The sequence below is a fragment of the Periplaneta americana genome, chromosome 15, assembly GCF_040183065.1.
Source record: "Periplaneta americana isolate PAMFEO1 chromosome 15, P.americana_PAMFEO1_priV1, whole genome shotgun sequence".
Lineage (NCBI taxonomy): Eukaryota > Metazoa > Arthropoda > Insecta > Blattodea > Blattidae > Periplaneta > Periplaneta americana.
This window is the reverse complement of record NC_091131.1, coordinates 67,098,394-67,170,482: the sequence shown is the minus strand read 5'-3', so window position 1 is coordinate 67,170,482 and position 72,089 is coordinate 67,098,394. Positions and strand designations below refer to the sequence as shown.

Genomic DNA, 72,089 nt, shown 5'->3' with positions numbered 1-72,089 from the left:
CAATTTCCTCTTTCCTCTTGGTACATAAGTAAGAATCTGTTTAGGCCATCTAGTGCGATCCATCCTTTCGACATGTTTTTTCCACTGAAGTCAATATTGTTGAACAAAATTAACTATAGGATCCATTTTGAGTTCCTGCAATATGTCCACATTTTTACGGTGTTCCAGCAAAGAGCATCCCGCTGTTCGTCTCATGAACCTCATTTCCGCTGTCGTCAGCCTTTGCTCATCAGCTTTTCTGATTGTCCATGCCTCGCTACCATAAGTGAGGACCGGTCGAGCTAGTGTTTTATATACCTTTAGCCTTGTATGTTTCTGAACATGGGAGGATTTGAAGACGGCATTAATGACGCCAGTGATTTTTATAAATTTAGATATTTTGTTTGACATATCTTCATCAGTGATGTAAGAGAGGTTATAACCTAAATAGTTAAATGAGTTAACACGTTCAATTAAAGTATTATTTATCATGATCTTACTTGGAATTGGGTTCTCTCCCGAAAATGCCATGACTTTTGTTTTCTCTTTTGAGATTTCCATATTGAAATCAGAGGCGATTATTTGCAAATTATAAATGGCTCTTTGTAAAGCATCCTCTGTTTTAGCGATAATAACCTGATCGTCGGCAAACATTAGTGTATCGAGAACTGTGTTTCGATTAATTTGAATTCCAGCATGATGACTTTGCCTCCAAATGTATAAAATATGGTTCATATATATAATAAACAACAGAGGGGAAAGACCGCACCCTTGTCTAACACCTTGGTTGATGGAAGTCCAGCTAGTAGTTCCACGTTCAGTTCTTATGGCAATTTCATTTTGTTGATATAAATTATAAATGGAGAGAATGATTTGGTTTGGCACATTATCATAGCGTAAAATCTCTAAAAGTTTATTTCTATCAACTCTATCAAAAGCTTTTATGAAATCAATAAAAGCTAAGTGGGTTGGAATATTAAATTCTCTGTGCTTTTCAATTAAAATCTTCATGGTGAAATAGCTGTCACAACATGATCTTCCTTTTCGGAATCCATTCTGTTCTTCAGTGATTTTGTCTTCGTAAAGATGTGATAATTTATTTTTGATTATGGCTGTATAGATCTTATATCCAGAATTGAGAAGACTTATACCCCTGTAATTTTCACATAGTTTTTTGTTTCCTTTCTTATAAATGGGTACTACAATGGCTTTTTGCCAACTTTCTGGGGGGTTTAATCCTGCCCATATATTGTTTAAGAAATATAAAAATCGATAGGTAAATTCTTCTCCAGCGTATTTAAAAAGCTCGAAATTTAAATTATCTTCGCCTGGGGCTTTCCCGTTTTTTAAACGTTTATATACTTCAATGAGTTCATCATAAGTAATAATATCTGTTGTGTTGTTGTTGGAATTCTTTAATGTAAGAGAGATGTTTTTGTGAAACCATATATATTTAAAGTAAGCAAGTAGAGATTCGTTAGGAAAATAACAACATTTTCTTTTATCTCCGAATTTATTTTCTTTAAAATTTTGAAAGTTTTGGGTCTTGGTAATGTTAAATCTCTTTCTAATCTTGAGACGAAATCATTCCATTTCTCTCGGTGTCGCTTTCTTGTTTCCCGTTTTGCAATTGCTCTCTTTCTTTTATATTCAATTTCATCTTCAAGTTTTTTGTTTGCAAAAATCGGAGATATGCTTCTCGCTAATCATTTATCACCTTCTTGATATCCTCATCCCATTTCAGTATGCCTCTTTTTCTCTTCTGCTTAATATTTTTTACGCCAATACTTTCAAATGCAGCCTTTTTCAAAATATCTGTTAAGTTGTTCCATTCTTCCTCTATATTATCCGAGATTTTGATTTCTTGAAGATTTTCCTTTATGCGACATTCATAAAGCCATTTAATACTATCATCTCTCAATAAGTCTACTTTAAAAATAAGCCTATTGCTTTCTTGCTTGAAATTTTTAATATTTCTTTTATGCCATGGTGCTGGTATTCTAATAGGGGATACAATTAGATAATGATCTGTCTCTAATTCAGGACCTCTACAAGCTTTGACATCTAAAACGAAGCTAAACAATTTTTGATTACAAATGACATAGTCAATAATAGATTGTGATCCTCTTGCGTGCCATGTATATGTGTGTATATTTTTGTGTTTAAAGAAAGAATCCATTACTTTTAGATCATTGTAAATCACAAAATCTCGTAGTCTTTGTCCATTATTATTACAAGTTGTTTCGCCGTGTTTTCCAATGTGCCCTCTAACTTCATTATTACCAATTCTTGCATTGAAATCCCCTAATAAAAGTAACATGTCTGATTTATTAACTTTATTGATGATGATTTGTAATTTATTGTAAAACAACTCACTATTATCTTCATCTCCTTCCACAGGTGCATAGGTGCCTATTACTGTCATAAAACCTCTTCTAAGTTTAATTCGAACTTCTATTAATCTTTCATTCCAAAATTTATAATAATCAATAGAGGAGCGTAGTGATTTATGAATCATTAAGATAACCCCAACTCTTGCTCTTTCTTGTCTATTAACACCACTGTATAATTGAATATAGTTATTTGTTTCTTTCGATCCGTTTTGTTTTCTTTTTGTTTCATTAATTGCTGCAATTTTGATACCTTTTTTTTGCTAAAATGTCATCAAGCTGATCGTCCTTGTATGATAATCCTTGAACATTCCAAGTGGCAAATTGTAAAATACCCTTTTTTTTCCATTTATTTTTACTCATAGTCCTATTCATGCCATAGTCGTCAACAGATTCTGCAGTCCGGCTGTTAATATTATGAGACTTGAATGTAATATGGAGTTCCTGTGGATAGGTTACAAGCCTGTCGCACAGTAGTCCAGTGGTAGGGCTGCTACCTTAATAGCCTTCTGGACAGGCGTTTATATGGCATTTCCTCCATATGTGTTGGAACAGTTATACCGCTGTGACTCGGTCCCCAGAGCCTCGTCTGTTTAGGAACAGGTTGCACCACGTGAAGGTGAGGTTGGGAATTAGGTAGGAGAGGTGATAGATGGAATGAACTTCACTACCCTTTGCAACCCTATACGTTTGAGATGGGCAGGGCATGTAGCACGTATGGGCGAATCCAGAAATGCATATAGAGTGTTAGTTGGGAGACCGGAGGGAAAAAGACCTTTAGGGAGGCCGAGACGTAGACGGGAGGATAATATTAAAATAGATTTGAGGGAGGTGGGGTATGATGATAGAGACTGGCTTAATCTTGCACAGGATAGGGACTGATGGCGGGCATATGTGAGGGCGGCAATGAACCTTCGGGTTCCTTAAAAGCCATTTGTAAGTAAGTAATACAATTATAGTCCAGGAACATTTGTCAGCATTACCAAGGCCGTCGAAGGGGGGAGGGCTAACACCACATAAGTGGGGGGGGGTGGACCGATTTTTATATATATTTTGAGGGAGAAGAAGACAAAATATTCCTGATTAAATTTCCAACTTCTTTACTGTGTTAATATTTAGGATTTACCGTAGCAGACTAGTTTCGAAGTTTTGTTCTTCATTGTCCAAAGCCTAATTAGAAGTTCGAAATTTAATCAGTGATATACAAGTGTTAAAAGTGTATAACTTATAGAAAAATGAAAAAACAAAATATTCACATAACGTATTTTCACATTAAAGAAGAATTCTGTTAAATCACATACAATATTATTGAAATAATAATTATGTTTTCAAAAAGTTTTATTGATGATATTGCTATCCTTAGCAAAGGAGATACTGGTGAACAAGTGACAACCAATCTTCAAAACTTTCTACAAGAAATTGAAATATGGAACAAAAAATGGAGAACAGCCATGAACACAAATAAGTCATCAAAAGTAACATTCACATACCTCAAAAAAGAAAAAAACACCTTCATTATACCTCAACAGTTCACCAGTACCACAGCATGAAGAAGTACGATATCTTGGACTCATCCTAGACAGTCGCTTGACCTGGAATAAACACCTCACTTATACCCTTCAGAGATTAAGATAGGTACAGATTTCATCGATTGAAAGCAATACTTTCCAGCTCTTGTCTTTCCCTTTCCAACAAAAGGTTAATATATGTAATGCTTCTTAAACCTATTTGGCTCTATGGATGTTCATTATGGGATCGGCTTCTATAAGCCAAATGAAGCGTATTCAAACATTCCAAAATTGGGCACTAAGGATAATCACTGGAGCACCATGGTACATGAGAAATGAAACACTTCATTCAGATCTATATCTAGCCAAAATAGAGACTGTAATTCATTCTTCCTACACACGGTTACATGCAACATTGCCAACACATTCTAACAGCTTAATCAACCAGATCACTCGGAACCTGCCCCCTGCACGACCTGATCGTCGTCTCAAGAGGAAAAGACACACGGATTTATTGATGCTTTGAGAAACGTTAACTCCAACTTACCTGGCTGAGAACCCAAGAAGAGTTATTCTACATCAAACACCGGGAAAGCCTCAAGTCATACAAACAATTAATTAGACTACATTACACCGACTGCACATTAATTTTTATGAAATATATCTTTACTATTCTCACTAGTAAGTATGCCTGCATTTTTTTCACGAAAGAGGGCCCGAAGTCTTGCACTGCAACCTGAGGCTTATTGTGCGTACCACTCCTATTTTGTTAATGATATTTGTCGCCGAACAGTCACGCTCTTGTACGAATACAGCATGCTGCATCATGAACTTAACCTGGGCTTGGTAATGATATGTGAATATATGATGACGGAATGAGTCCGAGATCCAATGCCGGAAGTTACCAGCAATTCTGGTTCAGTTCATTAGGGGAAAAGTTCAGAAAAGCTCCCAACTAGTTAACTTGCCCCAACCAGGATTTGAACCTGGGCCAACTTGTTTCACAGTCAGGTATGCTAACCACTTTTTTTATCTTGTATGGAGAAGGGACCCAAAAGCTTACACTGCAGCCTGAGGCTTATTGTGCTTACCGATCCTATTCTGTGAATGATTGGGTAGCCAAACGGCCCCACTCTTGTACAAGTGCAACAGGTTGCACCGTGAACTGAACCTGGCTATGGTATGGATGATGATAATATGTGAATTAATGATGGCGAAATGAGTCCGAAGTCCAACGCCGAAAGTTACCCAGGAATTTTGCTTCAATTGGTTGAGAGAAAACTCCGGAAAAAACCCCAACCAGGTAACTTGTCCCAATCAGGATTCAAACCCGGGCCCGCTCGTTTCATGGCCAGATGTTCTGACCATTACTCCACAGTGGTGAACATGCTAACCATTACTTCACTGTTAATAATTGTAAGACTGATTTTATTAAACATGTTTATAAACTGAGAGTACTTTTATTTCTCTTGCCCAAATAATATACTGTATCACATTCAGTAAAAACAAGGTTGCTGAACATTGTAATAAAATTTCATTAACTTTTTGCCTTACTTAGTAATTTAAAATATGGAATTTCAAGATTCATTAAAATATTGTCGAGGGGGAAGACAATTACTTTGGACAGTTCCATGGGTCTAGTTCATAAAACTTGACAAAATGTAAATATGTCACTAGCCCAGAAGAAAAGTGACACAACTCAAAAAATGTGAATTTTCAGGAGAAGCAATTGAAAAATAGTGATATTCGGAAATTTCTACTGAGCAAAATTATAAAACCGGACATCCACTTTCTTTTCATGATAAAAAGCGTATGTTATACACTTTGTAAGGATGTCAATGTTTTGAACATAACTTGAATATTATCCCCTATTTAGCATTTTCACCCCATATTTTGACTTGTGCTACTTTTATTGTAATATATATAAAATACTTTTTGGAGTTAAATAATAATAATAATAATAATAATAATAATAATAATAATAATAATAATTATTATTATTATTATTATTATTATTATTATTAAAGATATTCTCTTTACATGGAGATAGAGCCTCATGCTTTCTTGACATCAGCATTAGAATAAGGTGGTGCAGTTGGTACTATGCTCCGACCACCTTTCATCCCAGGATAAGATCTGGTACTCAATTTGAAAGGAGATTAAGTGAACCTTGGGGCCATTCTGGAAGTTTGGCAACAAGAAAATCTCGTCACCACCTGGGATCAAATCCCGGACCTTCCAGTCCATAGCCAGCTGTTCTACGAACTAAGCTACCATTATTATTATTATTATTATTATTATTATTATTATTATTATTATTATTATTATTATTATTGGGTAATTCCATGTCAAGTGACCCACGAGAAAGCGAATATTTCTTTTCTATAATGGTATTTTGTTGTATATCATTTTAACACTAAATTAATGGGGAAAATGAAAATGGTAATTATTTTAATAATGTTCTTTATATTTGTATAACTTACACTTGAAACGAGGGTCATGGTGAGAAGAAAAATTTATACTTAAGTTGTCTCACAGTCGACATCCCTGAAGTTGTCCTTCGTTACAGTACTGGTAGGTAAATGCCACATGATAACAGACACTATATCTACTTAAAACACTATTTTTCAACGCAAGAAGTGAGAATATTAAATTCAAAATGGTCTTGAATATATGTCTTATTTAATGTCAACCTTGTAACAAAAAATGCAGAAATACTTTCTTAGCTATTACTAGGGAACGGATTTTTATGTAAATTAATATATTTTTTGCTTATAGATAAAATACTCTAACTAGGAGAAAAATTCCGAACCAGAACACTGTAATTTGTATATGAAATTTTATTTCAAATAAAAATACATATATTTGTAATACTTTTATGTAAATAAATATTTTGAATTATTTGTCTATAAATACATACATTTTTATTTTTCTTTGCCCTAATTTTTAAATTCAATTCAAAAACTCGTACATACTATAAATTAGTGGAAACGTAATGTCAATGAATTCCTTTCTTAAATGTATTGCGTCGTGATCTTGGCTGCACATGATGTCTCGTACTCTCGAAGGGAAATCCCTTATCTGTGAAATGACGGCCGACACAATGCATTCGACTCAAATATTCTCCAGTCAGAGACGTTGGCTTGATTTATTCAGACTGTTTATGCAGTACCATTACAAAAGTGAAGTGATCGTGATATAATGCCGAAAGTGAAGTCAAGTATTCATTCCCGTTCGAAATAATATATTGTTGAATTTAGTGGAATTTTTACAATTAACGGAAAAATGTTATTCTGTGGACAATGTGGGAGATCTGTAAATGCAGATTAGCGATCTCAAGTCTTGCAGCATTTATCAGGTAGTAAACATAGAATGGTTGCCTCACGTTCAACCTCCAGACAAGTTCTTTTAGGTGAAGCAGCTTCTTTTTCACATACCATTTTCAGAAAGTTCTGAATATTACGCAGATTTATGCAAAGTTTTTCTTTCATCTGATATTCCTTTATATAAATTGAAAAGTCCAGAGCTTAGAAAGTTTCTTACAAAATACGTAAATTTTGAAACACCAGAAGAATCAACATTAAGAAAAAGCTATGTCCCTGCGTGTTACGAAGAAGTGCTGGGAAAGATCAGAGCAGAATATGAAAATAAAAAAATATGGTTAAGCATGGACGAATCACCGGACTCTAGCAGTAAGAAAGTGGGAAGTGTTGTGATAGGTGTGCTAGAAAATAATGAAATAGGTCCCAAGCGGTTTTTCTGTTAGCATGTAGAGAAATATTAGCATTGAATCATGTAACAATGGCTCTCTTACTCAATGAATCTCTGCTGTTGTTATGGCCGAATGGGGTCAAATTTCATAATGTTTTACTCTTACTAATGGATGCTGCTCCGTATATGAAGAAAGCAGCAAAAGAACTTTTTGTAAGCTTCCCAAACATGATACACGTAACTTATAGTACATGGTTTTTTGTGTCAATCTATAAAGAAATTATTAGAAACAATAACCAATTTATTGACTGAGACAATTAATCAGGTGCATGGCATTGAGAAAAAAATTCATTCACTCTAAGGTTGCAAAATAGAGCCTATTAAACAGAAATTTAAAAGTATATTTCAAAATAATTATGGATTTCATACTATGTGTAAAAGACTTTTCCAACAAGTTTTTTTTCTATTCTTACAATTTTCATTTTGCTAATTTTGAAAGGATTTCCAAACTATTCTTGAGTACATTGCTGAAGCCAATATCTGCTGCCAAAATCTGTGTTGTTGTTGTTGTTATCTAATGCTGGGCTTTGGCAATGAAGCCATTAGATTAATTAGCTGCCAAAATCTAGAAATCGTCATAAATAGGATCACTATTTTTCAGACATAAGTGAAAATTTGAGTGAATAGGACAGTTGTGTTGTGCAATCATGAGTGAGATTTCGTTAGAGCATATGGTAGTGTTGTGCAATGGTGAGATATTCACTGCATCGTCGTATATTCATCTTGAAGAGGTACCGTACACCAAGTGCAGAAAGGAGATTTTCGAGGACTACGTTTCAGAACAGCTCCTATTTCATCAAGATTTTCTTCTGTAACACATGACGTTTTCATTTTCTTTTCCGGTGAGTCACAGAACCTTTCTTTATTAAACTTATCCACTCTTGTAAAATAATAAACTTTAATATTCCTTTTCGCGTTGGGACTGTGCTGCCAGGAAATTTATGTCTAAATACTTGCCACACAACTGTCTAACTAGTACAGTATGTAAGTTTATTCTAGCATGGGTAGGCCTTTGCTCATTCTGTGATAGAGAAGCAAGTTAGTACAATGAAAAGTCTCAAATTCAAAATGTCATGATTAAAAATAGTTTATCCTGAAATCGAATAGTGACACAAGTAAGAAAAACAACATGGTAACAAATTAACTTAATCCGTGGAAAATGGTGAAAAGTGATATATTTTTAAATATTGAAGTACAGTACCTATGTTAAAATAATTATGCCACCTTACTGCAAAAACTGTCAAAACTTCAAAAGTGACAATTTTCTTTTAAATAATATAACTGATAAAAAATATTCACCTTATCATAGAAACAGTCTTAACCAGTGGTTTTTTTATGACAGTACACAACGGTACACAGTACCAGCAGCTTTCTTCCTTTAACTTATTTAGGCCTACCGGTAAATTAACAGTTCTTCATAGAATGATAAAATGAATCCTAAAATGGGCAATGGATGCAAATACTAAGCTGAATACCAAGAATGCAACTAATAGTTCATCACTCTCCTATTGAACATGAATTAAAAAAGATGCTATTAATCATTTACGATCCTCTGATTAAGGTTGTGACATATGTACATTTAGGCAGCAGGCCTACATCTCACTTGATGGTATGTGTCAGAGTAGGACAATCGTTTGTATGCATCTGAAGTCTGACTAGTGTAATATGTAGCTAGTTGGCGATGTATGCAATGGAGGAGGAAGAACTGGTCACCCTACCCCATTATCTCCTGTCCTATTTGCCTCATAAATGGTGCCTTGTTGGTATCACTTGTGAGGTTCAGACCTCTCTGCGAACGGTTGGCTAAGCAACAACAATCAATTACGAAAAATTGATCAGACTTCCATTTAACAAATGAGAACTAAGAACTTCATAATTAACTTTAAATCTCAGGAAAGCTTTATCTCTTGAATAAAGGGATGTAGTCATGACAGGGTACCAACCTGGTACTTTTTCTTGTAACCTGGAAGCGCCCTGCTGCTTTATTTTTATTTTTAAAATAATAATTATCTTCCTTGCGTCTCATTCATCTTTGTATTTTGTAAGTATGGGTTAATAGTACCTATAATAATAATAATAATAATAATAATAATAATAATAATAATAATAATAATAATAATAATAATAATAATAATAATAATAATAATAATAATAATAATACGGTAATAATAACAATAATAATAACAATAATAATAAAAATAATGATAATGATGATGATGATAATAATAATAATAATAATAATAATAATAATAATAATAATAATAATAATAATAATAATAATAATACAGTTCTAACCTGCTCACTTTAGCCTACACACCCTATCTTACCCTCTTTTTTCGACCTTTTACCTACGCACTTGCCAACATACAGTTACAATACCCTGTCCTTTACCCACATACTCTTTCTCAAATAACTTCTCAGTCAGCCGTAATTCTGAAAATTTTTGCTTGCCAGTTTGTTTTCTTTGGTGTATGGAAGTGTCTGTGACTGTTGAAAATGATAAGTTGACATAAGGGTTTGTAAGATTTTACTTCCTACCTTAGCAAGACGGTCAGCTGCAATTACCAGATAATCCACAGTGTGCCGGTACCCATTGATCAGATGGTGTATACCAATCAGTTATTTATTTATTTTTTTTTTTTACTTTTAGGTGACAGATTGGTTGATATAGCAGTAATAGCTGCTTTAGAATCACTGAACATAACAGCTTGTTTAAAATAAGAGATCTGGTACAACAGATTTTGAAGTGCCGAATAGATGGCTTCAACTTCTTCAACAGTTAAAAGATTGCAACTCAAAATATCAAGATACAATATCACACCATTTCCAGGAAATTTCAAGTACGGTAATAAAAGATGGAAGTGTTTCAATGTACAACAAAATATAATTTCTGAATATCCAAAGAAAAGTGCAGTTACATCCTTTCGATTACTCACAGAGTATGACTTTTTGTCGAAACACTTGAACCAAATTTAAATTATTTCTTTCACCACTTTGTCCATTGTGCAGTCTTCAGGAAGAACTGGATCAGAATCATCTTCAGTGATGTTCAGCCCTTTCCTCTTAACCCACTATGTGTGAAAAATATTGTAGAGCAAGAGAGTTCATGGTTTTATTGTGAAGAACTCAGTTAACAACAGCATATTCCAAATTAAACTCTCTCTTTTTCTCTTGCAAATATTTCGCAACATTATAAATAATTGCCAGAGCATCGCTTTACAATGGCCTGTCAGAAAAACTAGGCTTTATTATTTATTTTTACAACTTAAATAACTCTAAGATTTAATTACAAATACCTACCTAAGGAAATATTAAATATAAAAGGAGATAATAAATTTTCAGAACTTAGGTTTCAAAAGGAGTTAAACGGAAATTTTAAACAAATTAAAGGAAATTAGTTATTACCAAAAAAAAAAAAAGAAAATGAATTAAGAACAAGGTGGCCAAAGAAATTAGGAGATTTAAAATACTAAACAGATACAAACACGGATATAAGGTAGATTAATAGGAAATGAAAAACTTAGCTTAAACTTGTAATTTCTAAATACCGTACTTAGAAACACAAAATACAGTGTAAAACGTACTGTATTTGATGTGAGATTTTGTGTCACGGAGTGGTTCCACAACACAACTGATCCTCACCATTACATTCTGTGCACTACCAATAAGTGATCTGTGGTGCAGGTTCTTTATTACATTGCATACCTATAGTATTATTCATTACTGCCTGTAAATAAATCAGTTCGTCATACAACTCCTCACTGCATATACCTATCACTTTTACTTAGAAGTTCACGTCCATAAGAATCTCCTTAATATTGGCAATATCTTAATGTGCTTAATTTATCAATTAAACTTTATCTTAGATATGTATGAAATAAGAAAGACTTACACTTATAAGGGTCGCTACTATCTATGGTAGATCTTGAAACATATCATCTGCAGATACAGGAAGACTATTTTATGTATGTATTATGTATATCTGTGTGTGTTTTCTTTACATCCTACAAATAAAAAATCCGGGATTCTTCACTGCTATGAAGGAAACATATTAAAATATTTTTACACAAATTTTCCGCATCTAGTTTTGCTGAGTGAATGATTCTCATAATAAAAGGACACATTTCAGTGCTCATTTATTTACAGAATTCACAAATGAAATATCATCTTCCTCCCCCACAACCAGCACAAGCATCCTGGGCCCATTACATTTTGATCTCGAATATGTTTCCAAGCAATAGAAACACTCGGGATCATAATCATTGTAACCATCATCCTCAATTTCCTGCACCATTTTCTCAAGTGTTTTCTCCTCACATTAACATGCTTTTCTCCTCCATTGATCGCAGTCGTTTTTCTCTCATTTCTTTAGGCCCCTCTTGATTCTTCACAGGAGGCTTTTTCGTGCTTCCAAACTTGCCTCATACGGACTTGATGTTAAAACTGCTGTTGCCTTTTTGAGCTGTAGTGCGAGTTGCAGGTACTGGAAATAATACTTTTGGGGTTAATCAAAGTTCAAAGTCTGGGCTCTATAGTTCTGAATGATGTTGATTCTAGTTTAAAGACTTGGACTGTGCCTTCTACTTCTTTCGACTGTCTGGAAGTAGGATGTCTGTTGTTAGCTCTGCCACAAAGTCAGCTTCATCAAAGGATTCAAAGGCAGTATTTCACATTTTCTGAATTCATTTACAGTCGTACCTATTTTACTTTACTGCTCGAAGATAAGCTTCTACAAGAAGCCTACTCACTTGGAATTGTGTCACAGTATGTCCTGGAAGATTTTGAAGTACTGGTACAGTAGGTAACTACTCTATTGCTTGAGTGTAAAATGTGTTTAATGGTCTCATGAAAGAGATGTAAGTGGCTGAAGCTTGTGGCTGCAATGTTGCAGTAAAAACACACAACCTTCCTGTTGTTTTCTTTTTGCAAGTTGTATGAACTCAAGATTCTTTGTGTGGGTCAACTATCCATCTAATATGAAAAGGACAGGATCATCTTCAGATTGTTTTGTATGGTTAACAAAAATGTTCTGAACCATTCCGTGAATATACCAAGCTGCATACATCCAGAACTAAATTTACACAATAATAGAGTGCTACAAAGTAGTTGTGCCCACTTTCTTTCCAAGCAGAACGAATTATCTGTTTCATTGAGAATAATGTTCGAGTATATGTCGAGTTTCAGAAATGTTTTCCATGTTTTGTTATCATATTGTTGCGTTATCCTATATTACAAAGGAAATTTGGCAACGAGAAGTTTAAATATTTACAAAGACTGTGGATTGGATAACGTCTAGGATAACCTCATCAAAGCAGAAATAAAGGGATGGAGAAGAAAGCTCAAGACGATTATAATGGGTGGATGTCATTAGGAGAGCTAAGGTCAAACTTCAAGAACTGTAAAGCAGCAGAAGAAGAAGATCCCTAAGTATCATCTCCTCTTCTGCTAACCCTAATTGGGATGTACATATTAAACCTCACAGTCAAATTCAAACTTGTATGTTCCTCACTTTGTAGGCCTACCATTTAGCATGCTGGTCTATCAATACGGTATGTAAAGAACAACTTTGTCAGATTAATGTGGCACTGCTTACCTACACTTTTGTTTCCATGGTACCATGGGTGATATCATCGTAGTACAAGAAAATGGGACAATTTTATTGTATCCATGTAGGGTTCTGCTTAAACATTTCACATTAAAATAAACGAAAGATAGCAATCATTTCATTCCATTTGGTAAGTGACTTCTGCATCACATACATACATACATACATACATACATACATACATACATACATACATACATACATACATACATACATACATACATACATTCATACATACATACATACATATATATATATATATATATATATATATATATATATATATATATATATATATATATATATATATATATATACAGTGGAGCATTTTCGGCTAATTATTTTAAATTTGGTGGTATTGATTTATTAACGATGGCGAAAAAATGAAGGTAGATCAGTTGGTTCATAATTTTGTATTTAGTTTGAAATGGAGCATTTTCTGTGTGAAGCAGTTTATAAAAGCAGAATCAATTGTACAAATTCAACGTGCTTTTTGAAGATGATTCCATGATGAGGATTATCAAGGACCAGCTTCTTCACGCAGAACAATAAATGAGTGGGTAAGTCATTAGCGCAAAGATGGAACAGTTCAAAACAAACTTTATACTCATAAAAAGATAATAGTACTGCAGACAATATGGTAAGAGTAACGGTTGCAATGGAGTATAGCCCTAGTCATTCGTGTCATGACAAGTTTCCAGCTATAGAAGCGATTTTTTTAAAATAAATAAACAAAATTCATCAGTATAAATAAGATATTCAGTTGTTCAATAGTTATTTATACAACAAGGATACAAAGTGACTCATTTTTGTATGTATGACAGGTTTTTTTAAACGAGTTATTAAGTTAAAATATGCATCATTAGCAGGGAAAGGATTTATATGTAAATACATATTTACTTATAAAGCTAATATAATTTATATTTTGCATTATCTTTATGTTTCACAATGTGTAGGGTTGAAAAATCCTACTTTTATTTTCCATATTTTTCCATATTTTAGAGTTTAGTACATATTTTCGTTAATTTCCATATATTTTCCATATTTCATATAAAACAGTCCATATTATATTAGGTTTAACAATAAAACAAAACAAAATTCCATTAACTTTTAAAAATACATTTCAACAATAGAGATTTAAACACATGTTCAGTAATCCCTTTAACATCAGAGTTATTTGAAAATTAGCAGTCCTATCAACAATGGGAAAGTAAGTTACAAAACTGTATTAATTTAATTTAAAATTTTTAACAGACTTCAGTTGTGCAGCTCAACAGTTAAATGCCAGTCAGAGTACACATAGGTTCAGTTTTGTAAATCATACTATAAAGACGGTAAATATGCCAAAAGTACGTCATTCAGTCAATTTAAAATCAAAACTAACAAGTTACATTTCAGAATTTAAAGAAGATGGTTTATCAACTGACAATAAAATATTATTTTGTAATTTGTGTCAGTGTGCAGTATCATCTACACAAAAGTTCCTGGTGCAACAACACATTACAACTAGTAAACATCAGGCCAACAAACAACTAAATTCCAAGCAGAGACAATTGTTTTTAACACAACCAACAACATCGAATGTAAGATCTGAGTTTAACATCGACCTGTGCCGTTCTCTCATCTCTGCTGATATTCCTCTCTACAAACTAAAGAATAAGGTCTTCAGGGAATTCCTTGAAAAATATACTCAACATACAATCCCGGATGAGTCAACACTTAGGAAGACGTATGCTCCATCCATCTACGATGAGACAATACAGAAGATAAGAGATGAAATTAAAGATAGTTCAATTTGGGTTTCCATTGATGAGACTCCCGACAAAGAAGGTAGACTTGTTGGTAATGTAGTTATCGGTTTGTTAAGTGAACAATATTCTGAACGAATTCTTTTACATTGTGATGTTCTAGAAAAGTGCAATAACAAAACTATAGTTAAACTGTTCAACGAAGCTATGGGTATCCTGTGGCCAAAGGGTATTATGTACGATAATGTGTTATTCTTTATTAGCGATGCTGCCCCTTATATGGTCAAAGCTGGACAAGCATTATCTGTTGTATATCCTAAATTGACTCATTTTACTTGTGTGGCGCATGCATTTCATCGTGTGGCAGAAGTGGTCAGAGACAATTTCCCTAAAGTAGATTTGTTGATTTCATCAGTGAAAAAAGTATTTCTCAAAGCTCCCAGTAGAGTTAACGTGTTGAAAGAAATGTACCCTGAAATTCCATTGCCACCAAAGCCAATTTTAACTAGATGGGGTACATGGCTAGAAGCAGTTGAATATTATGCCGAACATATAGACTCTATTAACAATGTTCTCCTTGCATTGGACTCTGAAGATGCAGTCTCAATTGATACTGCGAAAACAGTTACCTGTGACATAAGTGTGAAGAATGACTTAGCTCACATTCAGCATACATTTTCATGCATCATAAAAACGCTCAAAAGTCTCCAAAATAGGCACCTTTCACTATCTGAAAGTTTTGAAATTATAAATAGTACTGTGGAACAACTGAATCGTGGTAGAGGTAAAGTTGCAGATGCAGTAAGAGCTAAGGTGGACACTGTACTTTCAAAAAACCCTGGATATGAAGAACTACAAAAGGTTGTTGCTGTGATGAGTGGTGAATCAACAGTGAAGATTAACTTGGACTTATCCCCAGCAGACATTGTGAAATTGAATTATGTACCAGTTACTTCTTGTGACGTCGAACGCTCTTTTAGTCAGTATAAATCTATCCTCAGAGACAATAGAAGAAGATTCACTTTTCAGCACTTGAAAGAAATGTTTGTAACCTATTGTTATGGTAACAGACAATAAAAATTGTGTTTTGTTGAAACTACATTGGAAGATAAGGTACGTCCATTATATTTTTTGTTTAGTTTGATTAAAATGTACCAATATTTAACGTACATAGTCATTTTTTTATAATTTTAAGTCCATATTTAATTCCATATTTTGGTAAAAATCCATATTTAATTCCATATTTTGGTAAAAATAACTACATATATATTTACATATTTCATATATTTTTAGTCCATATAAATCCGTTCCCTGATCATTAGTAATAAAAATTACTTCATCCTACAAATAAAAAAAATTCAGGAGCCATCACTGCTACGGAGGAAAACACATTTTTACATAAATTTTCCGCGTCTAGTTTTGCTTTCTGGAAAAAAATTGTTAAGAAATTAAAAAAATTCTTGGATCATTGTAGAATGCAAATATATTTTTATAAGCTCAAATTTGTTGAATGTCGTTCTCCATTTGCTACTGAAATGGAAATAGTCAACACTCAACAAAATCCTAAGCCATTCCAAATGTAGGAAAGCAGTCCATCATGTGTTTTTAAATGTGGTTTGAAGGCTGAAAGGAGGTTTCTGTATTAGCACCGGTACTAGCCATTGCTGCGTATAAATAAATCAGTTCATCATATAACTTCTTGCTGTCTCGCTTTTACTTAAGTTCAAGCCCATAAGAATCTCTTGAATATTAAGACATTTTGAGTTTTAAAGTTGTAGGATTCTATAATGTTTGCACATCATAGTGGAAGCCTACTGCGTATATCATACTACACAAATCTCTGCTGAATATAAGGTAACTTTAGGTTAATTAAGGAATAAAATACTCTTGTTGAGGGGGAAAGGAACTAGCCACCCTATCCTATTATCTCCTGGCTTAGTTGCCTCATAAATGATGCATTGTTGATATTACTTGTGAGGTTCTGACCTGTCCTCGGACAGTTGACTAAACAACAACAACATACCGGTACTGGTACTCTTGTTTTGAAGCAAATATCTGGATCGGTAGGAGCTTCGTCTTTTGCCTTACAGAGAAACTGTCTCTTCTTTTTTCTGAAAGGTGCCTTCGGAAATACGAGATGAATACCAAGCACCCTTGCATTTTCCTTGCCTGTGGTGACGGAGCATTGTAACCAATTATTATAATTTATTAGAAACAGGTCACAGTTCTTCTTTGGAGAAACGACAGCAGATAAATCCATGTTCATTTCTTGTAAATATTTTTACTAAGCAGGTTTGTTTGGTATTAGTATGACTTACGAAATTATCGAAGAAAGTATGCAATCCAAAGATGTGACATATGCTTCGAAAGATTTTGTTTCAGATGTAGCTCTTGATGCATTCATTCTTCTTGATTTGAAGCTAGTGCGTCACATCTTCTTGCTAGTTGCTAATGAACTGATTTCAAGCTATCCACTCTACATTTCCATCTTGTTTTAGAAACTTTTGTAACAGTTATGTGTATTTCACTTATCATAAAGGAAATTCTACTTTAAAAAGAAAAAAATAAAATAAATAGAGATTGTAGTATTCTTAACAGAGATACATTCTTCACAGAAGATGAGGCAATATAAAGAAACAACTAAATTAAGTGAATGATGTCTACAAAAATAGAAGAATGTTCTAAAATATTTCTCTGTAATTGTGCATGCAGTTGTTCGTATTACATCCATAGTTCGCGATCTTTTCTGGAATGAATTTGTTAGGCCTTATGCTGTTGAGTTAAAGACAGGACAAAAAAAATAAATTGTTCTTTGGCTTGAATGGTTTTATCAGTGGAGTCAACGAATCTTACCAGTACTGTAAATGAGAACTCATATTGGTAGCCTACATCTGCTGTGCAGTCTAATATCACTTAAAAGTATTTAACTACTTAAGTCCTGTTAATAATTTACATTTTTTACTTTCTTTCCAAGAAGTTTATGAACTCATGTTAGACTCTTTTTTACAGATACCGGTAATCATGAATTTCTTTTGAAATCTGAGTTCTGCCATCACAAAGTCGTACTTTATAAACAGTAGTTTTAAGAGGCCTAAATTATCATCGTTTTTCACAAAAGCTCTTTTATCATTCTTAATTAAAAGAGGGAGATAAGCTATTAATCTAATTTAGTTCTTAACAGACATATGTCAATTGAACAATTTTGGTTCTTTTGTAGTGGTACATGTTTATTTTTGTGCTTTCTTCAATCATCGCTCTGAGTCATGGGGATACAGTGATAGAAGCGATTATATGAAGTAATGCTGGTAGTACAAGAATATGATTACTGGTACTTTTGGATTTGAAAAGAGCTGGAAGATTGTAGAGAATAAATTAACAACTGACATAAGTGTCAATGTAAGAATAATTTTTTCCTTAGGAACATCTTCACAATTGGCTCCACATCTTTCTGTCGGATATTCAAAAAATAATTTTGACTCTTGGTTAACCATTCTTTTGGAAATAGTAGTATAAATAGTTGAGATAGTTCATTAATGTGTATTTTTATTGCGGCACAGTATTATAGAAAAATAAATAGTAGGTTCTAAGATGTTCATTATGATCCTTAAATGCTTAAAATAGAGTCAGTCTTTGTCATATGAATACGATGTTAGTTCAGGAAATGCTCGGTAAGACAGTAACGCATGTTGTTTTATTTTCAAATAAATACGCTTTGAAACTTTATAATAAATAAAATAAATTAACACAACAAGCCATGACTTCGTCCCACAGCTCACGTGCACACCACATGTACCACTTAGTACTTGTGGTGCTGAGGCCGTGGAGACAATACAAGCCATGACACCCAGCAACACACCACCCCCGCGCGATGGCACGCAAGTCTTCAGTTCACCCCCGTGATGGCGTGGAGCCAGGGTTTGTAATATGTGGTGCGCATGTATACACCTGGCAGGTAAGGGGCAGCACATTTGATTCCGTGTGAAACTGTTCCAACCAACACCCATCGCCCATCCTCCCGTTCCAGCATCAACGGACCTCCGCTGTCACCCTGAAAAACGTTAGTCATCATCAGTATAGGTCAGTAATAATCATATAAAACACTACAGAAAATAAAATAACATTGAAGGTCCATAAAAATAAACTTTTATTGTTTCATTAACGAAAAATGTTACGTGATCTAACAATAATGATTAAAACCCAGATTTATAAAAAGTGCATGTTGTTTATGGTGAAATAAAATAATATATTTTAGTGTGTAAAGTGGATATTTTGTCAAATGGAAAGTATGAAGGTTAGTCTAATTTTACACAGTGACATTTAGACCATTGTGGCATAAAAGCAGGTATGATTTAATATGTAAATAAAACAGTTGAATATGCTGTGACCTGTTAACTCTCTTTAATCAAGATGACTTTGGACTCTCACTTTGAGCGAGAAACAGAGGTTAAGGGTGCGAGAATAAGGTTCTTAGGAAAATATTTGGGGTTAAGAGGGATGAAGTTAAAGGAAAATGGAGAAAGTTACACAATGCAGAACTGCACACATTGTATTCTTCACCTAACATAATCAGGAACATTAAATCATACGTTTGAGATGAGCAGGGCATGTAGCACATATGGTTGAATCCAGAAATGAATATAGAATGTTAGTTAGAAAACCTGAGGGAAAAAGACCTTTGGGGAGGCCGAGACGTGGATGGGGGGGATAATATTAAATGGATTTGAGGGAGGTGAGATATGATGGTAGGGACAAGCTTAATCTTGCTTAGGATAGGGACCAATGCTGGGCTAATGTGAGAGCGGCAATGACCCTCTGGGTTCCTTAAAAACCATTTGTAAGTAAGTAAGACTTTAATTTAATTGACTTCCTGTTACCATGCTGGCAGTTAGATCCGAGGTTGGCAGGTTCAAATCCAACTAAGGATGATGGATTTTAAAGGTCGATGAAATATTTGGCATGGCTTGTTCTGGAAGGGAAACAAAACTGGAAGACCTGTATCATAGATTTAAAGGCAAGTAAAAGAAACTTGTCTGTGGCAGAGGGTTCTAGACGAAATTCTTCGGTCATTTCTCTTGAATTTCGACGCTGAACAACCTCTGCAGTTGAAAACTCCATCACTAATGCTTTCATTTAACTACATTAGACCATCTCCAGAATACCTAAGGTTCCAGTTTTTTCTGGGCAGAGATTAGTTCAGCACAACATAAATAAAACATGCATAGGCAAAGAAACCTCTCTCCCTATCTACAGTTCTTCAAGACAAGCCTGTGAGGGAGTGGGAGGGGGGAAATTATTAAAGTTTAATATGTGTGAAATTTCACGAATTCAATCAAATGCTTTTTGTTTAGCACTAAAGGCCTCATTTTGCAATATTTCGCGATTTCAACAAGCAGAGAAATCACATATCATTTGAAACACTACAACTGAGACATATTCTTGGATTCAGGGCATGATTTGGCAAAAATTTAGTGTACATCATTAACGCCTAAAATAATTTCTCTATTTATGACATTTTTGAACAGATGTAAAAGCGATATTCTTTGAAAATATAAATAGATATGGTCGACGATTTTAGAAACATCTGTCCATGAAATAGCTATTTATGTAACAAGTTGCGAAATGTGTCATGCACTAGATGTGAAGATTGTCCACTCAGGCAAAGCTGAATTGGACAACACATCGAGTGCTCTTTACGTACTTGTTGCAAACAAGATTTTTTTTTTAGACAGCCATTTTGAAATAGTTATTTTAGTAAACAAAATAAAATAATTTTTTGTACAACCATCATATAGTATTTATGCATGAGCCACATGGACCCGGATCCAGGGTGAAAAATTCGTAGCAGCGGCAAAATTTTGAGGAAAAAATCGAGCTTGTTAGACTCAGGAGCGTTTGAATCATCTTGCTGTACTAGTAATAGAAAATGATGTGACTCTGAAACTGGATTTTGAGAATGAGATTAATGTGTTAGCTAACAGCAAGACAAGAAGAAAACCATTCACCCACTGATATTCTTTGTTGCCTCACTGATTAATTTTGTTGCTACTATTGTGTTACATTGTAATCAGCACGGTATGTGTTTAATGCAGCTGCAACAGACATTAAACTACGAAACAGGCTGTTAGATCTTGTGCACAGTGGAGTAAGAGAACACGCCCATGCATGTTTGCATGCAAATGGAGGAAATTTTGAGAGCTGCTCCAATAAAGTACTGTAAATTAATAATTATTGTAAGTAAGTCACCTTAGTTTTGAGTAAATATTTGACCTGTTGTAACTCTGAAACGGTTGCAAATAAATAAAACTGACAAAGGACTTTCCTGCTCTAAATGTCGCCCTGAATCATCTTCTCACCGGTTGACCTTACCTTTTGAATCACTGTGGATATTAGTAAATATATTATGTCATTGCATTCTTGAAATGAAATGGATGGTTATAAACCAAAGAGGTCTGGAATATTTTTGAAGAGAGAAGTTGAAACATTTATGAAGGAGGTACTGGTAGATGATGAAAGTTATTTTACATCTTGATTACCGGTACACTACTTTTAACATTATATCACTTCGGAATATATACTGTATTTCTTTCACGTGTTAAAATTAGTACCTTGTTGTTGACTAGTTTCAACCTGTTGTAGGTTATCTTCAGAACTGGGTGTTCCTGGTTTTCACGCCTTCTGATTGTGCGAAGGTGCGAAAACCAGGAACACCCAGTTCTGAAGATAACCTACAACAGGTTGAAACTAGTCAACAACAAGGTACCAGTATCTAATTTTAGCATGCAAAAGAAATACAGTATATATTCTGAAAGTTATTTATTCATGAAAATAATGCCAACTATTGGTATATCTGGAGTCTGCAGAAGGGCTGAACTAATCTATTTTCGTATGGATGACACTGAAGATGTTTCTTTCATTAAAATTGATATCCATAATAGAATGTGCCAGAATTATTTACAATAATGGAGGGAGATATAGTTGCCAGCTGGAGTGAATTTTTTTTTTAAATCTTTAAAAAATGTGCGAACCTACGTCCTTTCAACATTGATCAACGTCGGTTTTTCATTATGTATATAAATTCAAAGTGTTATGTGCAACCTGTAGGCATAAATACGTTTGATTGTGCACCTAAAGAAATCACCAATTTCCTCGGTCTTCCTAATGCTAGTGAGTTTACAGGTCACTCACTGCTTTCGATATTGCTCTGCTACCTTCTTAGCTATTGATGGAACTAATATATCAATGCTTAAGAGACAGAGATGTTAATTGTTACATAGGCTAGTGTAAGTACGAGGCGCATCCAGAAAGTAAGTTTCCCTATTTTTAAAAAAAAAGAACACACACTTTCAGGAAAACATTTATTGGCAACAGGTACAGCAATATTTCAGCTATTTTTCAACATAGCCACCATCAGAATTGAGACACTTGTCATATCGTGGGATCAACTTTTGTATCCCTCTGTCGTAGAACTCTGCCGCCTGTGAATTGAACCAGCATGTGACAGACGTCTTCAGCTCTTCATCATTGCCAAAACGCTCACCGGAGGACAGGAATTTCTTAAGGTGCAAGAAAACGTGAAAATCGCTGGGAGCAAGATCAGGACTGTAGGATGGATGATCAAACAACTCCCAGTCAAATTCCGTCAAAACAGCTGCTGTGCGCCGAGCCATATGTGGACGAGCATTGTCATGGAGGAGCACAACACCTGCAGTAAGCATTCCACGCCTCTTGTTTCGAATGGCACATTGCAATTTTCGCAGTGTTTCACAGTAACGGTCAGCATTCACTGTTTCACCTCTTGTAAGGAAGTCAATGAGCAGAATGCCCTTCCTGTCCCAGAACACTGTGCACATCACTTTCCGTACCGACAGCGTCTGTTTGAATTTCGTCCTGACCGGAGATCCACTATGCCGCCAATGCATTGACTGCTGTTTGGTTTCTGGGGTGAAGTGCGAAATCCAAGTCTCATTGTCCCTGACGATCCTGTCGAGGAACTCGTCGCCGTCATCATGATACCATTGCAGAAATGTCAGTGCTGCTCCTAAACGTTGCATTTTATGTTCGGGTGTCAGGTTTTTCGGCACCCACTTGGCACACACTTTTTGAACAGCAGGTGCTTAGTGACAATCTCATGCAACAAGGATCGCGATATCTGCGGAAAATGGCTGCTCAGCTCCGTAATCGTGAAGCGACAGTTCTCCATGATGCACTGCTGCACCAGCTCAACACTATCATCATTGATGAGGGACAGTCGCCCACTGCGCTCTTCATCATGGACACTTTGACGACCTTCGGAAAACTGCCTACACCAGCGACGCACCATCTGCTTACTCATGATGTTCGGCCCATAGACCTGACAGAGCTGCCGATGAATTTCAATTGGCGCAATGCGGCGGCGGGAGAAGGAATAAGAGCTTCCATTTCGGACCACTGTTGCCACGCTACTGGCACCAGGCGGGACCTGCCCGGCTGGCATATGATTGATACGTCATAGATCTGTTACGCATGCGCAATTGACACAGCTAATTAATTTACTTTCAAGGGGAAAAAATCAGGAAACTTACTTTCTGGATGCGCCTCGTATGTATTCCATATTGTTTTAGGAGTCGTGCTGTTCAGTGTGTTGCGTGAAAACATAGAGTGGGAAAGACTTTTGTTCCTATGAATTTGAGTAGGACCATCTTTTGTCATAACTACATTTTGAAACTTCTAATTGTTTGCTAACACCACTGATTAATACAATGAAGTTTGAGCTGGAAAGAATGTGTTTACGCACCTCACATGAGTCCTTCTGTCCATTGGCATAACCTGCACACATAAAGCTGTTTAGAATGACTTTGGAATGTCCTGCAGTGTGGAACATTTCCTGGCAGACACTATTTTCGATCACAGGCACCTGCACTTCCTGGAGCAAGTTTGGCACTCCGCCACCTACAGGGTAAAGAAGAACATTAGTTTTGTTAAATTTATTTAATCGCATATTTCGTTATGCTATACGTGTTGAATGAGGGACTCTGAAGGTTATAGTCTCCAATATAGGCCTATTCTCTAATTTCTGATTACTCATAAAAGTTCGATCAATCCTATTTTATGTTACATTTAATTAACTGTTTTAAAAGTCAGTTAGTTTCCAGTGTCAGGCTAGGAAAAACTTCATGGAAATCTGCTAGCCTTGCAGAGTTGAATCCTGTGTCTGAGATTGATGATTCTAATAGAGTCGAATTTTTGATATGAGGAATAAATGGTAAAGAAATTTGAACTGAATTTCTCTTCTGTAGGGATAGAGTTCTTTTACATATAGTTTCGGCTTTACTTTCTTATGAACAAACAGCCACGATAAGTATTTTTATCGCTCTTGAAAATTTATTGTCCTCAAAGGCTTTCAGCAAAAAAAAAAAAAAAATAAAAATAATAAGTTCCAATGACAAGTATAGTAAGTATTTGATAAGTGAGGACAGCGAAATTGATCATGATTTCATGAACAAATGAACAAAAATAAATATTTTAAAATAAAACTAGTTGTCAAAGCAGGTTAACAGTAGCTGAATGCTACACACTTGACACTGATACCGGTACAACTCAGCATCATTAATTCAACAGAACACAACCTGTTCATTCAACATAATTATTGAATATAAACAGTCACAATGCCATTTACTCATCAAAATTGATCAAGGCGATGATGAAACTATTATTCTATATCAGCGTTGTTCAATCTTTTTCAATATGTGGCATACTAAAGGTGTAATTTAAATTCCCTCGGCACAATCATATAACATAAACCAGTGGTTCCGAATGGGGGAGAATTTTTAGGGTTTTAGAGGGAATGTGTTTACTGAATGTTGACTTGTGCTGCGTTTGCTGAATATTGAATCTTGTGGACTCACTTTTTTACTACTCTTTTCACTTTTATTTTTCCAGTTTACTACGACAACCTTTACTGTTTCCATTTTCTCATGGCACATCAGCACATCATTCACCAGTTGAAAATGGCTGGTCTATATTTTTCAAACATTTGCGTATGAAATTATCTATTATTTTTTGCAGTTACATTTGAGAACTGGAGATGATGTTTTGAAGAATTTTGTTATGGTGTATAATTTTTGTTTTACATTTTGCACTTAAATTTCCCCAGAGATGAAAAGTAATAGACAGTGAAGTCGAGGAATTAGACAGCCCACACATTATTACTAATCATTCTATCCTCACTTCATGAACTGCTTTCATAGAAGTGCTTGTGGGTCATTCCATATGAACTCAACCAATTTGAAAAAAAAAGAAAGTGTTGTATGACTGTCATCAAAATTAACCCTTTTCTTTCTCGTAAACAGGTCTTAATATGACAAGCATAATTCTGAAAGGAAAATCGCGAAATGTAAATATTTTTCATGCCAGGTTATCCAAAGTTCTGGGATCCAGCACCGATAGTTACCCAACATTTGCTCATATTGGGTTGAGGGAAAACCCCGGAAAAAACCTCAACCAGGTAACTTGTCCTCACCGAGATTCGAACCCGGGCCACTTAGTTTCGCGGTCAGATGCGCTAACCATTACTCCATAGATGTGAACTCGTTCTAATGTTACATTTGAGGATGTAAAAATACTACATAATATGTAGCATGTGTGTATGACAGTAAATGCTGATTTGGCAAGGTACTAGAAAAGTCACACAACATTCAAGATTATAGCAGAATGTAGATATCCTCTGCACAGTACGAGAACCAAATGGTGATATCTGGCAGAAAGACTTGATAAAGCATATTCGAACGTTGTTCACGAGCCAACAACATCTCTGTTAAATGTCACTAAGTAACATATCTATTCTAAGTGTCATTTTTTTCTGTTGTAATTTTAATATATTGCATGTCACTGATTAAAAGTAACTTCTTTGCTGTATTAATATTATAAAAATTACCTGGCGACTAGTTTCGACGTGGTGTCCATCATTTTCCGAAGTCTAGTCAGCCAGGTAATTTTTATAATATTAACACAGAAAATAAGTTATTGTTAATCAGTGATTAGGCCTAACTTAGGCCTATACAAACGTTAAAAAAGTGTACCAAACAATGTTTTTCTTATCACCATTAAAGTAATTTCCAGGGTTTTAAAAATTCGTAATTTGAAGTTCTGAAGTTCGTTACATACAGTATACATTAAAAAAACACTGTCGGTGAAAAAATTGTAGCAAGTAGGCCATCAAAACACTTGAGTTGGAAGATGAAAATTCCTACACAGACTGCAGTAAGTGTGAGGATTATATGAAAAATAAAATTCTATTTCTGGAAAGTACGAGACATTGTTTTTTTTAACAGCCGAAAATGTTTTTAAGTTATTTCTAAAATTTGCAAAATTCAGGGCATCTTATATCCAAGTCTGGTTAGCTGTATTAGGACAGTTTTTTTCCTCAACTCGATATAAAGCAAGCACAAACAAGCCGAGGTAAGACATTTTGCAGCAATTTACAGTTTATCTAAATATTCTGGCAAATAAATACTTGGTTATTCTTATTACTTATGCACAGTAGCCGAACAATTAATTTCATTACTGTTTGTTTTGACACTGTATTTTGCTAGATGTTGGATGATGAATGATACCGGTATTATAGTAGAACCACAGTCTACTATATACAGTCACGAAGCTTGAGTTTTGAGGGTGCTAGAAACAATAGACTGTGACGGTACTATTTTGCATTGCCTGTAATGAGGCGATATTAGCGATCCTAGTGGTGAGCAACTATCTAATGTTTGCACATTTACTACGTATTGAGCTTCGCGACTGTATATACTAGACTGTGGTAGAACCAACCAGAAGTGATGGTTGACAAGGTGAGAGGCAAGGAATAGTTATCCCTCAACATATACAGAGTAAACCGTATGTAATGTCATTAATTCTGGTGGATAACTCCTTTAGTAAAGAGCAACAAAAAGTCAAATACCATTTTGCTATATTTTGAATAATTTTCCAGAAAAATATACATTTTAAAATACGTAAATTATGACATCGTGCAATGCTGTAGTCAGTAGCGAGTCCACATCAGGATTATGTTACTCTGAACAACTCCTTCACTTGTCTTGTTCTTAATAGGGAAGTGCAAGGTCATTGCCATGTAAGTTACAGTGAGGGATATAATTATTGTTGAACCGGCGAAAATGTTTCAATATCTGTAGCACGGTTCATAAGAGACTGTAATTTTAATTTCTTCTCAGCATAGATATGTAATATTTGAACAGAAAAACGAAGCGAATACCTGCTCAACATATGACTGAAAAGTTTTGGCTCGGACATGCATAATGTGGCATTCTTTGACTTAGAAAAAACTCGAATCGCTCGACTATTATGTTCTTCATTGTACATTATTTTTAAATGCTTAAAAAAATACAGATGATGTAATGTTTAATTTTTGTGTTTAAACTGTGTTAGAGAACGGAGAATGAACACTGATGATTTCACATTAAACAAAATCTTGGAAAGTTGAAAATAAACTTTACAACCTAATTTTAATTAAATGTTCAGAGAACAACAGACAATAAGATATGCTTATCTCAAAATAAATTTAAAAGGTTAAGAAATATTTCTACATTCCCATTTCAATTGAATATTCTAGAGAACGAAAACAATAATAATGCTTATTTCACATTATAAAAACAAAATTTTAAAATCATATGAAACTCTAGAGGCAAAAATAAAAATATGTTATGCTATTTTACGTTAAACAAACAAAATTAAAAATTATATTTTTAAATTTATTCGATTTGATTTTAAATAAATATTCGGTGAACACAGGCAATAAGAAAAGTTTATTTTATGTTATACAAATCAACTTAATGATTTAAAACAATTCCGCTTGTTGTATTGCAAGCATTTTCTTCAGGCAATTAGAAATAATTCCCTTCCATTTTAATTTTTAAAGTGGTAACTGGTAAATTTGCATACAAGAAATCAAATTTCCTGAGATGTCTTTAAAATCAATCATGTGTGTTATGTTTACATGTTTACATTTCTTGTTTTCTCACTCATCGTCTCGAGTATGCCTGCTGTTCAGGGTACAGGGTACCTGACCTACGACCCATATATCTACCTCTCTCAGCAGGCAATAACCTTTACAGAGTTGTCACATCGCATTACAGTTGAAAATTTCTTTGCAGAACAAAAACTTACATTTGTTCGGATCAAATTTCTGTACATTTAAAGGATAAAACTGATATTCTTTCAATCATTCATTATCATAATACACTGCTCTCTTAAATTCACCGAGCAGATTGGGAATTAATTCAATAACTTTTCCAAAATACGCTATGAAATGTTTCATATAAAATAATTTTTTTCTCAAAAAGGAAGTAAAATTGCATTAAACGTTTTTGTTTGAAATATCTCAAAGAATAACTGCTTGAAATTAATGACATTACTTACTGTTCACTCTATATATGTAGTTTGTTCTCATTCTTGTCAGTTGCTAGTAAAAGGTATTTCTCCCATGTCCATTTACTTCTCATTTCTCACAAAACAGTCACAAAGGGAGAATCGTTTACTAGAAAAAGAAAACGAGTTGTGGTTGGAGCATGCCCCACAGTACTTGAACAGATGATACCTGAAATATTTGTCTTAGCATGTTACCATTGACAGCGCAGGAGATAAAGAAGAGAGAAGTTTGTCTTTTGTTTGGTCATAACTTGTGGCTAACTATACTACAGTTAGAAGTGTAGACAGTGCTAAAATGATGTTAAGTCAGAAATAGAATTGAAATGACAATGTTACCATATTTAAGACGGCCCCACCCCGTGACAGTGGCCATCCTGCCAGTGAAGTCCTCCTTGTCGCGTGGCATGCATATGGGTACGATATGCTCATCGAAGGCCACAGGTGACTCCAATTCCAACAATGCCAGATCATTGGCAAAGGTAGCGGCATCGTACTGGCGGTGCACCACAACACGACGCACATTCTTGGTGACAGAGCGCCGTGACTCAAGCTCGCCACTGATATCGAACTCGCCAAGCACGGCCACCAGATTTGCCAGGAAGCCAGGCTGGCAGTGTGCGGCTGTGATGACGTAGCGCGACGTGATGAGCACGCCCCCGCACTTGTTCTTGGTGAAGAGACCGAGCCACGTGGACTCGCGCACCAACACTTGCCATGGCCATTCCCCAAACGTGGAGCTCTTTCCACCGACAATACGGCCCTTCTTCTGCATGAGTGGTCTCACCCCGCACTCTACAAAGAGAGGAAAGATAAATGACCATAGCAGATTGATTATGAACATGATTTAAGATAGGATTGCTGCTTACCATGCTTGTAGTCCACAGGCTTGGTGGGCAAGGCCAGCTCCTCTGCAGTAGTGGTAAGTGTCGTAGGCTCCTCTGTTGTGGTGGTCTTGATCGTTTCATCTTGCTGTATGAGCAGCTGCGTTGTCGAGCTGGTCGTCGTGCTTCGCTTAGTAGTGGTCGCTTTCACAGGACTTGTGGGGCGCAGAGTGGTGGATGGTCGTGATGGCTTTGGTCTCTGAGATGGCCTGGTGGTCTGTGTGGTAGGCCTCTGGGAAGGCCTGGTGGACTGAGTGATGGGTTTTTGAGACGGTCTGGTGGACTGTGCAGTGGGCCTCTGGGAAGGTCTTGTGGATTGAGTGCTGGGTCTCTGGGATGGTCTGGTAGTTTGCGTACTGGGTCTCTGTGATGGTCTGGTAGTCTGTGTGCTGGGTCTCTGTGATGGTTTGGTAGCCTGCGTACTTGGCCTCGAGGGTCTTGGTGTGGAAGGTCTCGGTCGCAACGATGTTTGCGGAGGTCTTGTTGGTCGTGACGTTAATAGTGCAGATGTTGGTGATGTGGTCGTTCTTCTCACGGGAGTCGAACCTGTGGGCGTGGGCCTACGGGTTGGTTTAGGGGAGGTCGTGGATGTAGGTCTCTTAGATGTGACGGGCCGTCTTGTAGTTGTGGTAATAGTGGTAGTAGTGGAGGTAGTATTCTTGCCTGCATAAAGGACCTCTTCTAAGTCATGGAAGTTACCATCCAAGGATTGTACGATTTTGTCCACGAAGCTCTGTAGATTACTGTTTAATTTGTCGTCCTCTATGAACGTCGGGGTTGGTATATCGTCCACGTTGAACAGGTCTTCAGGATTTGGTGGCAATACCACGGGAGGTCTTTCATGTTGCGTCATGTTGAAGGACGGGTTCCTTACAGGCGGGAAATTAGCCAAACTGTCCACTCCCGATGTCGTGTCTGGATAGTCTATGGGCGTTGTCACCCAAGGTTGATTGCTAACGAGCGTCGTGCCCGATGTGGGCCTGTTTGTAAAGCTTGGACGCTCTGTTACGAATATAGTGCCTGTGCCAGGTCGGTTAGTCACATGTGTTATTCCTGTTAGAGGCCGATTTGTAAAATATGTTACTTCTGTTGGCCTTTTGGTGTATAAAGTGGGGGGCCGATTTGTAGATTCTGTTGGCCTATTAAAATGTGTAGATGGCCGATTCGTGGCTTCCGTTGGCCTGTTGAATTGTGTGGAAGGTCGGTTCGTAGCCTCCGTTGGCCTGCTGAAGTGTGTAGAGGGCCTATTCGTGGCCTCTGTTGGCCTGCTGAAATGCGTGGAAGGCCGATTAGTGGTCTCTGTTGGTCTGCTGAAGTGCGTAGAGTGCCAATTCGTGGCCTCTGTTGGTCTGCTGAAATGCGTGGAGGGCCGACTCGTGGTCTCTGTTGGTCTAGTGAAGTGCGTGAAAGGCCGATACGTCGCCTCCGTTGGCCTGACGAAATGTGTAGAGGGCCGATTCGTGGCCTCGGTTGGTCTGCTGAAGTGAGTAGAGGGCCGATATATGGTCTCTGTCGGTCTACTGAAGTATGTAGAAGGCCGATTCGTGGCCTCGGTTGGCCTGCTGAAGTGCGTGGATGGCCGATTCGTGGCGGTTGTGCTCGAGGGTCTCTTTGTGATGAAGAAACCTGTGGAGGACGGGCGCTTGGTGACCAGCGTGGGCACCGTGCTGCTCAGTTTGCTGCTAGTGATAAGGGAAGGCCGGGACGTCGTTGCGTCGGATGACAGCGGACCGAGCACGATCACTGTGGGCACAGGCCTGGTCGTGCCCTGCTCTGTCGTCACGACTTCGTACGACGGACCGGCCACATGATGTGAGCTGGTGCTCGGGTAGCTGGTGGGGTCTGCGTTCACTGCCACCCAAGTGGACAGACCAGGTTCTGGCTCGGGGCCCGGGTCCACGAGGCCGGGACTGGAGTCGTTGAGGAGCGAGATGATGTGGTTGATGGACTCGGGATTGGGTCCCGGTTCAGGGCGCTTGGTGATGGTGGGCACCAATACAAGGCCCTCGTCGTACTCGGCAGTGGGGCGCGACCACTTGCTGACCGTCGAGTAGTAGGTCGGTGTGATGGCCGCGGTGTGGTATTTGGGCGTCGATGTGTGCTCCTCCACGCCGTTGCTCTCCACGTAGCTGAACGTGCTAAGCTCGGGCCGACTCGTCGCGGGACCGGTGAGGAGCACCGTGTCGGCGTCTGGGTGCGCAGAGACGTGCAACTGAGGATCGTTCAGCAAGTCGCTCACCTGGTCGGGCCGCCGACTTGTAGCCGATATGGCGTTGGGGTTTTCGGGGGGGAATGTGGAGGCATCTTCCGTCAGCAAATCTGCGTCGGGCAGCTCGAACGTGTGTCCGGGCGGCAGGCGGCAGCACGCGCCAAACAGAAAGCCGTCCATGCAAGCGCCCGCCACGACGCCGTCGCGCGCCGAGCACTCGTAGTTGAACATGCATATGCCGAGGTCATCCCCGCCAGCATCAGGACGACACGGCTTCGGCACGATGCGGTACCCGCCGAACAGCTTTCGACCTGCAAATGTATTTTATAAAACTAAGATCCAAATACACTAGGCCTATTACATTCTTCATTCTCATTCTCATTCTCATCCTCCTCCACCTCCACCTCCACCTCCACCTCCACCTCCACCTCCACCTCCACCTCCACCTCCACCTCCATCTCCTTCCTTTTTCTCTTGGTGTGTGCAAGTATTAAACGAGTACACGATATCCTCGGAGATTGTACATACATACATACATACATACATACATACATACATACATACATACATACATACATACATACATACATACATAGTGTTCTGCCCAAGGGCAAGTTTTTTACTGCAAACCCACATTCTCCAATCTTTCCTATTTTGTCTTCCTCTTAGTCTCCGCGTATGAACAATATGTTTTAATGTTGTCTATATCTTCTATATCGTCCACACCTGTGGAGTAACGGTTAGCGCGTCTGGTCGTGAAATCAGATGGCCCGGGTTCGATTCCCGGTCGGGGCAAGTTACCTAGTTGAGATTGTTTCCGGAGTTTTCCCTCAACTCAATATGAGCAAATGCTGAGTCACTTTCGGTGCTGGACCCCGGATATATTTCACCAGCACTATCACTTTCATCTCATTCAGACGCTAAATAATCTAAGATGTTGATAAAGCGTCGTAAAATAATCTACTAAAATAAATCTTCTATATCTGCACCTTTCACCGCTCCGAACTTTTCTCCCGTTCACCATTTCTTCCAGTACATCTTTCAGTAGACAAAATAGGAAAGATTGGAGAATGTGGGTTTGCAGTGAAAGATTTGCCCTTGGGCAGAACACTATGTATGTATGTATGTATGTATGTATGTATGTATGTATGTATGTATGTATGTATGTATGTATGTATTTTGTATTATGTATGTATGTACGTACGTACGTACGAGTATATGATATGTAATTATTTTTTCAAATATTATTACGATTTCATAAATGTATTTTCGATCATTCATCAGCCTATCACGTCATAAGTTTTTTATTTAAGGGACTGTTAAACAAAAAATGACATTACCCCCATTTTATATAGGGACGGAAAATATTATGAACAATTAATATTGTTTAATGTCGTTAAAATAATTTAGCCTCAAATTATATAGGGACAAATACCAAACGATTTTAATTACAGATCTGAATATAGTATTGTTGGGCCAGGAAGTTCATGTCCTAAAAACCTACTAAATACTCGTATGTATGCACGTATGCCTTTAAAAACCTTAAAATATACCAATAAGTTTGCACTAATAAAATTCTTTATTTCTTGATATCACTAATAAATAAGCAATAAATAATAATAATAATAATAATAATAATAATAATAATAATAGTAATAATAATAATAATAATAATAATAATAATAACAACAACAAATCAATAAATGAAATAACATTACAGGTCAAACTAGATGAGAGTAAACTTACATTTTTATTGTTGAGAGTGGTGCACTACTGTGTTGCGAAAATTTCATTACCTTTCTGGTAAAATAATTATAATAATTTCACTCAATACCAGTTTTCAAAAATAGAATATGATGTTTTATATTAAAAATTCAAACTATGCATTTTTATGCAACATAAAATTGGCTTTAATGAGCTTCAACGAGAAAATATGCCACAATAATATAAATATAATGAAATATTATGCTTTTATAAAAAAAAAGTCAAAGTATGCAAATATATGCAACATAAAATTTGATTTGATAAGCTTAAATGTTGGTGATTCGCGAAGATAATTAATCAGCAATTAATTGCAGCCAATGGAAAAATATATGCAAATGCATGAACTTCCTGGCCCTAATTATTATTACAGTTGACATGTGAAGGGTACACGGGAATAACGATCAAGGTCCATTTTAGAAAGTTTCGAGAAAAACAAATTTTAAAGTTTAAGCACTTCATGCTTTGTTATGTGTGTATTTAATAGAAATTGACGTAGTGGAATATCAAGAACGATTATTTCTTATTACTAGCTAGACCACATGATAGTACTTCCTTTCCACTATAAGATGGCATTATTAACTCAATTTCGACCTTGATCGTTTTTCCCGTGTACCCTTCATGTGTGTTCTTCTGTTAGAGCAACAGGCCTATGTCGAAAATATTAATAATCTTACCGTCTTAAATGTGCATCAATTGTGCGCCAAGTGTGATAAATTTGTAAAATATAGGATGTAGAGTATCAGCAAAAAACCTGGTCCAAGCCCGTCTTTGTTCACAACAAATTTCACTCGGACTTATCGGTGTAGCCGTTTGGCTAACAATTCATTTTAATATTGTACTTAAATTAATTTTGACGTAGAATATCCGATCGTTCCTCAGAGGTGACATTTCGGAGTTGGATGTAACGCAAAATGTATAACATCGTTGTCACCGAGTCGGACAAAGTGGAAACTGCAAACGATTCCAAAGATGAAGGATGTGGGTACACGACTGTGAAAGTTTCGATTGGGCGCTGCGCTCCTAGCGAAAGCAGTGGGGGGCAGACATTAGGATATCAAAACCGTGCTCGCGTGACTACGGCGACAAGGAACCGATGCCTTCCATGTCTTCCCGAGCGATCGACGATATCTTTGTCAACTCGTGTATACCATGTACCGTATGAACTCTGTAAAATTTGAAGAAAAAAGTGAACTTATTCAAAATCTTTATTTCTTTCTAACTTTTTTGAATCAAAACTACTCCGTTCTCACCACATGAACTCTGGTAATGTAATTCTACGTCGAAAACCTCTCAGACTTCTGTAGGAGATGCCCCACTGATTTTTAATCTAAATTTAAAACAGTGGTTTAGATCACAGAAAATAACTGGTATTGTTGAGACCTAATCTAGTAATCTACATAAATGAACTTACACAGCTTAGATGAAATTTTGGCAGGTGCGCGTACGTTTGAGACCTGCATTTGAAGCAAAGTAGGGTATATGTTATGGCTATGTATGCATATCCTCTGTGAAGAATTGTCCATGACGGCGTAACGGGCCTCGTAAATGGCTCCAGATTTGCTGCACTGTCACGCGACATCACACCGCAATCTCTGGTGTGTTCAAGGTCAACAAAATGGGCAAGTGAAAGATGGAAGAACAGCCAGAGTTGTTACTTCTTTACGGCAGTCGCGCTATCGGCCATCTCACTGTGGCAGCGGAAAAGATGAGCTGAACCCAGCGATTTGCTCTTCATGGACCTGTGATCGCGCATGCACGCCGTGTTGCGCAGTCCTACTTACGTCACTGATAAACAAGAGCCCGGATTTTTGTCAAAAATCACATGATGGAAATGGCGTTTGAACAGGCATATGCTGAGAAAACCAACCAGATGAAGAAGTAGATACATGACACGAATTTGAGATTGAATGACCAGGAAACCAGTAACCAGGAGAACAGAGTGACCAAGAACATTTTAAGAACAGTCAGTAGTAGATTGGAAACAGTGAGAAAACGATTTTGAGGAGAAAATTAACATTAGAATTACAAGCGTGGGCTTAACATAGCCAATACTACAGTATTTCTTGTTCTCTTGAGTTACGCTGAGTATTGCTGACAGTTATCCCGTTAGCAATTCCACAAATTGAATGAAGTGCGATAATGTTTTAAGTGTAATCAAATGATGATAATTTGATCCTAAATCATAAGTTCCTAAGTGATGCCTTGTGTGCTCCTCTGCAGCTTCACTATTATGTAAAACGTGCTGTACTGATTCGTTGTCTGTTCATTGTTTACACCGTTGTAGACAACGCTTTAGTTGCACACTGCAAATATTTTTAAGCAGTTATTTAACGACACTAACAACTGTGGGATTATCGAGGTCGGTGGAATTGGTGATAGCGAGATGGTATTTTTGGCGATATGAGTTATGAGATTATCTGACATTCGCCTTACAGTTAAGGTAAATTTCGAAACAAATTCTCGCACAAGAGCAGTCTCGGGAGCTTAGCTCTGTTCGCTAATTCCTATATCACATCGGTGGCCAAAAATATTTCTTCAGGTGATGTTCTGTGAAGCCATCCTATCCACCCAGAGGTGGTTTCTTCCCAAATTCAACAAGTCTTTAACCTTGTATTATGAGTTCTCCAGCGTAATTCTTTGCATGGTTGGACAGAACTGTAAACAAATGGCTACAGAGTTCGATGTTGAAAGTTCACAGAAGCCCTAAGCTCAACATAGGAGCCAAAGGAATAGGTAGTGAAAAGGTGAAAATTGCTAGAAAGGTCCGAACTGTAGTGTGTTGATCAGAAATCTCCCACCCAAATTGATCCAGCAAGTGTCGTGTTGCAGCAGCGGTGTGAGAAAATTAAATACGGTACGATACTGTAACATATAATTCGGTGCAGTATTTGACCCTGTCAGTTTAGAACTGAGAAGATTAACAATGGAAGGAATTTACAGTCTATTGTTAATTCAACATGATGCAAAAATCAAAGTTGGCTGAAGCGGATGGGACATGCAGTAAGACCCACGAAAGAAACTAAATTAAGAAAGTTGTTGAAGAACTGAATAAGAGAGATTGGAGAATGCTGGGTTTGCGGCGACAGACTTGCATTGGACAGAAAACTGTGAATGAATGAAGAATTAGGTACCACATGGACGCAGGTCATTGAAAAAACTAAAACTTCGATATTTAGATAACTTAGAAAAAGGCTTGAAGATGTTAAAAATTTGTGATTGGAAGAAAACCAATACAGAGTACGATGGTATTCCATAGTCAATAATATATCAATATATCCAACATGAATTGTAAATTCCATAGTCAGTTCAGCAGCGAAGATTCTCATGCCTTGAAAAGGTGGTGGTGATGGTTGTAGTAGTAGTAGTAGTAGTAGCAGTAGTAGTAGTAGTAGTAGTAGTAGTAGTAGTAGTAGTAGTAGTAGTAGTAGTAGTGGTATGTCGTTTTCATAACAATTCAAGGCATTACAGAGAGAAACAAGATAATGATGTACGTTTTGTTACAGAGAAAAATATAAATGCATGTAAAATCAGTAATCAAGACAAAGACCAATTATCAAAAAATACCGTACCGGTATAAAATTTACATGTGTACCAGAATGTTACATGAAGCTTCTGTTTTGTATACCGGTACCGGTAGGAATCCGTGTTCCGCGAATTAACATTACTCGCTGTAATAGCGACGACGACTTGTTTAGAATCCAAACACTTCGCGTTCTTACACCCTCGGCACGTAGCCTCCGTTACTTGCAAGGGCAAACAATGCAAAACTCGAACTGGGGATCGTTGTCGTTGTGTCATCACATGGCGGACTTGCTCCATTTCCCGTGTGACGTCATAGCCGGTAACCAGGCCAGTGACACGCAGTCTTCTGGCGCGGCGATGAACCGTAAAGACGGATATGATGTGGCTGTGCAAGGACAGCAATGTGCAGGTACTTACTGTCCGGAGAGTCTTCGTACACGCCGCTCGCCACGCAGCAAAACAACAGCAGCAGCAGTGCTGCTCCGGACCGAGCCATCCGTCCTGCAACACACACGACATCGTCATCAGGGCGGATATCCGGTTCGCTGGCTTCTCACTTTCTCACTTTCAAGCAAGGGAAACCACAGAAGAGTTCCGAAATGTAAATAAATGGGGGAAATTGCTCAAATCTATCTATCTATCTATCTATCTATCTATCTATCTATCTATCTATCTATCTATCTATCTATCTATCTATCTATCTATCTATCTATCTATCTATTTGCATGTCTGCCCGTCTAGGTTAGGTTAGGTTAGGTTAGGTCACGGTGACTACGGGCGGGTTAGGACGACCCTTTGCACGTCGGCCATACTGAGGCTTATTGTGTATCCCGAATGTTATGGGATGAATGAGGATTAGGGTGTACCAGCCCACCGGCCGCTTGTGACCTTTCACCCGCTCACCCAGTGAGGTCCTCCTACCTTCCCTCGCTCTAAGTTCATACCGCCAAGGTGACCTAGCAGCACAGGATTCATTCCAACGGCCCTTCTAAGGTGTCGAAGCGCCCTTGGAAATTCTCTTAAGAAATTAATCCTGGCAGAGGTATTGCTGAAGGCTGGGAACCCAGGAACGGTTGCGGAGTAGATGCCCCCTCATGTAAGCGGATGAAGACATGCTCTGTCCGTCTATGTATATCACTCTCTCTCTGTTAGTCCTTGAGGGGAGAGGCACGGGTTGGAGACTGCCCTCGCACGTAGGCCGCTTGGATGGTCCATTGTACTTCCCAGAATGGAATGATGTCCATGCCCTGAGACCCCCCGCACTACAGATTCCCCTGCGGGCTGCCTCCGAACTCCTCTACTGCCTGCAATATTCTTTTCACCTTTCCACGTAGGCATCACCTCGATCTCTCGATCCCGGTCCCACGAACTACCATGGGTCCCAGGAGGAGAGCCGACGGTACATAGCAATGCCACCAACAACTAATGACCACGTGTAATTATTATGGCGAAATGAGTCCGAAATGCAACGGCGAGAGTTACCCAGCAATTATGCTTCAATTGGTTGAGGGAATACCTCGAAAAAATCTCAACCAGGATTTGAACCCGCGCACGCTCGTTTCACGGTCAGACATCCTAACCGTCACTCCACAGCGGTGAATATCCTATGTATCTCTCTGTCTATCCATCCAGCCATCCCATTATCTTCATTATGCAATATATTATTGGTACCTTTTAACTTTTATGGTATCTCCCATGTCCAAAATTGAGTCAGTCTCTTGTTCCGGTATCCCTCTTCCAGATATTTTCTTAATAGAATTTTCTTTCTTCCAAATGGTTCCAAATTATCTTCCCTTATTTCTTCCAACTGTTACCCATTCGAAAATAATTTTGATAACCTTCCTTGTTCCAATCCGTTTACTTGTCCGTAATAATCTGAATTAATAGTACTAGGGCCTATAGCATTTTATTTGTAGCGCTTCAAGTGCAGATCTTATCCAGCGTCGAAATTTAACGTGGCCGAGAAATGGCCTACGAAATTGGCTACTACCCTGTATCAGGAATAAGATTCTTTTACGTGCCGTACATCTAATTATAAGATACGGGACTCACAGCTTTACTTCCCTTTCGAAGGAAGCCATGCGAGGAATATAATCGTATTCAGTCGGGTTTGAACCTGTGGATCTCCGATTCAGTGACTGGCTTGTAACCACTAGACCACGAGAACGACACCTTCTTAATACTGAATGTTAGTTACATCTTCAATAAATTGTATTAAATTAATTATTCTTTTTCGTGTCCTAGCAATCTGCTTTGTAATCAGACCAGTTTGTTATTTTTTGTTATTTCTTAGCTTTACATGTTATTCTATAACGAATAGAGAGTTAGCCTGATGCAGCAAACCTGAATTTGAAGTAGTAACTATCAGTGACTAATAAAACCGTTATGTTGTTGTCCAGAATTGTATTAAATTATTCGTCTACGACCACTCACACCTGCGTGGAAATTAATAGTCGTTTCTATTATGAGTATAGAGGGTGTTTCATAATTAAGTTATATGTACAAACTGAAGGGATGAATAGAGGATAAGGAACGAGGCAAAAAGTTCCAATAACCATAGGTCCGGAAACCAACCTTTACCGAAATCTGTGGGATTTTATTATGTATCGTCAGTATAGGTGCTCTGGCCCAACATAACATCCGATATGCACTAGAGGAAGAGAGTGCTTAACATATGCTCAATATGACAGCCGTTCATGATAAGGCAGGCATCAGCACGTTTCTTCATCGACATTCATATAAGTTTCAATATCCTTGGCATATCTTTAATGCGTTGACAACCGTTGATGATGTGTTTCCGAATTTGATAACATTATTAACAGGGCTGGAATACACAAAACATTTCATATATCCCAAGAAAGACGAGAGGTTTGAAGTCGGGGGACCTGGAAGGTCATTGTGTTGATAAGCAACAGCCAATACTCCTGTCGTGAAAGCTTATGCATAAGTGGGATTACTTTCGAACGTTCAAATGAAAGTGAGCCAGTGCTTCGTCATGCATGTATCACAGCAGCTGCCTTTCTCAAAGTGGCAAATCATCCAAAAAATCGTGTAGCTCATATTGAAAAAAAAAAGGTACGCAAAGGGTCGGAGAAACCCCCCCCCCTCTTACACAGCCTTATAAACAAACGCAGAGTAAGGCTGTGTGCATCAGTGGTGGATTTTAGGCAACTAGCGAGATCCGAAAGTTTGTAAAAGCCTGATACCATCCGTCACTGACCTTCTTGTCCCCTTGTACCGCACCAAAACATAACTGTCTCGGCCGAGGAAGGGGCTTAGGGAGTGAAGAGGTGATCTGCAGTGACTCAATCGAGTTAATAGCGCCCAGGCCTGGTATAGAAGAACTCTCTGCCTCTTTTGTATACTTACACTACACACGGAAACCATGAGGTTTCAATATCCTTCAATCTAGCCGTTATGTAATTGTATGTATACACACAATGTCGTGTGTACTGAGGAAGCGATGGCAGTCCTGTACTACGGAGTAGATGAGCCATTGGGCGTGTACTTCTCCCAAAAGGGAAAATTGGATTTAATTCCTAACGGTCTTCGGAGATCACAGACTAATAGTGATTCTTGTCATCTGCATGTCCGACTGACATCGTGAACATACTCGCATTCTGTTCGCTTTTCAGCAGAAGATCCTATCAAGGAATTCGAGTTTTCCCCCTCACTCTTATAACCAATCCCCGACACGGAACTGGTCGGCCAATGACTGAGCCTTGTTTGTACCAGTCGGCCAATAACACAATCCACATCCACCTCCTTCTTCAGAAGCTCTGAGTTACTAGCTTACCATCTCCTCTTACACCACAAGGATCGTATTCCTATCACAGGGCTCTTCTCGTGAAATTTGGACAATACTAGTCAGTTTTTCAAACAGGACGTCCATTGACAGCACTGAAAACCTCCCGTATGTCAGTAAGTCTTGTCAATTGGGCATCCAATGCAGAAACGTGATCAGTAATAATATGACAAATCATCTCCATCCCGCATCATTGAAGCTCGAACGTCACTCGATCTTTACATGACTGTTACTAGTCAACGCCGGTGATTGCGGAATTACATATGAATGAAGCATAAGGATCCTATAAGACTGAGATCTCTGTAAATTGGTCAAGAAAGAAACAGGAATGTGAAGCTCCTATTGCTGCTTCTGTAATCAGATTCGCTGATCACTTCTCTAAAGCGGCGGATTTTCCAAGGGCTACAAGTGAATCGTTAATTAAGTAGTCACGTTACTTGGGGGATTAGGCCTACTACTGAAAAGTTTTCTTCTATTTACTTCACGCATGAATTTACTTGGAAATAGTGAACTGGTAGAACAGCAATTTCTAAAATTTGGACAGCGAGCAGATGTCTGACGGAACGGAAATGTTTTTCAAATTATGAGAATTTTGTAATTGATGTAGATATTCGAGAAGTAAAAACAAAAGTGAAAATGAGAAGAAAAATAAGGCACAGCATTTAGGGATATGAAAATCTATTTTCAGAGCAGCCACGGTGATCTAGTAACTAGAGCGCTGGACTTATAATCCTGTAGACCCGGGTTCGATCCCCGATGTAGCCTACCCCTTCCACCCCCAATTTATAACTTGTGTTGGGCAAGTCCGTGCTCCAGTTAACAGGGGTTTTCTCCGGGAGTTCCGGTTTCCCTATGGCATTCCAACAAATTTCCGTCATCTCATCTCATCTCATCTCATCTCATCTCATCTCATCTCATCTCATCTCATCTCATCTCATCTCATCTCATCTCGGGTGTAGCGTATCATCCTCCAGTGACGCACCCTTGGCAACGGCTCTGTCATTAAATTAGTCTACACAAGTGACTTCATATGGCTGAATGAAGAAAAGTCAAGTATCCGCCATTAGTTAAAAAGAAAATGATTTTCATAATCGTACCTGTGACGCCTTTCGAAGCAAGATAGACAACCCGCCATAGCCCATAGTGTTGCCAGCTGATTTCAGCGCGCATCTAACTCAACTCGAGGAAGCTCTTATTTTCTGGATGTTTAAGAACCGACATCTCTCGAGTGCTAGATCACCCATTCTCCACTTTGTATTCTGTTACCACTTAAGCTAATGGGACTGAATTGGATTATTAGTGGGTGGGCCGGTGTACAGCACCAAAAATGTCAATTGAAACGACGAACAAAAATTTTTCGTTCGCAACTTCTCGAACTTCTCAGCCGGTTGTGAGTGATATTAATGGTGTGAATGGTAATTTGGACGTATGTGTAACATATGAAACAGGTATTTAGTTAGAAGTTCCAGACGCGTGGAAAGAATTTGTGTTCCTCCTCTTAAACAATCACACATCACAAACATCTTTCTATCAGTAATTATCAATTTATTGACCGGATTACGTAAGCATACAAAACAAAGTTAAAGTAACTCCGCAGTCTTAACAACCTTAAGTTATATTATTGCGATGTACCGAACTACATAGGCTATATTTCCGTGCAGAAATTCTGCGTCATCATATGATGAAGGGTGAGTGGAACAGAGAAAAATTCTCTCTGGCACCGGGATTTGAACCTGGGTTTTCAGCTCTACGTGCTGACACTCTATCCACTAAGCCACACCGGATTCCCATTCCGATGACCGATCGAATCCTCTCAGTTTAAGTTTTACCTCTTGGGTTCCCTCTAGTGGCCTACCCTCATGCACTGCGTCATAGATGTATTCAATTCAATTTATTTGGCCATTAGACATATAGTTTTAGGCTTCGTCAGAATACATTAAAAAAACATATAAATACATTTAAAAAAACACTAATAATAGAAACAGTAAAATTTAAGTAATACAATGAAAACATGAAATAATTTGAAACTTTTAAATTGAAGAAAACTAACTAAATTGCAATTAAACTTATTTATTAAAATACAATTTCATACAAACTTGTGTTGAAAAACTCAGCAACAGAATAATAATTGTAACTAATCTAAATAATTTTGTTTATTAAAAAACAATTTCGTGTGAATTTATGTTAAGAAACTCAGGATTAATTAAAAGCCAATTATGAAATCTAGCTTTGAAACTATTTGTTGGTAACTTATAATATTGACTGGGAAGCTTATTATATAATTTCATCCCCATGACAGAAAAATTTATACTAGTTTTATGTAATCTGCAGTATGGAATATTAATTTGTTCACTATTTCTAATTTCATGATCATGTAGATTGGCTATTAATGAGTAATTGTCTATATTTTGTCGAGTGTAAAGGACTAGGTCGTATATATATATATATATATATATATATATATATAAATTTATGACAGTTAATATCTGTGATTGTTTGAAAAGAGGTTGACAGTGACAGTGGCACAATGTCCATACGTGTGCAGAGGTGCACTCGTTATGAGTGTAAGGCGTGTTTCCTTAGGGGCCCGGTCCGAAAGTTCCTGGGTTCGAATTCCGCTTCGAGCATGGAGGTTGTCTTTCGTTATGTTCTGTCCTGTGTGTGTGTCTGTGGAGTCTCTTAAGCTCTGCTGACCTCAGGCTAGGCGAGGCCCACATACGGTATGTGTCGATGGCTCAGATGTGTTGGTTTGTAAAGTTGTACAACAAGAGGAAGTTAAACGAAAAAAAGAGAAAAAAGTGACCACGTAGAACATATATTGCACGTGGGCTATACAGTAGATGGTTATCAAAGAAATCGATGACGCGTAATGCTGAAATTCAAAACGGGAACAAATACTACGGGCGAGAGATCAGTCAATAAAGAAACTGTACAATTCGAATAAAGAAGTTTTTACTAATAATTTCCAAGCAGTAGCTACAAAGAAAAAATGTTAAAATGGCTCCCAACTATTTAAAATAGTATTTTCGTGGAATTAGGACGAAAAATTTACAATTGTGCTGCTTTTTATTATTACTGCGGATACAAAAAAGAATGCAGGATATTTGAGGAAATTCCAATGATTGCGTAAAATGTCTATACTCGAATAAAGTAATAACATGCAATATGTACTGTTTTATCTTCCATGACGAAGCATTACTCACATACATTACCCTATCACAATAATGTAAATAACCGTCCATATTAACGGACTCATTCATGTAATTTATACATCTAGGCCGACATGCACCCCTGTGTAATAATGGTATTTGCACTTACATATCTTATCGATATACGGATGATATGTCCATTTCGTTATGTCCACAGATAAAATGTCCATTTTTTTACGTCCACAGTCTAAATGTCCAGTTTCTCCTGTCCTTTACGTTAAAGTCCATTAATTTATAGGTCCAGTTATTTAAAGTCCACTACATTACAGGTCCATTTGTAGTTGTGTCCACTGATGGTTTGTCCATAATTTAAAAGGTCCACAAATCTGAAGTAATAACCAATTTAAAAAATCATGTCTGCTTTTAATATGATGGAAATAATACAGTCAACCAGATGTACATTATTTTAGAATTTTAATATTACATAATAACTGTAATTGTAGCATATATAACGTAATGGACAAAATTTCTTTGGATATATTTGTTTGTGGATTACATGTCTATGGACGTTATGTTCAGTGGACAAAACGCTTGTGGACATAACGTGATTATGAATATGTTTTTCTTTGGACTTGATGAAAAATGGACATAACTGTGTGGACCAATCATCCTGGAACCATCTTATCACATGTGACGTAAGCGTTTTCTGTAAGGCTTTCCAAAGAGCCTTAATATCCTGTGAGTGCAAGCGACCTTGAGTGACGTCTTGATTTACACCAGTATAGTATTAGTATTATTTATTAATAGTTCAAGAGTACATAAACTTAATCTTAATTACTCCAATATAGTAGGCCGTGGATTATGTCAGGGAGTGACAACAGTCTTCTGTTTCCATGGCATCACGAGTGACGTCAGAATTTATAGAAAAACCTTTCAATTTCTCTCCTTGTAGGTCGAGTATAGAAGTTTCACGTCAAAATCGTCTATACAATGCATCCGATCTGAGAAACAAGCCGGTCTTTTTTTTTTTTCGAAAAGAAAGTGAAAGATATGAAAACGTCGAAAAGAAATTTCGCTTTTCAACAAGGTTAATGAAAAGTTGTGTAGGCCTATGGCTCTTACGATACTTGAATAGTTTCGATTCGCGTAATCTGGTAAGCACCACGCAATTGATGAGGTTCAGTGCCCCCAGCGATAAAAGACGCGAGAATTACGTTTAGTGATAAGCGCTCAAAGAAGTCGAAACGATTTTTCTTTCGAATGACACGGTTGCACGAAGAAGGGTGATGTGATTGTCTCTCAGTGGTCAGAAGATGAGTTGATCGAAAGCGTTAAGAGACTCTACTAATAAATTTTACTTGTTGCAACTGAACGAGTCTAGAGGTGTACAAGATTTATTTCAGCTGCTTATTCGTGTATTTTTAGTAGGTTATTTTACGACGCTTTATCAACATCTTAGGTTATTTAGAGTGTGAATGAGATAAGGTGATAATGCCGGTGAAATGAGTCCGAGGTCCAGCACCGATAGTTACCCAGCATTTGCTCATATTGGGTTGAGGGAAAATCCCGGAAAAAACCTCAACCAGGTAACTTGTCACAGTTTTTCCGTCCATTTTCTCGTGAGTAACCAACAATAAGTATAAAAATGAAATGCATGAAGATAGGCTATCCTACGAACTAATTAAGGTATTATTATTATTATTATTATTATTATTATTATTATTATTATTATTATTATTTTCTCCTCTCCACCGATCCTTCATCATAATTAAGGTAAGTCTGCCAGTGAGGAAATTTAAATACCTTTCGATAATCGTGTAAAAATGAAAGAAGTGGACGACGTGAAGCTCATCGGGATATGTACAGACAGCATCCGACTTGCATGCAGTATTAATAACAGTTTTGCAACACGAGTTCTTGAATTTAGTCCGAATTAGTTGGATTTATTGTAACCACAGTGAAGTATTAGTATCTAAAACTGTCGGCGTTTTGAACACTTCACGAAAATCGTGAGCTTCTTCAACTCAAGGGCATTGTAATTGCTCTTACGTGTATGAAGAGCTTTGCGAATATAATATGGGAAGTGCTATTTCACTTCTATAAAGAGACGTAGGCCTATAAACTACACTGACGTTCGGTAGGACATGCGGAATTAACTTATGCATTGACATTCGATGTTTCTGGATGAGAAGCGATTGTACGCGGAGTTTGAAGCTCACGTGTTTAGCAAACATATTTTTCTAAATCAAACTGAATTTAAACGTACAAGAAACAGAAATAGCCCAAATATTTGCAGTTCAGAACAAAATCAGTGGTTTCTTTAAAAGTTTAGTTGTGGAACAAGAACATTGAAGTCCGCAAGTATGACTGTTTTGAAACATTTCAAACCTTTATAACAGAAAATGAAGTGAAGCTAACTGATGGCATAAACTTCGCACATTAGAATGCGTTGGAAGAAATTTTTATTCTTATTAGCTTGAGGATATGAAAACATTTCAACGAAAGACTTTTAATTGGTTATTTAAAGATACTGTATCAACTACGTGATTAAGCATATCATCGATAAGATTGGTGGTAACGAAATGAAATTTGGCGAGATGAGTTCAAGGGTTTTCCATAGGATTATCTAACATTCCCCAAACAGTCGGAAAAAAAAAACTTCGAAGAAATCAACCAGATGCGAAAAATCTGCAGAGCTAATCAAAGGTCTATGAAGAACTCATAAGTTCAGGGTGCGAATTAAGATTTCTGATGAGGGGGGATAGAATCCTAGATATAGAATACCATACTTGAAATAATAATAATAACAATAATAATAACGCTTGGTCGCACTGAGTTGCGTATCATGCATCTTGATCATAATAATAATTATTATATCCATGAGCAGGCTGAAGATGTGTAATTCCTAAGCTATTTATTGTTGTCAGCTTGTCGGTGATGATAATACAGCATTATTATTTTCTTTGCTTATTTTATACAGTACATATACTCGTATTAAAGCAATTATATTTTGTGAGGGTGGTAGATGTTATCCCTGGCAGGGATGTTAATATGAATTTATGAGAGGGGGATAACTTTTCAACAGGGGGAAATACCCCCATCCCCTCCGTTAATACGCACCATGCATAGTTTTACTAGAACACACTTCGTTAAAATAATTGCAACAGCAAGAAATAGACGCATTTCTAGCTCTCTGTTCATCAAGCGTATCAAATGTTTCTATTGAAGCTTTGAAAATACAGTTATTTGAAAATTTCCGTCACCTATGCGGTTGAATTTTCGACTATAGTGGGGGTCAAAACCAAATTTCGAAACAAAATGCAATGTTGACCTTATTTGGCTTGAAAATGATTCGTATCGAAAAGGATTTCATTGTTGTCAACAGAAACCGGAAATACGCGCTCTGTTCACACGCATTTCACTATTAGAAATAGATTAGTTTTTGAGAAATTATATTCAATAATAAATTTATAAAAATAGTAAAATAATTAACTTGTGAAATACCTACTTCTGTTCTTTAAAGTTACGTTGGCGCGAGAGAATGTTCTTAAAAAATGGGATAGCGGTTCTAAAATGTTTGGAAAGCACGGAGTTGGAAGTAGCAGTATACAACCTGGCGGCATATCAATAATAACTTTTATGGTGGGCCTGTCTTAAACATTTTGCAAAAGATAACGCTATATTCACCTCTGATTGATGTTTTGGCTGATATGTACATCTGTCATCAGGCAGTATGCAGGTATCTCACTCGACGATATGTGTCAGAGGAATTGTTTGTATACATTTTAATTCTGATTGGTGAACTATGTTACTCCATAATCTCCTAACTTAATTGCCTCAGTCATGAGTGATATCTTATTCGTGTCACTTTGAGGTTCCAACTTGTCTTCGGACAGTTCATTAAACAAGAAACGCTATATTAATGTTTGAATATACAGGGTGGCCCACTTAACTCTTTCACCTTCGATAGTGTGTGAAATATTTCAGAAATACACAAACCGACAATTACAAATTAAATTATATCGAAGGTGATATTTTATATACGTAATATATACAATAATTTTCAAGATATTAGATTCAACTTTCTTTTTTTTTTTTTTTAATGGGAACCAACTATGCTTTGTATTGCAAATGTTGCGTTAGCTCTGTCTAGTAACAAGTGACCACTTTACCGACTGTTTGAATGCCATGCATTCCCATTCAACCAGTCAGTACTTCCTCACATATAATCATGCATTCTCGCTCAGTCTGTCAGTATTTCCAATTAGTCATAATTACGTATTCCCATCTAGTCATAACTTCGTATGCCCACTTATTTATATCACGCACTCCCATTCAATCAGAAACCTACTTTAGCCGTTCAGTCACGAACTTCTTTCAGCCAGAGCCACGCATTTCCACTCAGTCTGTCAGCGCTTCCTCTCAGTCATAATTATGCACTCCCACTCAGTCGTAATCAAATATTGTCATTCAGTCATATTAACGCACTTTCACTCAATCGCAGTCAACTAGAATCACGCATTCGCACTCAGTCTGCAGAACTTCCTTTCAGTCATAATCAGAGACCGGAAGTTTAGGCATTATGAATCATTAAAATAGGCAGGCAAAAAGACACCATAAATAGCTAAAATAAGCAGGCAAAAAGCATTATAAATAGCTAAAATACGCAATAAAAGGCAATTACAAAAACCTTGCACTAGACCCACAACCTTGCACTTTCCACAAAGGGATTTCGGCAGCAAGAAAAGCTTTACATAAGTCGAATGCAAATTGAGATTTTCGACTCGATGTTGCAATTACTGTTGGAAGCAAAGAAATCGTCTTGGAAAGTGCATTTTGTGTTTGGTTGTACTGATATGTTGCGATATGGAATATTTACAACAACGTCGCAATGAAATCTGAAAGAAAAATAACCGTTAAAAATAACGTTAGACCCACACTCATTGTTGCCTTGTCAAATAAACACAAGCGATAATAATTAAAACGTATACATTTTTGCACGGCAGCACTCATTGTTGCAAAGAGAATATGAACTGACTGAAAGACAATAATATACATTCGGTGAAGTCACTTTCATTGTAGCGGTTATAGAAACAAATTAAAATATAACTACTGAAGCTTTCCTGGCGACGTGATAATTCGAAATTTTCTCGGCCGAGAAAATTTCGAATTAAATTAAATATGCTTGTAGGCAATTTTTAATAATAAATTAATAAATAATAGATAAATAATCAAATAAAGGCAAAAAAGCCTTTTATTTTGTAAATTAGGCGTTTATATTAAAAAGGCAGAAAAGGGCAACATAAAACTGTGACGTTTCAATCACAAAGGTGTAATTCGTACAGATTTACTTTAAAAATGAAGATAGATTTAAAACATTTAAAAAGGTATTCTGCCAAAGTTCCGGTTTCTGGTCAAAATAATATACTCTCCCACTTAGTCATAGTCAAGTATTTCCACTTAGTCATAATCAATCACTCATATTCAGTCATAAACATGCACTCTCACAGTCACGAACTCCCTTCACCACGCCATACATTTCCACTTAGCCAGTCAGCACTTCCTCTTAAGCATCATGCACTCTCTCTCAGTCATAATCAAGCATTCCTACTCAGTCATGGTCATAATTGTGCACTCTCACTCAATCACAATCACGAACTCCCTTCAACCACGCCATGCATTTCCACTCAGCCAGTCAGCACTTCCTCTTAGTCATAATCAAGTACTTCCACTCAGTCACATATCAAGAACTTCCTTCGGCCTAAGTCACGGATTCCCATGCAGCCATAAGCATTCATTTCCGCAGTCACATCGGACACTCATACTTCGCGCATTCCCAGTCATAAATACGTATACTCCTCCGTATTCAGTCACAATCACGCACTCCCATCACTCACACTACACTTTTCCTCCCTTATATGCCCACTCGCAGTCATTCACGCTGTCATAATATCCGTTCAGCTTCTCGATCGTCCGTGACGTGGCTACGCACCTGCCTTCTCGTCTCCGAATGCCGCGCGTGCACTGTGCGGCGCGGCGCGGCGTGCGCTGCAGTTTGTAGGTTAATGGTGTGTGCATTGTTGACCGGTCCCCAAGTGGGGCGCTTTGTGACGTGGGAGCTCAAGTTCTCACTTGGGAACTAAACAGGGAAAAAAAAACTGGGATTTTTAAAACAATACCTGCTGAGGTCATGAAGTTAAATCCACTTTTCCTTATCTCAAATCTGATCCTGTGAGTCGGCCCAAAGCCCTCCTTAAGCAGAAGTAAAATATATTTCAACATCATTAACACGAAAAAAGCGTTCCGTCACTTTAAATGTTTAATTAGTAAGACGCAATTTAAAGCGCACGTATAGTTAAATACCCTTCAATTATTATGCGACCATGATCGCATTTATTAAACAGTACGTCCTTACGTCTGATAGGCCTATAAAATCAGTATGCCCATAGGCGGAGAGAGAGAGAGAGAGAGAGAGAGAGAGAGAACCGTTTCCTTGCGGGGAGGGGGGCAAAGCAAAACCATAGAATCCCCATATAACGGGGTTATGGGGGACATCATTTACCTCCTCCCCCCGTTATAGCTTGATCGTGGTACAGTATCGGAATATGATCATTTAATAAAGATATTTTGGGGACATGTTTTTTACAATATCACATCCATATCCGCGATATTTCGGACCGAGTAGTATAGGGCTTGAACTGTAGATCTACTACAAATTATAATAGGGCATAACTTAAAACAATCTCTCTTTTTTCTCTATCGTATCGTACACATGAATACATCAGTAAAACTACGTAGGCCTAACAGTGCTAACAGAAACTTTTTATATGAAGCTTATCTTCCTGAAGATAGATGAAATGTAAACTCTAATTTATTTTATTTAATCTCGTCTTTAAGTTTGTACATTATACCGGGGTCACTTTTCTTTTTTTTTTCTGCATTGTTGTGCAGTATGTTATTAATATTTCTCCAAGTGGCGGCCTGAACACCTGCAGATTGAGTGCAGACTGTTACAAAAGAAACATTACAGTGCTTCCATTCCTCAAATGAAGTATAAAAATTCTTATATATTCAGAAATTTAAAATAAATATTATAGTCCAGACACATGATCTGAAGACATTAATTCACCAATTTAAACAAAAGCAAAAAACATATTTTTGAATTCAATATTTTCTAATGTTAAAAAAAAAAGACCTTCCTGTCTATAGCTCGGTTGTAACTTGTTCATTATCGCTTCGAAACACTCTGATGTATAGAAAAGTACACTTCCAGTAGTGATTTTGAATAGAATATTTACATTTTCATAAATTTTCTGAATTTAGAGGCAGAAACTATAGTCAGATAAGGTTTTTAATTGCCAACTAAACCAGGAAGTCATTTAAAATTCAGTGATATTTTCCGGCTACATTTAATTTTCTGACGTCCCATCATCAATCCACACTTTTAAATTTGCTTTTATTTATATGAATAATAATCTCTCAGTATTCTGGAATTCACTGAAATGGATATACGAAATATAAAATACTGTAATGCTGCGGAAATTCTATTTCGAGATTTTCTCCGAAATACACATTTTTAGCATTCCCGAGACCTCTGTTAGTCTATGTACAAAGATTAGTCAATACGTTTCCGGACTGCCCTGAATGACAGGACATAGGAAACTGAGAAGTTATGTAGTACCAGGGAAACGCCTGGAATCTATATTAAATACATCACTTGGAAAGCAGAGAAGAAGAGTAGCCATAAGGCGTATATGTAGAGATTTCAGGAAAAATCGCAATAGGTCCTTGACATATTTACACTTAATCACGTGTAAGAGCTCAGTTCTTAAAGACAATCTGACGCTGTTTGAGAGACTCAATCAACAGACATGAAAGCAATGATCTTCAGTGACACGCGCATGCATGTTTAACGGTACAATAAATATAAGTGCAGTTCAGAAATGTATTGATTGCACATTGTATCTGTCTGTCTGTCTGTCTGCATGCATGCCTTTGTGCAGACATTTCACTTAAACAGTGCACAGAGTTTGTTCATATTCAGTATGTACGAATTATGTTCGTGAAATCTGAACCTTTTTCAAAATGGGTTAACGACACACAATCGCGTTTTTTAATTAAATCAAACTACTTTCTTAGCGATTTTTGTACTACGTAAAAAGTGTTCCTAAGAGATACTAGTTATCAATCAATAATATAGAGGACTATTGCTGCCGCTTCTCTTTCTTTCAAGGATTATCAGTACTAGGATTAAACCCTACTCTTTATGGTTGAGCGAATGTTCACAGAAGCAATATTTTAGTGATCCGATTCTACAGTATTGCTGGCCGTTTGACAAGAAAAAATGCGTTTAGAATGTCATGAACTCTTAATATGTACAGGGACATCATTTTATTTTTACTAACATTTTTAATATTAACCTGGCTATACCTTTCTATTAACGATTGAAACAGGAAACACCGTTTGCTACCCTTTCCACGACGGAGTTCGATGATACTGGCGTAAAATACAAATCACTTTGCTAGGTATAGGAGGGAAGAAAAGTGGTTCATCCATTTATGTAAACTAGGAAATATCGCAATTTTGAGTTTGATAATTTTCATTAGGTTTTTGTTTAATCAAAATACAGTACTGTATTAACACTTAGTGTTTTACAGACGAATTGAGCTATCCATTCGGAATTATTAATTATGCAGTGTATATTGTACTGTTACAGCACATTAGCGTACTCTATAGAGAATGAAGTTAAATTGAAAATAATTATAATATGGATATTTAAACACATTTTAGAAAATGGTGGCCGTTCATTTCGATACAGGCTTCAGTTCTTTTGTGCATATTATCGCACTATAGACTATTGTACCTAATTCCAATTACCAGTTTCGTCCTTCGTACGAGTAACTCATGTTGAAATAATTCCGTACCTACTCTATAAAAGAGTACCTTACGTACTGTAAATTCAATCTTCACTTCTGCCCGATCCGAAAAGATAAAATCACTCAGAAATGCTATCTACTGTCCGTTCAAGTGGTTTTGTCGCAGGGTTGTAGAAAGGGGGGGGGGGGAATCACGTGACAGTTAATTACTTAAGGAGGTCCTTTTATTTTAGTTATTTTAAACACTTGAATAATATTACGTAGACGTCCAATTCCTAACAGAAATTATTGTTTTCAGAAAAGAGCTAAGATAGCCCAGCTACTAGACTTTACAAAGGGGCGAACAGAAGCAGGTGGGGGAAACCGGGATGCGACATAGGGAAACGGACGACAGTACCCGTACGAAAATATGATTCAATATTGAAAGCTCTTTCGTCACTGGAAAACGCGAACATATTTCTGAAACGTACTATACTCAGTAACTCAGTACTGCTTACGCGCCCTCGGCTCTGTGTCGTGAACTGTTGGAAGTTTACTAGTAGAAGGGGTGGGAGTGAAGTACATTCCAAAACTCAGGTACAATAAAAATTGAAGTAAAAATAAAATAATGTCCCTGTATATCAATTTTAAGGATATGTTTTCGTAATTAGGAAAAATGTTATAGGTAAATGGTTACAGTTATAATAATAGCTACTTTATAGAATTTTGTGCAAAATGTATGACATACAGTAGACTATTATGTGTCTACATAAACCGTACAATTTATAAATGCACCCATATTTTACTTTTGGGATTATAAAAAATTATTTTATATGCGATCAAAAAAAGTTTGTCTTGTTATTTGAGCGCACAGCAACTGATTTTATTTGACGAATATGTATGTCTTTTAAACAAGAATGCAATAGATAATGAATTTAATGAATGTCACTAACAATGTAATATAACTGCATGCTGCGACACAAGTAAAATACTCGTATATGACAAGAAAATATGTTTAATCTTGGTAACATCGGTTTACTTATTTCAGAACTATTTCTGCGGCCATTTTGGAAATTAAGTATTTAAAATTGTTCACTCTCAGGGATTTTGTAGAGATCTTAGACTTTCGAAATGAAGATTTCAACGACAAAATAAAAAATAATGGCATTCGTTGGCACATATCCAGTAAGAAGCAAAATGATAGTACATGATAACTGATTAAAACAAATTCAAAACTTTGAATATAGGTTAGGAGTTAACCTTCACTACTGAAGTAAATATAAACCAAAAACTCTCAAAATACAAAGTTTAGAAACTTATTCTCAACAACATTTTAAAATCCAGTGTTGTACAAGCAACTTCAAGGTTAAGGATATACCTACAATACTTGGCTCTGCCAACTATTATATGGTAGTGAAATCTGGTCCCTAAAGCAAACAGATAAAAAATATTGTAGCCTATACAGTAGAGATTCTTTTTCGAAAAAAAAAAACAGCAGGTTATATACTTTTTTACCATGAGAAAAATGAAGCTATTTTAAAAGAATTTAACGCAACATAACTGAAGAAAGAATTCAAAACTACAAAAAACAATTTGGTTACAATATGTTTATCGAATCATCAATAAAATTTGATAAATGATAATCCTACTGGTTGAAGACGTCCCGGAAGACCAGTGAAGATCCTACTAGATGAGGCCGACACAGATATATTTAGATCTAGTTCGTGATGGTATTGATGATGGTATTACAGTTTGTAACAAAAATAAAGTTGTAAGATTTTCGTAAACGTAATTACTGCAAACAAAGCATGTAAGAATGCATTCTTCCGATACTTTCCACACGATTAGATCAATTTTACTTTCCCAATATAATCGGGAAATATTGGTAAACATGCAAACATTCGATTTCCAGATTTAGTATCACTCTGGACTCACTTTTATCATTATCGCAATGATGTTTGTGTGGTGTGATTATGGAATGGAATTTTGGTGGTTACGTTACCGGTAACTGTAACAGTAAATGGGATTAATCTTCATCTCCTTCTAATGCCTGTCTATTGAGGGGTTTAGGATTTCTGTCCATAATCATTAGAGATGAAGCGACATTATTTAAATTACAGAGTAAAATAACATTTTTAAACGTGCTCAGAATATGAAATCTCTTTCTGTCCTAAAACCCGGGACTAATAATCATATATTAAAATTACGGTATTCAAATTTGATGTGAGAGTAAACAACATTACCTAAAAATGATTCGAATTTAGAAAGGTAGAGCAATTCTAGAGGCTATTTATTTTATTTTATTTTATTAACGCACGGAAGTTGGTGATTACAATAAATAGACTATTATTGCATCGAGATTGTTATTTCGTTGTTTTAAAGTAATTAGTATTGTGTAGATTCGAATAGAAATTGGTAGTTATAGTGTAAAACACTATAAAAGTATATTCCGATCAATTAACATGATATTTTCAGTAACTATTAGCACAATAAAATTCTTCAAATTCGGTATTTATGTACTAGAAAAACATTATTGATGTATATTACAACACAGAATGGAAAACTGAAGCTTATGGAGATAATAAATCGTACGAAAATGCCTGACATTTTTAATAGGTTTTGTTTTGGTAGATTTTGATATATTTCAAATAAGGATATAAATTTTCTTATCATCGAACTATAATTTCGTAAGAATAGGCAGATTATTTCATCACATCATAATAAAATTCGGAAACGAATCTGTGAGTACTGGACTGTTTGTTTATATTTACTCATAAAATTGTTGAATAGTTCATCTGTGCTCATGTATTCCAATGGCACTTTTGAAAAAAGTCTACGTTTCCTTACTTTAGACTTTCATAGCGTCATATTAATATAAGTGACATATTTTAAAATCCCATCTATGCTTATATATTCCAATAGTAATTTAGTAAGGAAACTGCCGTCTCTCTCCACAGCAACTTGTAACATGTTTAAAGTTGTATCTCTAGGGAGTATACTAATATTTTGCAATCAAAATGTTTAATATTATTTATTTCTCCTCTCATCAAAAAAAATAAAATAAAATAAAATAAAATAAAATAAAAAATATAACACCATTTTCCTAATGCATACTTTCCGGTTGAATTTAGTTTTAAGTACTGAATATTAACAAAAATTTATTAAACAATTTTACATAGACGATAAAAAAGAAGAAAGAAAACAAAAGAGAAGGTAGGCAGATACCATGTCAAAAATCTCTTTTTCTATACGAAGAATACCGAAAACATGTTCATTTCTGAGATAACCCTCAAAATATATCTTTTTCAATAGCAGAGTAATTTTTTTACACTTCACATAAGAGAAAGCAAGGTCTAGGCCAGTGGTCGTCAGCACTCGCTGAAATGGGTAAAGAGTTTTCGATGCAACATCATATGCCCTGTCGTGCAGCAGACAGAGAGGGAGAGAGCATACCCGCCAGCAGCTACGGATGCACCATAGTGCAGTCTCTTATCCGCGGGTAAGAGACACTAGCCCGAGGGTGCTCTGTGCTGATGACCGCTGATCTAGGCTAAAGAAGAACGCCATCACGCAGACCATTACAAAGAAATCTCCTTGCTTACAACAAGAAAAGAAATTATGTGAAGCCAACTTCTTCCACCACAAATTTCACGTGGTTTTTCCAGGATTTTAACATGAATCTCCGGCTTATTGTATACAAAGTTTGTGTGGTTTATTCTTGGTATCTCAGAATCGTGTTTTCCAGTCCATTTAACACTGATTTAATCCTTCAGAGGCCGTACCTATACCTAACCTGGAAGAATTGCAAAGATAATTTAGTGGGGGGGGGGAGAGGTGAGGGAAACTAAAATGTTGTGCGTTTCCAAACATTATATTATCTCAATCTTTCGCGTACGTCATGATCAATATTTGAGGTTCCGTAACTGTCTACACTGCGCCTCTGTGGCTCAGCGCTAGCATACTGATATTCTACTCAGAAGGGCCGGTTTTGATCCGGCCTGATCGTGAGGGAATCTGTGGTGTTTTTTGTCGGGGCACGTCCTGTATCGTATGATATAGGTAGTATGATATTTTAATCTTTGTAGTTAAGAATTTCATATAGTCTACTGTGTACTCAAAAGTTTTCCGTGCGATTCAGTGTAAGTTCAATTATGTAAATTATTGTAGTAGTTTAGCCGCCACGGTGGTTTATGACTAGTGCACTGGACTTATAATCCCGCGGACCTGGTTTCGATTCCCGGCGTACCCACGTTTTATAACTTGTGTTGGGCAAGCCCGTAGTCCAGGTAACACAGGGGTTTTTCTTTAGGAGCTCCAGCTCCCTTGTGGCATCTCAACAAATCTCCATCATCATCGCGGGTGGAGCGTACGTAGACCAGCCTTCTACGGCGCACCCTGGGCAACGACTCTGTCGGTAAATTGGTCTACATAACTGGTTTCATATGGGTGAATGACGAAAAGTCAAGTACGCGCCATTAGTAAAAGAACTTGTAGTTTATTTTTTTTTATTGTTATCAACTTCTATTCCACCAATACTCTCCACCTCATTCAGTTCATAAGTCATCTCTAATAGATAAAAATAGGCCGACGTGAAGTCCTGGAAGACGTATGGGTCGGTACAGGAGTTAAGAGTTTGGAGCTTTAAGGTTTATCAAGTACTCGTCTGGGGATGAAACCTGACTCCGTACTCCTTAGGCAGGATGGCCCGACTGTTTGCATCTGATTCATGAATGCCACTCGGTCCAACTCTCGGACTGCAACGTTATCGTATAGTGGGCGCAGACTGTATCAATAATTCAGTGTGAGTTTACGTGCATGGATCCATTCCAGTTCTGTACTCGAAAAGACAGCCAGCCCTACATTCCAAATGGCAAAGATGGCAGCCTAGTTGTATGAATACAATATCTGGAATCCTTAAGAAAGCTGATTTCTTTCATCACTTTATCTTATGTAGTTAATGTTCTGTATCTGTACCCATGTTCATAACTTGTAAAAAACAACATAATGTTTTTTTTTTAAACCTGGTGAGCTTTTCAGAGTTTACTTCATGACAAACAACGCCGTAATTTCAATATCTTATTAAAAAAAACTATCTAACTATAAAAGTTAAACCGACGTAGAATGAGCTGAGGAACATATTTTCAATTTGGAATAAATCTGAATTTTGTGCAGATAAAATACGCCAGACATATTGTACACTTTATTGTAAGTATGACGATAAGTGTAGTCACCATGCCAGTAAGTGTGTGTGTTTGTACCCTTGCAAAGTACCTCTAATAAATGAATAATAATGTTGCAGCCTATGTCGTCAATCATCGATCAATTAGTAGGTCTACATTACAGTGACTATACGAATTTTTCCGTTTGTCCCAAATTTTATGGATGGTATAGTGAATAGGGAAAGTAAGCACCGCACGAAAAGTATCTCAACATCTGTTTATCACATGCAAACAACTTGATGGACTCAGGATTCATTTATAATTTCCAACTTTTGGTGTCATATAAATAAACATTTCGCTTAGTGGTTCTAAAATACAAATTTTAGTGTTGGAAATATTGACAGAATTAGGAAGATAAGTATTCATTAATTCGTCCGTAATCATGAGAAATATTTAGGTACTGTACCGTACATAGTATCCATGCTAACTATTCCACTGTACCAGTAAAAAGATAAAGGTATCCCCGTAACATGCCATGAAGGCACTTGGGGGGCATGGAGGTAGAGCTCCATGCTTTCCATGACCTGGGCACTAGAATGAGGTGGTGTAGTCGGCACCACGCTTTGACCGCCTTTTACCCCCGGGAAAGACCCGGTACTCAATTTTATAGGAGGCTGAGTGAACTCCGGGGCCGTTCTGAAAGTTTGGCAACGAGAAAAAAATCCTGTCACCACCTGGGATCGAACCCCAGACCTTCCAGTCTGTAGCCAGCTGCTCTATCGACTGAGGTACCCGGCCGCCCCACTGTACCAGTACTATTTATTAAATAAAATAATGATATAATACTTTATCTGATACTTAAATTAGAGTTAGTGTTTAATTATTCGCGTTCATAGGCCTATAATTTGTCTTAATAATTGCCCCTTCGCTGTGGCTGACGTAGTAGTACAATCGGCCCAGAGTACCAGGTTTGATTCCATACAGAAAATATGATATATCAATTCTAGCGTGGCAATTATTTTACATTATTCTTAACTTCCCCGGGTGTAGTCAAGTCGGTAGCCATTCACTACGGTCAGCACATTCCTAGAAAACCTATGAATGTCTAATGTTACGTAATTGAAAATACGCACAAGAGGAAGAACGAAACATTCAGTCAGTGAAAATCATCATCATCAACATTATTATTATTATTATTATTATTATTACGTACTTACTTACTTACTTACAAATGGCTTTTAAGGAACCCGAAGGTTCATTGCCGCCCTCACATAAGCCCGCCATCGGTCCCTATCCTGTGCAAGATTAATCCAGTCTCTATCATCACACCCCACCTCCCTCAAATCCATTTTAATATTATCCTCCCATCTACGTCTCGGCCTCCCTAAAGGTCTTTTTCCCTCCGGTCTCCCAAGTAACACTCTAACACTCTATATGCATTTCTGGATTCACCCATAATTATTATTATTATTATTATTATTATTATTATTATTATTATTATTATTATTATTATTATTATTCATTGTTTCTTTTGGTTTTGTGTATATTTTCAATATTGGCATGATGTTCATGCAAAATTTTATAAATGCATATTATTATGCTGAGGGTTTGGGGGAAAATAGGGCTGATTTCAGACTAATGTTGTTTAGTCAACTCTCCGAAGATAGGTTGAAGTGACACAATAAGGCATCACTCATGAGACAACTAAAATAGAAGATAATGGGACATTATATACATCACTGACTGTAGTAACATTATTACACTGATCAGACTTAGGCCTAAGTGAAGACATACAAAGCCAGTTAAAACAAATTATGAGTATATGAAAGCGAATAATCAAACGCTAACTCTAATTTAATTATCAAATAAAGTATTATATCGTTATTTTATTAATAAATAGTACATTCGAATAGTCAGCATGGATACTATTTACAGTACAGTACCTAATTATTCTCATGATTACGGACTAATAAATGAATGCATATCCTCCTAATTCTGTCAACATTTTCAACACTGAAATTTGTATTTTAGGACTACTAAGTGAAATGTTTATTTGCATGACACCAAACGCTGAAAATTATAAATGAATACTGAGTCCATCAAGTTGTTTGCATGTGGTAAAAGATGTTCAGATACGTTTCGTACGATGCTTACTTTCCCTGAATAAGGCATCACTCATGAGACAACTAAACCAGGAGATATTGGGACATTGCATATATCACTGACTATAGTAACAATATTACCCTGATCAGACTTCAGATGTATACAAATAATTGTTCTTCCTCTGACACATATCATCAAGTGAAATATACTGCCTGATAAATGTACAGATACGAAAATAAAATGTGGAGCTCCCTTATTGTGTAAATTTCGCTTACAGCATACTGCGCATGTGCAGTAAACAAGAGTCCTGTATACAGGGGCGTATTTTGCGGGCTACCGGGGCTACCGGCGGTAGCCCAAGGAAATTACAAAAGAAAAAGTTTATAATATAACATAATGTAATAATTTTGTATTATTAGTTTTACCATAGTAATTAAAATTAAAGTAATTGTTAGATATATTTTGTGTAATAATAGGGTCAGCGGTAGCCCAAACCCTTTAACCAGTATACGCCACTGCCTGTATATAATATATGATACTTGTGGACAATCGTGCGAAATTGTTACCTACATATCAGTGGACTCCCAACAAGACTCGCTCCAAATTATAATTGCGTACCTGTACATAGTCATCCAGAACCTTAGTCAGAGGTATTCCGACTATTATTACTGTATATCAGTGGCGCCAACTTTTTAAAAAGATTGAGTGAGCTGAATATTTGAATTTTAAGTTAAAATCAATAAATCTCATAAATAAAAGTGATAATATTAAAACGACAAATTACTGGGTGGGCTCCGGCCCCACGGGCCCTTATAAGTTGGCGCCACTGCTGTATATTATATTACTGTTATTATTACTATTTTTATTTGTATCATATAGCTACTGAGTGTGAATGAATACATTGTAGAGAAAAAGCAACGCACGAGCGAGTCGACCGAGAAAGGAGTGGCCGCCATATTGCGGTTTCGTTTACAATCGACAATATTCACGCAGCATTACAGTACTTCGCGCTTGGTTGAAACACGATGCTTGGTTGTTTTCTAAGTTGAAAATAAGTAAAACAGTAGCTAGTATGTAGGCCTATACTTTATAATAATAAGTATGACAATTAAAAAAAAAAAAAGAGAGAATTCAACTGTGGGAGAGAACCATCGTTGTTTAGACTGATCTATATAGGTACTCGTATTACTGACTCATTAATATTTTTATTTGTTTTTCTTCGTTCTTACTGTTTTTCTTTCTCTTTTCCTTTTTTAAATTAAATTTGTCATGAACAATTTAAATTTAAACTAAAATAGTTAAGATGCACTTTATATCGACGGAGGACGTTTTAATAATAATCTTTGTTAAACGAAATGTGTACAGCTTTCAACCATTTTTATTTGTTCTGGAAGTCTGACTCAAGACTTCGCAGAGTCAGGGTGATTGTAAAGTGTTGGTAGAATGATGGTGATATTGGTGAGGTGAAATTGGAGAACCCCGAGAAAAAAAAATCCTTTTCGGCCGCTTTGTCCACCGCAATAGGGAGAATATTTTGAAGGTATTTTCCTTCCAGGCTCCGAGCCATCACTGAATTCATCAATGGAGTCAGTTTGACATTGAATAATAATTTCAGCTTTCATAATTATCTCGTCTATGCTCATAGTGTTTTTGACGTCGGGTTTTTCGATCTATAAAAACAAGATTGCAACCTTGACACCTGCGATGAGTAGGCCTATATGTTTTTACCTGTTCACGTCCAAGATGTAATATATATCTGAGCCTTTTTTTCCCGCGCTCTCTCTCTCTCTCGATTGATCGAGATCTCTGTCACACTCGCACTTATTCAGTGAGTAATATCTTCACTACAGGGCTATTTTCCAGTTGCAACGTATGGAAACGACGACGTTCCGGAACCTTTCCTCTAAAACTGCTCTACTCGGAACAACGTTTCTTAACTTTATGATCTGCGTCGTAATTACAGTATTATACCCATATGAAGCATATGACTGATTCATTATTAATGTAATTTCGACTGTCACTGTGACTGGTGGTCAACATACTGCCTTCCAGATCTGGACGTCTCGGGATCTATTTTTTTTTTTTTTTTTTTTTTTTTTTGCAATTTCCATTTGCGAATTCGCCAAAGGAGTGCTTTACTAAGATAAAGGAATAGTTCTAGTTCACAATTTAGAAAAGGCTTATATCCAGCTTTCACTTCTCGTAATAGAAAGATAGCGGACAGAAGGATTCATCATTCTCTGACGCATAATTTCTGCGAATAGACACTGCCTACTGACACTACCCACAGCATCTACCTAATAAAACTTTCTCGTTCATCGCGTCATTTTCCTGATAGTCGATTGTTATACCGTTTGGTTCTTTCAATTCGTCCATGTAATACATTCTTTCCCCTTAAACGACTAGAATTTCTTCGTCTTGAGTAATTACTTTAATGATATTAACATACCAACGATGATTTTATGGGCAAACAGGTTCAAAGAAAGAAACAAGTTTTATAGAAAGCGAAAAATTAATTTTTCGATGTAGGAGCCTATTTTCTTCTATATTTCACAAAATAAGAAATAACATACCGAACACCGGTACTATATTTTTCAAATATTAACAGACACTGTAAATATTATGATCTTTTTACACTGACTGTACAGTGTTTAGATGATCAGAAAGTGTTTCATCACCATAGTTGTCAAAGGTTAATAGGCGGAAACGCATATCGCCCATTCAATTCAGAATTTATCAGACTTTCTAAAAAAAATAGCATTGTGTGAACATGAAGATACCGTGCATTATTGTGAAAGTGTAATGCTGAAAGTAACAAATGCTAAAACATCTTCATTCAGTGAACTAATGGTAAGTTCAGGACTTGCCAGAGAAAGAAATAAATAAAGAAAGAAAAGAAGGAAGGAAGGAAGAAAGAAAGAAAGAAAGAAAGAAAGAAAGAAACTTGTCAAACGAACACTAAGAGGCATAATAAAATTATTATTGGTGTAAATATCGATCAAACAACTTCGAAGTCATTTATATAGTCTTCTATATGCTGTAATAATGAAAGTTACATTTTATTATATTTTCAGTAGGTACAACTATATAATATATAGGTAGAGGGCACGCGCTGGTAATATTTCCTTGGAGGTAAAGGCAGTAAGCACGTAGGATTCACATCCCTATGCTAGTAATTTCGATTGTCTAAAAAATTGCGCGCCTTAACCTCCGCTACCCTATGAGTCTCCATGTTCTACAACAGGGATAGCCTACCTTAAAAAATTATAAAGTTACATCGTAAATACGTTATCGATATTCCTGCATACCCATTTCAGGATCTTTCTTGTGAGTTGGAGAGAACATTTAAAATAATAATATGGTGCTCTTTCATTTTAATTTGAAAACCTATTTCACTTTAAATCACTGTGGTCCAATCCGTGGCCCGCGACGGCAGCAGTAATGTAGATCCTACAGTATGGTGTCTGGAATTACGCAAGATAAGAGTTGCGGCCTTGTATAATACTGATCCGGCAGTTTTGGTAAAATACGAAAATCGGGTATTCAACAGTGAAAGTCGTCGTAGAATTGGTAGCACTGCACTGGTCAGAAAACAAACTTGAATGCATATATAGAAACCGAAGTATTTTTTATTAAGTGTTACGAAATGCCTTTACAGGATACTCAAAGTTCTCAGCTTGATTATGGGTGATATAATTGGTGTGAATGGTAATTTGGACATACAGTATGTGTAACATATGAAACAGGTACCGGTAGTTAGCTAGAAGTTCCAGACGTGTAGAAAGAATTTGTGTTATTCTCTTGAGTAATCACACATCACAGACATCTTTCTATCAGTAATTATTAATTTATTGACAATGACGCAAGTAGGGTAAAGGTTGGTAATATTATGATACTAATAATATTATTATATTACTTTTTGAGAATTTTTTACAATTTCACTGAGCGAGAGAAGAACCGGTTTTGTGCAGAAACTTGTCCACGATCATTCCCTTAATACGTTGACGTAAAAAAAACGATCTTCCTTCTGCTCAGTAAAATTGTAAACAAATTCTCAAAAAGAACTATCATAATATTATTAGTATCACAATTTACCAACCTTTACCCTATACAAAACAAAGTTAAAATAACCACGCACAATTTTAAGTTAGCCTATTACTTTAAAAATTATTTCAACTAGACTATAAATTCATATTATATTGAAGTTAAGTTCAATATTACATTAAATTATATAGCAGAGACTGAAAATAAAATCAAACCGACTCTAACTAGGATAATTACATAATCCAATACTTTTGTGACGACTCAAAATATTTATGAATACCAACTTAAATCTTTAACATTGATATCTTATTTCTAATTAAATCTATTTATCGTAAGAAAACACTAATGTGTGCTTTACTCTACAGAAACACTTGATATACAATCACTCAGGTAAGTAGTGGATCATTTTATGAGTTCCAGAAACATCATATTCCAGAATAATCTTCTTATATGAAAATACTTTTTTTATGTACAAATCATATTCCAGAATAATCTTCTTATATGAAAATACTTTCTTCATGTACTAAGGACGATAATCGAACCCTGAGTCTCATGATTTATAGTCAGGAATGCTGACAGGTAGACCACGAAGCCGTAAGTTATAGAATCTGCTTATTAAATCGTCATTTTAATAGCATTTATACAGTACAAAACACCGCCTGTTGTATATGCAATTAGCAGAACTTTGGTGTGTGTAAAGTTCCATTATATTCTACGAATTCTATTGTAGGAAGATACCGCCGTATTCTGTGGGAGTCTACCGCAGCTTTATAACACTATGCAGAGCATCCCGCGTCCAAATTGTTCCAAAACGTGTGCAAGCATTTGAATCTCCGGGCAGTGCTTTCACATGGTTTCGTCACGGTACCAACTGAGAATGGAGCGTACAGCTGCTACGTTGCTAAATATGTAATCCACTTTGAAGTAGACAATCCTTGTTAAAATCCAGTTATTAGCTATATAACTGCTATAGAGTGCGACGCATTTTCCTCTTCCTGTCAAGAATTTCAAATACTCATATTCACGATATCGCAGTGAATCCCGAAACTTTTTAACTACAGTCTATTTATTGGGTTGAAGCGAAAATTCGTAGCGTGTTTTCGCTGTGACAAAAATGTTTATTTGAAATTAATAGAAGACAGAAATTAATCGGTAATACATTCTCCTACATTATCTATGACTCTCTGCCAACGCTGGGTTAGTTTTTCGATTCCACGTCTGAAGAAATCTGCTGGTTTGCAGTTAAGGAAGTCGTCAAGCCAAGTTTGTAAAGCATCTTCGTTATCAAAGGATTTCCCTTGAAGATTCCTGGATAGAGAACGGAAAAGATGGAATCTGAGGGCGCAAGAACGGAAGAATATGGAGCATGTGGAATCACCTCCCAACCAAGCTCATGGATAGCTGCTTTTGTCTTGTCAGCGGAGTACGGGCGTGCATTATCGTGTTGTAGCAACGCTTGGTGCAGTATTCCCGGTCGTTTTTCTTCAATTACGGCTGCAAGGCGTCTGAGTTGTTGGCAGTTATGGTTACATTCCTGGAAAGCAATTCGTAGTAGACGACGTCTTCTTTATCGTCCAGACGCATAACATCTTCAATGGATGGACACTAACTTTTGTATGAGGTGTTGTGTATTGAAACGACAGAACAATTTTTTGCAGTGTTTTCTCCGATGATATTCTCCCCGTCCACTGCACAAATATTTCGATCCGCTTCCTCTGTCTTTGCTCATATATTAAACTCAAACAGAAGAATATGTCGGAAGTGTTCTTTTTTTTCCAATTGACACTCCATCTTCTTTAGCCCACAAATAGCACAACCTTTCTTCAAATCCGCAAAATTCAAGGCTTTAAACAGTAATAAATATCCTAACAACGCAGTGTTGTGGTCAATCTAATAACTTATATTACTCTACGCTCATTTTGCTCCTTAGCAACCCACAATATTTATTATAATTATTGTAAAAACAAATTCAGTTTAAATAATATCATCGTATAGATATATGTACAGTAACTTATTACAACATAATATTGCTATAATGGCTTGAGCAGCGAGTATTGTATTTATTTCGTTGCATTGATTACGATATTCATTAAAACTTTAAGTTCTTTGTTTAATCATTATGCTAAGATGATTCTCATCAAGCGGTGACCTGAATTATTTGAAATCACACAAGCACCAACTACTTAAATTTCCCTATGGGGATTCTACGACTTCGCCTGCCATATTTTTTAATAAATTATAGAAGTATAAAATTACCGAAAAAAAAAACATTCAAATCAAAATGAGAGAGAGGGTTAATTATTTCACTGAATCGGAAGCCAAACCACAGTGTTTTATTTGCTCAGATCAGGAGACCAGCTAATTGGCTCCTTGATGACTCCATCGATCTGTAAAATCATCAAAGATTGGCTATTACAGTTAAGATGATTAAATCCTACGCGTTCTAATTTTCAAACAGACAAATTGGCTATTATCATTTCGTTGCCTAGACTTCGACCACTTCTCTTCTTAATCGGTACACTCGCGTTTCTATCTCCTCTTGATCAGCTCGCTGTACTTCTCCCCCTCCCCCTCGTATGTTGTAGCTAGTAAGTTACGTCCATTTTCGGCCTTTCCCCCCTCGAAATTTTCTAGCGCTCCTTCAGTGGAGCAGCGAAACCCGAAGTGAGACAAGTGGCCAACAGGCTTGGAGCTCACATATTCAGTTTTTTACAGCCCCAACTCGTTTGCATTACGTGTTTATACGTAATTACTTTTAAAGTTTCTCCTTCCATTTCCTTCTCTTTCATTCATTCACTCAGTTCAAAATAAATACAACAAACATGTTTTGAATGTTGTATGCATAGTCACCAGTATTCGGGGCGCAAATAAAGCTCAGAAACATAAGCAATATATTTCACTCTTACTAGACAAAATGAATGCGGAATATTTAGACATTCCTCTACATTTTGAAATGCGTTGGTGAGTGCAGGGAGATGTCTGCAGCAATTTTTCGGTTTAAGAAAATAAGTTTCTGTACTGATTTCGGATATTTAATCGGGGGGAAAAAAAATCCAAAGTGACCTGCGGGACATGGTCTTCATACGTTCTGTTGTACTTCTCACTGATGTAATATGTTATTTGTGCATACTGTACCTGAAGGTACAAGGTGCAATAAAAAACATTTCCCAGCTTTTGACACATACAGAAGAAATTTTAATTGTTTGAAGATGATTTTAGCAAAAACCATTCCTAGGCTACACATTTTCCATAATGTTAAGAAATAATGGAAGAAGAAAAAGACAAAGTAGATTTCACGGAATTCAACGAGCCAAGTTTCTAAGGAGTTTCAATAAGATTTCGTGATTTTGACTTTTTGTATCCTAAATTTGACCTTCTCAACAAATTTATAGGCGCAAAATTGAATCAGTAGTCCACAGATCTTCAGATGTAGTTGTGTAAACTTTAATTGGATCTTTTTCTAAGTAAAATAAAGAAGAATGCCCTAAAGAATTTCGGAAAATGTTACACATCAACCGCCGCTGCGCCGTATTGAAAATGTCATACTAGATGTTTTCTGACATTATAGAACGTAAAAAAAACGAACTCCATTATAGGCCAAATAGACTAAGAGGGTGACGAGAGGTTAGGATCCCCAATTTTACAGATTGGCATTGATGACAAATGGATGTCAATCCTACATGCCTACCGCCTTTGAACCCAAGGAAATGCCCCTATGCTCATTTCTGAATAAACTCTAGGGTCATAGTGTGGCCGGAAGAATTGGCCATGATCCATGATCGTATGGGGAATCGAACCCGCGACCTTTTAGCTTTGCAGCGTTACGCCTTAACCGCGACGCTACCGTACCTCCGACATTATAGAAGTGTATGCGTATTATATTATATCCTGATTATAAGTTTGTAATTATTTGAACAAGTCTGAACCATGTATTTTTCGGACAAACATTGCATCATGCTAGGACGTAACCTTTCTACAAAAACTAGGCCTATATGTTATATTTATTAACAATTTATTTGTTATATTCATTCATGTTATACATTTACAAGGCGGCCCACACCTTCCATTGCATGACAAAGATTGGATGAGATCAGGAAAGGGAGGATTAAACTGCCTTAAATGAAAACTAATTACGCCAAATAAAGCGCCAATTTTAATCGCTTAAAATAATTTTTCGGACTAAACGTTCTTGGCCAAATTTTAACACATCAACGAACAAAATCTTCGAAGTATTATCTGTCAATTGAATAAAATTATTTGACTTAAACATATAAACAAAACTAATGTAATCATATTTACAGAAAACCTTCCAGAAAGGAGTAAAATATTTATTAAAGGTACTTACATTGAAACAAGGGAATAATTCCAGATGCCGGTACATGCCTTGGTTGTAATGTTGCAATATAATGAAACTACTAAATTACACAAATTTTGAAACATCAATGATAGCCTATATGCGTTTTTATACTTTCATGGTAATCCTAATCCTGCTTTATAATATAATTAAATCCTCTGATTGAGGTTCTGGCTGTTATGTACATCTTTTGTCAAGCAGTACACCTCACTTGGCGATATGTGTCGGAGGAAGAACAATAAAATTGTTTGTATGCATCTGAAGTCTGACTAGTGTGATGTATGCAATGGAGGGGAAAAGGAACTGCCACCCTACCCCATTATCTCCTGGCCTAGTTGCGTCATAAGTGGTGCCTTCTTGGTGTCACTTGTGAAGTTCAGACTTGTCTTCGGACAGTTGACTAAACAATAACAATATAATTAATATAGGCTACGTTTAATAATGTGATGGGAGAGAACGAGAAATGACACAAGTGGAGTGAGTTATGTGGGTCCCAATGCGTTACTCTTATTCAGTGTACACGATAAGAAGAAAGCCTACCTCTAAAATAGAAGCAACTATTATTAAATCTTTTCCAAAAAGTAACAGTGGCACTGGATTCTGTTATAGAACAATTTGAACAATACAGACATTTCTATACAGAACAAGATGAAAGAACTCCTAAGCAAATAGATAGTACCTAATATCCACATCAAAAAGAGGATATTTGTCATCCACATCAGAAAAGGTACTGAAGTCAGAAGAGCACAATCTGTTTAACTCTTTATTGTTGACATAGTAATAACGATGATGATGATGATGCATATCAAGTTGAAGGACCTTCATTCAGCAGCAACAAACTTTGTATGAAACTTAATAGACAATATGGCGATTTGCTTAAAACTGCTTTGGAACACTTTTCTTCTATCTTGTGTAGATCGACATCCTGGTCTTCATGTTTTTGAAGAGATATGCTTGACTTCACATGTAAGATGAAACACATAACCCGCGTTCTGCGTAATTCTTGCACAAATTAGACTTTTGATAACGCCGTAATGATGCTTTGCACTTTATGGGTCAAGGTCTCGGTGCGTTACCGCGCGCACCGGCCACCTCGGCGGTAAGTAGGTTGCGTCTGCCGCGGTATAACGGGATCCCCAGCCGCGGCGTCAGCTGTCACGATCTGATCATAATTGAGTTCATTAATTTAACAGCATGTACGGAAGGATTCTCGTGCCGATGTGACGAGAAACCTTCTATTTTGGATCGCAGATCTTCAGATGTGGTGAGCTGTGGAAAACCATGAAGCTGCAGTTCATCTCGGTTGTGTTCTGACTGAAAAATAAGCATGTGATACAGACCTCGTTGTGGTGGTTAGTGGCGCAGCCGTCCTGTGCTTCCCGGTGCTGCAACTCGTGCACTCACTCCACCAAGTTCACGGACACACTGACACGCTGCCGCGCGGCCGGTAGGGAACTGGGTGAAGTAGCAATGTGGGTCACAGGGGGAGGGGGCACTTTCCTCCTTTTCTTCCTTCAATATTCCTCTTTCTTTCTTTCCACACTTTTTCTTGAATTCTTTCCTTTCTCCTGTTTCATTTTAATTTTATTCGTTTGTTATTTCTTTGGTCCTTCCTTCTCCTTTTCATATTTTTCTTTCATTCTTCTATGTAGTTTTCTTCTTTTCTCTTTCTATAATTCTTCTTTTTCTTTTTAATTTCATTGGCTTTTCTTTATTTATTCTATTTATTCATTTCTTGTAATTCTTTTCCGTAAGTCATCATACTTTCCTTCCTTCTTCCATCTTTCTTTTGTGCATTCCTTTCTTTTTACCTTTCTTTCTACATTATTTCTTTATTTTTGTTGCCTCTTGTTCGTTTGTTCTATTAATAGATTTTCTTAGCTCTGTTCTTCATTTTCTTCTTTTCTGCATTCCTTTCATTCTTTCTCTATTTCTTTATTGTTTACCATTTCCTTCTTTATTTTAGTTCTCCCTTCCTGTTCCGTTTCCTTCTCTTTTTTCTTCTTTCTTTCCTTCTTTTCATCTTTTTTTCCTCATTAAGTCTTTTTGTCTCTAATTTATTTATTTATACCATAATGCTTTGGGAAGCTACAGACTGCTAGGCTGAAAAAAATGAGAGTATAAGAAAAGAATTAACAATAGACTAACTAAACGCAAAAATCGAGCAATTATAGAACACAGTGAACATTGCATGCACTACGGATGAATAACAACAGGTTACCAAGGATAATTACATACTACACCTCAATAAGGAGACATTTGAGAAGACAGTTGGAAAGATTTACAGACCACTAAATTAATTGGTACAAGTTTGCACTCGAAACGGATCTAGAAGGAATCAATCCTCGAATGTACTAATGATGATGATGATGTCTTCCTTCCTTCTTTATTGCCTTCTTCCCTCGTTTTGGGTCACGTCATTGTCTTGCGGTCATCGTTGCCAATTAGAACAGTTGAATGACGATGCATTACTGTCTGTAGGTTTAATTCTCAAACAACTCGTGAATTACTTTCTTTGAGAATAGCACGAGTAAGTATGAACACTCGCAAAGCTATGATAATGGCATGGGGTACTAATGGTAAATACGCAGCACATCTATTGTATTTCGTTTGGCCGTCGTGTTACTTTTTGTTCCTCGAGGAAGTCGACATGGATACTGACCTTACGTCCGAATGCTGTCAAGGACAGATATTTGTTCTTTGTCAATGTTATGTGTTGTGTTGGCTTATATTATGCAGACCGGCGACGTACTGTCTGAGGATGGTCTACAAAATTGTGTAAGTTCTCAGGTAGATGTTTCAAGTGCAGAGAAACTTCCTTCAATAACATTTTTCTTCATTTTATTTATTGTATTCCATAGATCTTACATTAGCAATGAAGCTTTAAGATGTGGAACAAGTCAAAATTTTACAAGATTACAATTACAATTTTTTACAATTTAAATTTCGATTTTTGGCAAGATGTAGTGAGATGAGGTGAGGTCGAGAATTCGCCAACAGTTTACCTGGCATTTGCCTTATGGTTGGGGAAAACTTCGGAAAAGACCCAACCAGGTAATCAGACCAAACGGGGATGTAGTGAAGTGAGGTCGAGGACTCACCATAGACCACCCGACATCAGTCCCACGGCTGGGGAAAACCTCGGAAGAAACGAATCAGTCAGATTAAACGAGGGATCCAAACCAAGTCCAAGCGCAACTCCGGATCAGCAGGCCAGCGAGTCTGCCGACTGAGCTACATTGGTGGCTCTACTAAAAATATACAGTACATAGCCAATCACATTATTAAATTTACAAACCCAAATAATTATTCATCAGTTGAGCTATAAAATATAATACATAGCAAGTAAGTTAATCAATTTAAAAGCATAAACAATTAATCTGTTTTGAAAATAATAATCTTTTTACACAAATTCAGTATTTTGACATGTCTTAAAAATTATGCACCACTGTTACGAATGCAAAATGTATACATAATCATGATCTTTAAATGTACAGAATTCTTTTATGTGAGTATAATTACTTTTCGATAGTAACTTACAATTTCATTTTTCGTGAAATATATATATATATATATATATATATATATATATATATATATATCCAGTATAAATTGTGTGCAATTCGACGATATTTTGTTCCTGTACGTTGCATTGTATTATTGTTACCTCTGCGGTATTTGGATGATTAAATACACTGATAATAATAATTATGACAGCAAGCAATTTCTGCGGAGCAATAAACTGCGAGGTAGATTTTCTCCTAATATTTTGGTTTCATTAGCCATTGTGTCATTGTCCCCACACTATCAATTCATGGACTGAACCT

General features: G+C 36.7%; 1 protein-coding gene across 2 annotated transcripts; it reads right to left on the bottom strand.

The window, feature by feature from the left end:
* Positions 1 to 18,670: 18,670 nt before the first annotated feature.
* Positions 18,671 to 69,688, bottom strand: flz (transmembrane serine protease filzig). 2 transcript variants are annotated; one of them, XM_069847570.1, is made up of 6 exons: positions 69,603 to 69,688; positions 37,211 to 37,294; positions 29,284 to 31,818; positions 28,754 to 29,209; positions 23,775 to 23,929; positions 18,671 to 19,049 (listed from the first exon to the last, which is right to left on the bottom strand). In XM_069847570.1, the coding sequence occupies exons 2-6, from the start codon at positions 37,287 to 37,289 to the stop codon at positions 18,885 to 18,887; spliced, it is 3,390 nt and encodes a 1,129-aa protein (XP_069703671.1). In that variant the 5' UTR covers positions 37,290 to 37,294; positions 69,603 to 69,688; the 3' UTR covers positions 18,671 to 18,884. The 2 variants fall into 2 exon arrangements, with proteins under 2 accessions (XP_069703671.1, XP_069703672.1); XM_069847571.1 differs by lacking the exon at positions 69,603 to 69,688 and adding an exon at positions 49,740 to 49,765.
* Between the last annotated feature and the right edge of the window lie 2,401 nt (positions 69,689 to 72,089).

Coding starts and splice junctions, on each gene's coding strand:
- flz (XM_069847570.1), bottom strand. CDS start 37,289: ATGGCTCGGTCCGGAGCAGCACTGCTGCTGCTGTTGTTTTGCTGCGTG. Junction 23,930..28,753: donor GTGGGGCCGTCTTAAATATG/GTAACATTGTCA, acceptor TTTACCCTGTAG/GTGGCGGAGTGCCAAACTTG. Junction 19,050..23,774: donor GACAGAAGGACTCATGTGAG/GTGCGTAAACAC, acceptor AACGTTTTTCAG/GGTGACAGCGGAGGTCCGTT.